General features: G+C 42.5%; 1 protein-coding gene across 4 annotated transcripts; it reads left to right on the top strand.

The window, feature by feature from the left end:
* Positions 1-25,059: 25,059 nt before the first annotated feature.
* Positions 25,060-60,833, top strand: LOC147428722 (transcription factor HY5-like). Of its 4 annotated transcripts, XM_086497124.1 has the most exons (5): positions 25,079-25,216; positions 25,409-25,492; positions 25,600-25,744; positions 26,189-26,345; positions 60,579-60,833. In XM_086497124.1, exons 1-5 carry the CDS (start codon positions 25,147-25,149, stop codon positions 60,627-60,629), a joined length of 507 nt encoding a protein of 168 aa, XP_086353250.1. In that variant the 5' UTR covers positions 25,079-25,146; the 3' UTR covers positions 60,630-60,833. The 4 variants fall into 4 exon arrangements, with proteins under 4 accessions (XP_086353251.1, XP_086353250.1, XP_086353249.1 ...); XM_086497125.1 differs by lacking the exon at positions 25,409-25,492 and having other exon boundaries at positions 25,060-25,216; XM_086497123.1 differs by lacking the exon at positions 25,079-25,216 and having other exon boundaries at positions 25,223-25,492.
* Positions 60,834-72,089: the final 11,256 nt, after the last annotated feature.

Below are 72,089 nucleotides of genomic sequence, written 5' to 3'. Positions count from 1 at the left end.
GGCAATCCGGTGCAGTCGAGTGGTAAAAGCAGCATGCAAAGGGCCCCGAGGTGAGCATCCAAATAAACAAAGGTGTCTACATTATTGGGCTTGATGCCTCATTTGCAAGTTGGAAGGTGGATTTGCACTAAACTCAAATCTAAACTTACAAGTTGGACAAAGATTTATACCTTGCAAGCAGGGTGGTAGTCATCAATCAATACTTGGTGTCCTATGTAGTCTTCTTTCTCTCCTCCTTGAGGCCACCTGTAGCCCAAATTGAATAGATTTGCAACAATTTTCTTTGGGCAGGGGATCCATTTGTCAAGAAGATAGCGAAGGTCAATTGAGAAACATGTTGCCTCCTCAAACTCAAGGGAGGCCGTTGTATTAGAGCCATCCTTGTCCTAGTAGGTAAACTATCCTTCAAATTGGTGGTATCAACAATCAACGCCCCTCAAGAGAAATGGGCTATGCTACTCTTTAGGCATATAAATAGATTCAAGTTGATTAAATACAAGGGTTAGAAAGATCTCCCTGTAATGACCTCCCTCTTCAGCACATTTAACTCAATTAGCTTTGGGTCAAATCTATTCAGGTCCATATGGGGAGCCTAGAATAGGGTTAAAAAGAGAATCATCCAATATAAACCTTTGATGGTAGCCACAAAACATGATACCTTTATAATTGGGCATGGTATTCAATAGATACTATAGGGAGAGAGAGCAGTGAAGAAGAGAGAGAGGAACCAATCCTTGCATCCTTCTATGGCCACACTTGGCATGGCGCACACATGCGCGCGCATAAAGAAGAAGAAGAAGATAATTTTAATGTGTTTGGAAGCTATCCCAAGAGACCTCAGTGATCTATTCAACAAGAGTTGAGCTAAAGACCTGTTATTCAAGAGGGAAATGGCTTAACCAATCTACCACACTTGGGTGATAGAAAGGTTATACCATTTTCCTCTTCTTATTAACACACTCACACATCCACACACATACACACACGAGAAGAAGAGAATTTTAACATCGTAGGAAGCTATCCGGAGAGAGAGAGAGAGAGAGAGAGAGAGAGAGAGAGAGAGTCTCTCTCTCTCTCTCTCTCTCTCTCTCTCTCTCTCTCTCTCTCTCTTTGAATATGTGTGTGTGTGTGTGTGTGTGTGTGTGTGTGTGTGTTTGTTGCTACTTTACATAAATATATATACACAAAAGAACATGATAGTTCAAAGACAGCTAGCTTTAGACAAGTGAATTGGATAGTACAAAAACAACTCAGCCTTTGAATTATTTTTGTATATAGTTATAAGAATGAGGTCACAATGGGTAATATGAACCGATCCTCTCCTAAAAGTAGCAAGAGTCTGGTAAAAATAGTGACTGACAACAACTAAGCCAAAAAATTCCAAGAAAAGATAGAGTCCTCTTAGTAGAGATGTAGGAAAAACCTCTTAGCCGTGCATGGCTAAATGCAATTTTAGCCATTTCTTTCAGAATATTTTTCAGCCCTCTATCACCAATAAGGGAGATATTTTCGTAACACCGAGTAATGTCAACAGAAAAGAGATGAAACATTTGACTGGGGAGGTTAAGCGTAACCTCAATGAAGTTCTTAACAAGACAAAAGGGGTTATAATGTATATTGACAATTCTGAACAAACTTTTTGCTTTGAAGCACAAATAGATTCAAACTCTGTAAGTATAAGGTCAAGGCAATAGGTGATATCCTTAATAATTTTAGTAAAGATCACATTCAAAGCATCAGGAATCCAGTGAAACTTGTGTTTGTGATGTTAATAGGTGGGAAATAAAACAGGTAATTTGATAGTTTTGAGAGAATATCTGAAATTATTGCGATAGCAATGCTATTGGAGACTCCAACAGGAGATAAGTTGAGTAAATTCTCCACCAGATGAATGTAAGTGAGCAGCTTTTCAAGCAAGATTTTTGCAAATGAGAGTGGGGAAATTGGCAGCTTTATCAAGTCCAACAATAAAACAATTTAGGGCAATGTTTTTAAAAATTTAAGTTGAGGTTGGGTGTGATTCACGTGCTATCAGTCAAGAGCCATTTATGCAATAAAAGAATCACTTTTTGTAAAAACGTTGTTGGACCAAATCGGTTAATTCTAGTAGGACTGTCTTCTCTAGTCAAAGAGCACTAACAAGGTCAGTTAAACACCTTAGTAAAGCTGATAGGGCAAGGTGGGTTTTTTTGGAAACACAAGAATGTGATTCAGTCCTTTAGTCAAGTTCTTATGGAATGAAGGACCATTTAGTAACTTGAGATCACATGTGCAAACATGCCTGCCTAAATCACCAAATTCATTACAAAAAGTATTAAACTTATTACAAGCACATTCAAGGACAATATTAAGATGTAGAAAGTCATTGTTGTAAACTAAACTTTTAATAGGTTGATGATAAGTCTAGCTAATAAGGACATTGTCTAGCATTTTATGGTTGCCAAAAAGTAGATCAAAACACTCATAGAAGATAGACGTGGGCAAAAACCAATCCAAAAGTTCATTCTGGTACAAACAATGTTTGTAGATGAGATCCTCCGTAGAAGTCTTCTTAGATAGATGCTTCCTTCCACACGGTCCAAAAATTACCTGCAAGGTAAAGAGGATTACAAGTCTAGGAAGTGATGGATGGGAGTGTTTCTCCCTGTTCCCCTAGTAAAGCTTCGAGACTTTCCTCTATCAAAGCTAGCAAAAGTGTTAGGTGTTAGAAAAGAAGTGAAAGAGTTATAGGGGGTGGTCAAGGAGTTGGGTCTTTTCAGTGAGGGGGAATCATCATCTTCAATGCAAGGCTTGAGGAGACCACTAATAATTTTAACTCCTTCATAATTGGCGTAAGTGGTGACATATGTGCCTGGTTTATCAGATTAGCTCTTTAAGAATATCAAGCATTAGGCTGCAAAAGAAGACAAATGAAAGTCCATCAGCTTTTCAGGGAAGAGTTGTTTCAAGTGATTAAGGATAAACCAAATTGCATGGTCAAACCACATAATGTTGGAATCACATGAGGCTTTAGGGTCAAGAAAATTGCATGCACATTTCAGGTAAAGAAACATATTCCAATGGATCCGGATTGCTTTTAGCAAATTCCATATTCTCTTTTGTACGAATATATAGACCAGCATTAGACGAACACTTCGAGTGGTCAACAAAGTTGAGGCTAAAGGGCGCCTTGGTGAGTTCCCCTTTGTTCCAAGAATTGCCCTCCTTTTAGAGCTTTGAGTCTGCAGTCCTCCAAGGTAGAAGCCAGAAGGTTGGCAAGATACACCCAAGTTTCACTTAAGATAGGTGCTAGAAAGTTTTGTTGGGGAGGACCCAAAGTCAACGGTTAACCCCAAATGGTTCCACTTTAATTTGTCTAGCTGGCATAAAGGGGAAGACTTTGGAGACTTTGGGAACCATCTCCAAAAGGTTAAAGTCACTGAGGGAACAAAGGTTGTTTTGAAATTCTTTGACTGCTTCTAAAGTAGCACTATCTCTACAGAAGATACCACCAGTTTGTGCGATAGCAGGGGTAGAGAGAGTACTAATAAAAGTGGGATTGAGGCCACATAATTTTTAAGAAAGTTGGACAATTCAACCCAAAGGAAGAGAACTGAGCCAAATCCTGGTTGTATTGTGAAGTAAGTACAAGCAACTGGGCAATGTATTGGGAGATCATAACAACACCATCCTTACTATCCTTATCTAAGGTGGCCAATATTTTGACCCAATCATTAAAAGAGAGCATGTGTAAGAAGACTTTTTGTCCAAAGAAAAGGTAGATTCATAAATAAGTTGCGAAGCTTTCAAGCTGCTTATATATCTCAAGACGAGAAAAGTTGCCACAGAAAGAGGTTCAAAAGATAACTCCAGACATTCGGAGAGTGATAAGGCTTAAAACAAACGGTATTGATGAGTTAGAAAGAGATTATTTGAGGTAGTATATTACAAAACTTTTGGCCTTTCGGGCAAGAAATGGTCTAGATCTAGGGGCACGAGCTATTTTTGGGGAATGGTCTTTAAGGTAGAGTGTGGATGGGTTTCCTAACCTCACTCTTATCTTATTGCAGACATAGCGAGAACCACAAACATAATTGTCAATCCATGGGACGAAGCTGATTCAACTAGTGCATGGAGGCTACAAGAGGGTGTCAATCTCTTGGAAAACAATAGACAACTTCCATCTAACTCAAGCTACACTCAAATGACCTAAGTCATCAAAAGCTAGTCGCTAATCAACAAGCAAACCATGACCGTTACAGCATCAAACGACATTCGAATGTTACGAAACTTCTAGGACAAGTATATAAGACCTAAGCACACATGCTTATGGTCTCAAATCTCACTTTTAATGAAAAGCAAAAAACACAATTATTAACAGCAGTGAGATTTTGACTTAGTCATTTTTGACCCCGAATGCATATAAATGTTTAGCAATGATGCCCCAATACCCCACCTATACTTATTTTGTGATTTCCTAGCTTAAATTCCTAGTTATGATGAAACTAGGCCGCGGGTTGGCGACGCCAAAAGCTATGATTTACCATGATATATTTACGTCAATGCGTAGAGCTCTTATCTGTGGTTGCAACGCAACACGTGGCACTGCAATGTGACAATTGACAAGGGAGATACAAGCAAGAGAAGAAGAGAAGTGAGCATCGTAAGCTCATACTATGTATATTTTATCCAAAACCTTAATCAAAACTTTACAAAGTTGGCTTTTATACCGTAGCCAAGGTCTAAAATGTGTAATGTCTGGTGCCCAATACCTTGGAGGCTCCACAACTTACTGTATCTGCAACCTAGGTACACTAACTGACCTATTCTTTACATCTTGGAACTCTTATTGAGCCCGTAACACATTACAATTATCACAATGGCTAAATAAATCGGGAAATTACAATACATGGCCATTTTGGAAAAATGTGAAAAGTGTGTAACTCCAATCTTCACTGCTTCTTCATATTCATCTTCGATGTGCATTCATAAGGCTTTGATCTTTAGCAGCTCCTGTTAACTGATGTCGGCTCAGTTAAAATTTCCCCCTTTCGGTTTTAATGCCCATCCTCGGGCACTGTTGAGAAGTGTTCGTGGAGGCAATGGAAAGTTTTGATTGGTCGTTGATGGGTTGATTGTCTTCATCTGTCGATGAATTTGTTGAAGAGGTTCAATTTGCTACAGCATCTTCATTGGTCCGAAGTTGTTTGATGTGAGAGATGATGTTGCATTTGTCCATTGTAGTAGCATAATGGCGAGGCTGTTGTTTATTTATTATGAGTATGTACAAGAGAAGTAGAATGATGAGGATCTAAATTAGGGTCTAATACCTGGATGACCAAAGGAAAAATCCAAGGGAAAAAAGTGCCTTTGGGATAAGTGCATTATGAAGTACTGATTAGCATGGGAAATATTCATAAAGTACTCAAGGGATTATTTGTTGATTGATATAGAATTAAAAAGACAACAAATATGAGAGGGTGGCATGATGGAACATTGGTTTGCCTGTTGTAGTCCACTCAAGGTGCATAGGTGGAAGCAAAAAAAAGTGTCTAATGCATATTGTCCAATGGTGGGACTTCCTATATATGCATACACAGAAATGCATGGGAAACAATATGTTGTGCAAGAAAGATTTTGAGGGGTTCTTCAGAAAGATGGTGTAACTATAGAAGCATATAACATGGCTTTGCAAGCTAGCACCCCTTTAAGAATGGTTTTTGTTGTCGAGGATATGTGCTTTCATCTTATTGTGCTACATAGTGAATGAGTGTTGGACTCTATGACACTCCACCAATTGTAAGTTAATAGACTTCGACTCTTATGCTCATCTCATCCAGCATGAGTAACATGACTTAAATATGCTGAACTCTTCTAGCTTGAGTGTAAGCCTAATAACTATGACTCTTAGCACAAAGTTTATTACAACTTGAAGCTTTGGGACTAATGCTTTGCTCATTTTATGGCTCAACAGCCCGACTCTGACTATACAAAAGAGTGTTTTTTGCACCCTCGCGACTTGACTTTTTACATTCTTGTGCTTACTACAAACATTTATTCAGGTAAAAGTAAGATTGAATCCCCAAAAAGAGGATTAGTGAAGGACCAAGTTGGCATTGAAGGTTTCTTTTGCCATACCTGTTTTATCTTTTTCGAATTTGCATTCGCATTGGTTGAGTTGTCCTTCTCTAATTGTGAAGACTCTATTATCTGTTTGATTCTCCAATTAGGCATGTTGATAGGAGTCTTTGATGTTGTTGTAGGCCTTTGTTGGCTGTTGGCATCTGGCTTTTGACTCGGTTCATTGGAAGACTTGGGAATCCAAATCTCTTGAGGACCTTTGTAACTCCTTCGTTGACTTTGCTTCGCTCTAGGTCTTGTTGAGTTCTTGAGATCTTCATGCAAGTTTGGTGTAGTTGCAATTGACTTGTGGTTGACCGGTACCCAAATCTTTGTATAACCTGTGTAGATACCTTGTCCAAGAGGAAGATTCTTTGAGATTCGTCTTTGTTCTGTATCCTCTTGAGAGTTGTGGTAGACTTCAACATTTTTCAATGTTGTTTGGTTGTATACCTGCTTCTTAGGTATCCTAGAATATTGTCGAGGTTGATACCTTGTGGGACTTCTTTCTTAGGAGGGACTTGATGTTACTTCATACGCCCTTACGTGAGGTTTTGGTATCCATATTTGTATGTTACCTCTATAGTACTCTTTTTCCTTTAAGCTCCATTGTGATGCTATCCATCCCATGTGTTTGTTTTCTTGTGTTGATTTCCTGTCTTTAATCCAAATTGGATCATTGACTTTGACTGAATTGCTCTGAACAAACACTTGCTTTACTTTCTTTTGATCTCTTGAGTACTTGGGTTGTTATATCTTTGCTTTTCTGGGTGTCTCCTTAGAGGTTTTAGTTGGGTCGGCAATTGACTTGGAAGTTTTGAAAGACTGACTTGCTAGAAGTATCTGATCCACGAGGGTTCTTTGATGTAGACGCATATGCTGTCACACCTTTTGTGCTAATCGGTGGAAGGTCCACTTTGGCTTTACCTTTGTCTGCATGATTTGTCGTTGGTTCTTGTGACTTTACAACTCTCAATCTAGCATTAATGGTATCTGTATTTGTTCTTGCTAACACTTGGGTAAGAGAGTATCAACAGTGTATCTTCTCTGTAAGCCTTGTGCTGGTCTAGCCACTCATGTCCAAGGATGACATCCGGATGCATGTGTTTTGAAGACTTTACTTGAAACTTTACTTGCTCTTCATGCTTCTGGATGCTACGAATAACAACCATGTCTTTTTGACCTGTATACATACCTAGCATGTTTTGCTATCATGTTTGCATGGAGTGATTTGGAGGATCCTTTGGATGTTCTCTGTAATCATATTACACTCTACTTCTTTATCCAATAGAGCATTGCATCTGACACTCGCTCCTTTTGTACTGTTGAGAACTATAGCTATTCTCATCGGAGGTTTGATTGAAGATTTATGTCTTGCTTTTGTCACAGTCTCGTCTTGATCTAAATGTGTCTCTATGGAGGGTGGCTCGAGACTTTGTTTTCCAATCTGACTTACATCAAATGATTCAGTTGGCAATGAGTGATCGATCTTAGGACTTCCTATTGCTTTCTGATTTCTTGCAACCTCATTCTTCTTTACTTCTAGCTTTGGTGGCATTCTTTGCTCAATAGCTATTGTGGTTGCAGTTTGCTATGTTTGATCTGCACTTGCTATTGCCTGATTTGCTTTAAACTCTTTTGAAGTTCTATTCGATGGAGATGAATCATCTTCAATAAGATCTGCTTTGATATCAATCTCCATTTTAACTGTGTTTGAGGACTTTTTGTTGTCGTTCAAGGGTGACCATTGTTGGTTTTCATTCTTGGTTGTCTCTGAAGACTATATCTTGTTTGCATTCTATATCTCTAAAACCTTTTGAGATAGTGGCTTTCCCAATATGAGGCCATCAGGTAAATCTTTTGTTGTTACCACATGAAATTGAGCTATGATGATCTCTGGACCTATTTGAATGGCGGTGGAGATGATTCCCCAGCATTCTGCTCGTTTGTTTCCAGATATGTCAATGAATTCAGAAGAATCTTCTAGCTGTGGTTGGCCACATTTTTTCCAAGTGCGAAAGGACATGAGGTTCTTGTCTAACTGAAAATCTAGCTTTACTTCACTTGACAGCTTTTCTTCGTTTTCACTGATGATGTTGCACTTGATCTTCTCACGGTCTTTTTCTGTATTGAGTGCTTTTGTGGTGGCAATGTTCGTGGGTTGAACTTTTTCTCAATTGGCTTTGTCTTGATCACCTACTTCCGTTAATTTTGACTCGTATGACTGTGATACTGCACCTTTTTCTTACAACTGTTGAGCATTGTCTGCCTGCATTTGAGTAACTTTTGCTCTTAGAAGATTCACTGTACTTTCTGGCAGAACTTGTCTCTTCAGAGGAGATTTTGGTGGTGACCTTTGTGTAGCTTTCTAGATGTTACCTTCCATTGACTTTAACCTTCTATCATCTGTTTTGGTAACTTGAGGCTTTGCATCATCTTCAGATAGTCTTTGACTTCAGTCAAGCCATCCATATGGATTTGTACATGGTCATGAACCTATTGATATTCATTACTGTCTGTATCTCAATATGTATATGTGAGCTTGGTCACATGCACTTGTTTGAACACTATGGGATTTGTTCGCTTTTGGCTTTGACTTGTGGAGATCAACTGAAACTTTTGTCCCTCATAATCTTCATACATACATTTTTCTGCAGATTTTGATGGGATATGGGTTGATGGGAAACTTCCAACAACCATACGATCTTTCAATGGTTTTTGCTTTGAAGGGGTCTGCTGGCTAGAAGTTCTAGGGCTTCTTACTGGTGTAGCATTTCCTGGTACTAGCGCTGAGCTTGATGGATTTACATCTCACCCCTTCCTGGGATGATCACTATAGCCTGCTCCATTATGAAAGTTCAAAACTGTTTGGCTCTAGTTTAGTCTCACCTTTTGGGATTGTGAAGGCACACTTTGGGTAGCACTGTTGATGTTTGGTATCTGTAAACCTTTTGCATAGTTTCCTATGTATCTTCGTAAAACATAACAAATTATTCCCCAAGTCAAGTTATAAATAACATTACCCTGAAATTGTCTATCCCATGGGTCTCCTATGATATGAGCTTTTGTGGTTTTAGGACCCAAGTCATCATAGATCTTTGACTCTCGTCTATATCTACGAGGTATATGCTCGTTTGGTGACAACGTTGAAGTCAGATTTTTGATGGAGGAGAGTTTGGCTTTGAACAGATTTCTGGGTTCACTCAAGTAATATTCTTCAGCTCAGAGAGGATGGGCTATAATAGATTCTATCCTCTGAAATGAACCATCCTTTCTGATCTATCACTGGATGCACTTCTATGAGTTGGGATGTGGGCCGTTCAAACACTGGTTGATCCTTTTGTACAATTTTCCTTTTTGGTCTACATAGTGTGCATATGAATTATGTGTGCCATACAAGCTAGCATCATTCTCTTTGACACAAGTGGCCCTTAGACTCATGATGAATGATTGTACACTTGTGGCAGTGGATGCATAATCATTTGCAAACCTAACAGTCTTTTCAACCTTCGGTGATAACTGTACACTTTGATCAAAGACCTTTGTACTGTCTTTGACTCAGTTCTCTAATTAGATTGGCTTCAATTGGCTTATCTATTGGATCTCCCATTACTGGCTCTCAATTATAGATTTGACCAATGTGAATCCATGTACAACGATCTTGATTGCATATGCACTAAATGGATGCTTTGCGGGCTTGTGAAGGTTTCTAGATAACCACTTGGATCCATCTTTTGCACTTCTATCTGCACCTCGTCTTTGAGCTTGCAATACCTAGCTCCACTGAAGTCTGTGAACATCTCAGAGTTCTCTGAATCTGGCTTTACTCTAATCAATAGGATTGTGTCTCATGTGCTGCTTTTGCCACTCATAAGATACCTATGGTTTTTCGGATTTGTATGCAAAACCTTATCTCCATTACAGCCATTTATCAAGTCAAACTCAATTTCTCGACAAACAGTACAGACTTCAGTTTTTTCCAAGTTTTTTGTCTATTTTCTGATCCAAACTCTATGAGCCTTCACAAAAGATGTTTGTAATCATGCCTAGAGTATCTAGTATCAACCTTGATCAATTTTGGGCTAAAAGTAAATAATCACTTATTTACTTTTGGCCTAAAATGAACACTTTTTACAATTTTTTCAATGGTCAGTCTTTTTGTGACATTTTTTAAGCCTCTGAGTCAAGTTTCACAAAATTTGAACAAGATTTATCAAGTCAAATTCAATCTCTTGACAAACAGTACAGGCTTCAGTTTTTATCAAGTTTTTGGTTTGTATTGTGATCCAAACTCTATGAGCCTTCACAAAAGATGTTTGTAATCATGCATTGTGTCTTTGGTATCAACCTTGATCAATTTTGAGCTAAGTAAATAATCATGATTATCTACTTTTGACCTACAATGAACAATTTTTACAAAATTTTCAATACTCAAGTCTTTTTTAACATGTTTTAAGCCTCTGAGTCAAGTCAAAACTTTCTTTAAACTAAATTCTCAAGAAAATGTAAATAAATTAAGTTTTTGCAAACTCTTGAAAATTTACCTCAAATGCATCCTTAAGCTTACCCACTGGTTCATACAACTTTTATAAGCATAATCTCTAGTCGAATTCAATGGTTGACAATCTTTTGGTGTTGTTTCAAGCCGTAGACCTGAAATTTTGCAACTTCACATAAACAACTCACAGATGATTCTTTTGGAGTGAGAAATGATTTGAGAACCCACCTCGGATTCTACTTATTCTACTCCTAGATTCTTCTGCAATTGGGTTGTGGAAGGTGTCCACAAACACTTGTTTTCTTGTTTTTTATGGTTTCCTGAGCCTTGATCTTAAGACTTGTCTTGTCCATCAATCAATCTCAAAATCCTAACCTAATCCTACAATCATACAAGGTACTTTGCAAGTACAATCTACTCCCAAGCTACCTCTACACAACAAAAGACGACACTCTTAAGCTATGCGATTTTAAAGAGAAAGTTTAACTCTAGGTGATCCTAAAGGAAGTTAAAAGGACAACTACACAAAATGCTCTTGTTTTTCCTAGTTTAGGTATATTCGTCCTCGACAGCGGCACCAAATGTGGATGGGTTTCCTAACCTCAATCTTATCTTATTGTTGCAGACATAGCGAGAACTACGAACATAATTGTCAATCCATGGGACGAAACTGACTTGACTAGTGCATGGAGGCTACGAGAGGGTGTCAATCTCTTGGAAAACAATAGACAACTCATATCTAACTCAAGCTACACTCAATAACCTAACTCATCAAAAGCTAGTCGCTAATCAGCAAGCAAACCATGATCGTTACAGCATCAAGCAACATTCGAATGTTACAAAACTTTTAGGATAATTACATAAGACCTAAGAACACATGCTTATGGTCTCAAATCTCACTTTTGATGAAGTGAAAAAAACACGATTATTGATAGCAGTGGTTGCAACACAACAGACGGCACTGCAATGTGACAATCGACAAGGGAGATAGAAGCCGGAGAAGGAGAGAAGTGAGCACTATAAGCTCACGCTGTTTCTAAAAACTTAATCAAAACTTTACAAAGTTGGCTTTTATACCTTAGCCAAGGTCTAAAATGTGTAATGTTCGGCGCCCAATACCTTGGAGGCTCCACAACTTACTGTATCTGCAACCTAGGTACACTAACTGACCGATTCTTTACATCTTGGAACTCTTATTAAGCCCGTAACACGTTACAATACAATACACGGCCATTTTGGAAAAATGTATTCATCTTTGATGTGCTTTCATAAGGCTTGGATCTTTAGCAGCTCGTGTTAACTGAAGTTGGCTTAACATAGAGTCTAACTTGTTGAAGAATCCTTGCATGTTTCTCCTGGTACTGGATGACTCTCATGCGAGTAGTCATTTTAAACTAAGTGTGATCTTGAAAGATCATATTAAAAACAGGGTTAGTATAGGCAATCCTAAAATCGGCCAAGTCAAAAAGACTATGATAACCGTGAGCAAGAATCCAGGACTATAGTCTAAGAGGGACCACCTAACACTAGCCAACCTAAACAGGATTTATAGAAAGTGGGTCCAACTTAGCTTTATAGTCCAAACAAATCTCTAAATTCACCGTCACGATTCCCCTAGAAAATTGAGGGAGCCATGTGTTTAAGATGTGTGTGTTGCTATTTTACTTTGATAAATATACACAAAAGAACATGATAGTTCAAAAGGCAACTGGTTTTGACATGTCATAATAACTAATATCTAATTCTCTAAAATGATTTTCTCATGTTAAACTGATCATCTAATATGGGGAAGTACCAGAGGTGAAAAAACTAGAATATTGGTTAGGTTGGCAGACCGGTCACAGTAGGGATCCAAAGGAGGGAAAATAGGGATCCAAAGGGGGGGCCATCTGCAAAAGAGCAATGTACATCAATGGGCTTCAAAGACCCTAAGGTTCAGCCCATTAAGACTTCCAAAATGCTAAGGTTCCAAAATTCAAAGGTAATCTTCAATGGTCAAGTCTTAGGGTAAATTGGATGCTTGTGGGAAGACTCAAAAGTCTTCCCACGTCCCTATATAGGAGGGGGCGAGCCATATATGTAGGGGATGAGAGAGAAACACACACACACACACACACACACACACACTCTTGCAAACTCCCTTACACAAAGGGCATAATGGACACATGTCAACTCCCTAGCCCAGTTGCCCCCAAGGTGCATTCAAATCCTATTGGATGGCCATAGAGGTGGACAAATGAGAAATAGGCTAGAGTAAATTTAGTTTAATTCATTTAAAAACACTTGATAAAAGAACCAACAAAAATTAAGCTCTCTAGAAGACTATTGGACAGTCTCCCAAAGGGTCCAATGAGCATTCAACAGTCCAATGGCTTGCCTGATTCCTATTGGCCAGAAGACTAAGAGGTCCAATGAGAGTTTAATTGCATTATTTAAATACCTAATTCTCTCACAAAAGGGGAAAGGGGGACACATGTCACAAGGCTATCACTTATGCTTCTTAATTGTTATTGGCTAAGCTTTGCAGGGGCCAATAGGAAGCCAGCATGAGCAAATAGCAAGAGGGGTCGACCAAGAGAGAGAAGGGGACTGATTTTTGGAAAGCATTATCACACACACACACACACTCACACAAGCTCATGTGTGAAGTAAAGAAGACTATCTCCTTCTCAAGCTTTAATGGAAAGCTCATCATCTACTCCAATCTTTTGAGAAGGGAGGCCTACACCAACAACTCTTGGCTTTGTGATGCAAATCCAACCAAGAGCCAAGCTCCAATGCATGCTCATCTCCTCTACCATGCTAATTACTGAGCTATGCTAAGCTATTAAGAATGATTATGTGAGGAGACATACTTCTTTCTCGTAAGAATACTCCTTCTTCCTCTCGATCTACTCTCATACCCCGCTAGCTCTCACCATCTTCGAAGGTGTGTGAGGTCTTGGGTATGAGACCATGAGGGAATTGATGTTGTGTTTTTAAGTGTAAGCTTGGTGCTTGAAGCTTCCATCTTCATTGCACCAGCAAGTTATTGAAGGAACACAAAGTATTGTATTGTAAAATGTCTCCCTTGATGGGGGAAACCTATAATACAAAGCCTTTTGGAGGGGGTTCACTATGTCGTAATGAAATGCTCACTATGTCTATGTTATTTTCCGCTACACGCAAGTTACTAGACCATTAAATGTTACATTTCTATCATAGCACAAGGTTTCTCTTTTCTTGCTCAACAAGAGAGGTCCTCAAGCTAACTATAAATGGTTGGTATTATTAATTGCTATTGAGTAAGTAGAATAGGGATTTTTCAGCCTTGCAGTGCGTCTGCTTCATGCAGATAACGGGGCATCACCGTTGAGAGCTATGGTCTTAATAGTGGAGTCCTATGGGGCTACCACTATTGAGCTATTAGAAGCTTGATAAGAGCCGGTACTGTTTTGGTGGTGAAAGATCCTCTCTTCTATTCCTTGCAATGAATGATATTCGAGCCACGGGTAGAGGAGCTTGAGTGCTTTTCTAAAGGGGTTAAGAGGAGTAGCAACTAGGGCTTGAAGTGCCAAAGTACACTTAAAAATTTTACACCTAAAAGTTGTTAGAATGGTCGATAATAGTAAAGAGAGTGAAATTAATGTTGATAGCTTTGATTTTGCTAATGAACAGGCTACTAATGATGCCCCCATGCTTGTTAATTACCTTATTACTAGGCTTAAACAAGCCATGGGCAATCCATCACTCCAAGGTGAAGTGCAATGGCAGCTACGTGCTCGTGGGATTCTCCAAACTCCCCCCTAAGAAGAGAGAGTACCTAGGAAGCCTCCTTGTGAGACTTCCAAAAGAGGCCTCTCTCCGATAAGGGAAGAAGAAGAGGATCCGTACGAAGGGCTCAAAAATCTACTACTTTACGACGCATCTCCTTCCCAAAGGAGAACTCAAGTTTCAATGGTAGAGCCCCTACCAAAAGAACGACAAAGAAGCGAGTCTCCTGTCACCTCGGTAGAGATGGCAGACGGCAGAAAAAACGCTCTCCAGCACCTGCTAAACGGAGAAGACCATCACACACTTCTCTACACCATAATTCAAAGAGGGACGAGAGAAAACAAGAGCAGAAAAAGGTGAGAAAGAGGTCACCCTCTTCTCCATCTTCTTCATCCTCTTCCTCTTATGAAGAAAGTGATGGTGTAGACAGGGAGGAACAAGGGAAGAAAAAGGCGAGGAAGAGGTCACCCTATTCTCCATCCTCCTCAAATTCTTCCTCTTCTGAAGAAAGTGATGGTACAGCTTTCGAACCACCAAAAAGAAGAGGCCATAGGAAATCCTATGCCGCGTGGAAGAGGTTATCCAAGCTCAAAAAGTTCAAAGAGGGAGGAAAGAACATCTCTTTCCTTACCTACGATGGCACCTTTGGTGCCGTGAAAACACAACATCAATTCCCTCATGGTCTCAGACCTAAGACCTCACACACCTTCGAAGATGGTGAGAGCTAGCGGGGTATGAGAGTAGATTGAGAGGAAGAAAGAATATTCTTATAAGAAAGAAGTATGTCTCCTCACATAATCACTCTTAATAGCTTAGCATAGCTTAGTAATTAGCATGGTAGAGGAGATGAGCATGCATTGGAGCTTGGATCTTGGTTGGATTTGCATCACAAACCCAAGAGTTGTTGGTGTAGGCCTCCCTTCTCACAAGCTTGGAGTAGATGATGAGCTTTCCATTAAAGCTTGAGAAGGAGATAGTCTTCTTTACTTCACACATGAGCTTGTGTGAGTGTGTGTGTAATAATGCTTTCCAAAAATAAGCCCCCTCTCTCTCTTGGTCGATCGCTCTTGCTATTTGCTTAGGCTGGCTTTCTATTGGCCCCTGCAAAGCTTAGCCAATGACAATTAAGAAGCATAAGTGATAGCCTTGTGACATGTGTCCCCCTTTCCCCTTTTGTGAGAGCATTAGGTATTTCAATAATGCACTTAAACTCTCATTGGACCTCTTAGTCTTCTGGCCAATAGGAATCAGGCAAGCCATTGGGCTGTTGAGGACCCTTTGGGAGACTGTCCAATAGTCTTCTAAAGAGCTTAATTTCTATTTCTTCTTTTATCAAGTGTTTATAAATAATTAAATTAAATTTACTCTAACCTAATTCATTGGTCCACCTCTATCGCCATCCAATAGGATTTGAATGCACCTTGGGGGCAACTGGGCTAGGGAGCTGACACGTGTCCACTATGCCCTTTGTGTAAGGGAGCTTGCAAGAGTGTGTGTGTTTCTCTCTCATCCCCTACATATATGGCTCGCCCCCTCCTATATAGGGACGTGGGAAGACTTTTGAGTCTTCCCACAAGCATCCAATTTACCCTAAGGCTTGACCATTGAAGATTACCTTTAATTTTGGAACCTTAGCATTTTGGAAGTCTTAATGGGCTGAACCTTAGTGTCTTTGAAACCTTAGTGTCTTTGAAGCCCATTGATATACATTGCTCTTTTGCAGATGGCCCCCCATTTGGATTCCTATTTTCCCTCTTTTAAAATCCTACTTTGACCGGTCTGCCAGCCTAACCAATATTCTAGTTTTTTCTTACTTGGTACTTCCCCATATTAAATGATCAGTTTAACATGAGAAAATCATTTAGGAGAATTAAATATTAGTTATTATGACATTACCTATCTCTTGAAATCATAGTCGTCCTCGACTATGAGGTAGAGAAGATAAAGCCTAGTCATTAGTCCCTTTTCTAGCGGGTAGAGGATCCCTATTTTACACTACAACTGGTGCTTGAAGCTTCCATCTTCATTGCACTAGCAAGTTATTGAAGGAACACAAAGTATTGTATTGCAGAATGTCTCCCTTGATGGGGGAAACCTATAATACAAAGCCTTTTGGAGGGGGGACCGCCGGCTCCATGTAAATCCGGTCCTCAACTGTTGTCAATAGCTTAATTTCTCTCTCTTTTTGAAGTATTGTTCATGCCTATCTAACTAGGTGTTATGCTTTTGTTGCTCTCTCCATCCAATCACTCTTGCTATGCTCATTAGGAATCTAGTCTTAATGAAATGCTCACTATGTCTATGTTATTTTTCGCTACGCACAAGTTACTAGACCATTAAAAGTTACAAGACAAGTGACCATGGATAGGACAAAAACAACTCAACCTTGGTATTATTTTGTACATAGTTATAAGAATGAGGTCTCATTCTAGTATTTACAAAGAATGGGTAATCTGAACTAATCCCCCCCTCTTTGTAGTAGGAGTCTGGTAAAATAGTGACGGACAATAGCTAAGCCAAAAAATTTCCAAGAAAGGATAGAGACCTCATCTGCATCCATTCAAACAAGACAGGAACTATGTTAGCCTTGAATAAGTTTTACAAGTTTCAATGGACTATATCAATTGTTATTTATGCCCAAGTTACAACCTTGTAATAAAAAAGTAATCACTCCTTTAAGATACAAGCAAATTATTGTAATTTTTATAGATACGGTTATTATATAACCCGATTTTTAAAGACCTTACATAGCTTATTAGCATACATATCATTCTGAGGCCACCACCCCTTCCGATCCAAGCGTTTTATTCCCAATTTCAGGCCCAAATTATTTTGTACCTTTTCATCAGTCTTACATACTGTATGAACTTCCAGAATGCAGTAAAATTAGTCCAAGAAATTAACAATATCGAACAAGCCATCGTGGTTTCATTCTTACCTCCTCTCTTTAAAAAAAATTTAAAAATAATAATATATATATATATATATATATATATATATATATATATATATATATATATATATATATATATATATATATATATATTTAACTCAATAGCCCTTTCCTCTGTATCAGACAAGACTCACTATGCATTATATGTGAGAAAAAAATGCAATTTCCAGCTCGTTTAGCCAAAAAACCAACTTGTAGGTGTTTCGGAAACAAGCCCCAAGTGCTTTAAACCCCCCCCCCCCCCCCCCCCCCCAAAAAAAAAAAACTAAGTATGTGGTACATTAACCAGTCCATTGTCGAATGTGCAACATGGTCAAAACAGTGACACCAACAATATGCAAACAACCCGACAAAAAACATATGATGCAACTAGAGTTATTTGGCATGGGTATACAATGTTGCCAACACACTTTAACTCTAAAAATCTGCACAAAGCTCCATTGTCTTGCCCGAAACCCCCAAGGGGTATATCATAATTACACCCCTTTTTTTAAACACAAACTCGGGCCTCCACAATTTTTTTAAAAAAAACAATATCAAGATAGGAGTCTTGTGACAAATAAGCAAAGCCCAAAATAATCAAAAACCCAGGTGGTTAGAATTACACAACATAAAAATCCATTAGTTGCCAGCAATCGGCAAGGCCAAGAACAAGCCCCAGGGTCTTTTAAACCCTTAACAAACCACAAGGCCGTTGCTTGGAGTAAAACATATGCAGTAAGGTAAAGTACCCTATAGATTATGTAAAAAACACAAAAAAAAAACCAGTTGTTGAGTATAACACGAGCCAACCGAGCTGGTGACCCAACGAATAAAACACGATGCCAAGTCTTCCATCAAAAACAATAAAAGTTCTGTAGCAGTCTAGCTCTACGCAAACTCTCCAGAAACCTACCACAGTGCAATTATTACCAACCATTCAAACGAGCAAAAACAATTGTAGTAAATCAAGAACCATGCATGTTCCGGTGGGGTACCAACCTGAGAAGCACCCTCATGTTCCACCAATTCCATAGCTACTCAGTAAGCGGCCGATCAGAGAAAGCTAAAAAAAAACTCTCTTTCTCATACACACACGATACACAATAGACTAGGCTAAGTGAGGGGCATAGAGCAACCCTCCTTGGTTGTATAGTGATACATGCACTGAGTACAACCAAGCATGGCGAATCCACTTCCGTTCTGCTCATCAACGCGTCCAAATCACGAGGTTAATGTTAGCGAGCAACAACCACCTTTGTTACACCAGTGAGTGGGGAGAGGAGCCCTATACACAGATGGTGTGCATTTGTAGAGAGAATCATATCAGTGATCGACAAAGGGGCAGGGAGTGAGTCCGAGAGTGGGGCGTGATGCCAGAGTAAAGCCTGCCACCCGCCATGATGCATTAAAGTGAGTGTCTCATTGTCAGTGGGAAATGAGCCAAGCATCCCATCGGGGAAACAACACGTGGATTTTAGCCAAATTGAGGCCAAGCGCCCATGAAAGGGGCATGTCACATGCCAGGTACCAATAGATACCAAAGTGGTGCGGCTAAATGCCATGAAAAAGACATGGGTAATCTTGAGGGGAAGGATTTACACACGATAGGTTAATGATAGATGTTGTAGTAAGGTTCCAAGTGTCTAATGTATATTAATAGGCCAGGTTTGAGGAGTAGCCATAGATTTGCAAAGGCCTAGGTTAGGAAAAATAGTGCCGGTATGGAAATTTGTATGTGAGTGTGTGAGTGTGTTTCAGGCAACGAACAATCTTCTAGTTACTTATAGTACCAAGTAGTACCTCTGTGTGTGTGAAGTTGCAGTGACAATAAAATAATACAATTTACTTATAGAAGGGGCTGAGGATCTGAGTGCCATGACAGTTACCATTGAACCCAATGAAAAGGCAATTGTCTTGTCGTCGTCGCGAATGTCGCTAGATTTGTCACTCCAGATTTGTCGCGAATGAAAAAAACCTAGGTTGAGCGTATCCCACCTACAAATTTACCTCTAAATTTTAACTTAGATAGTATAAAAACTACAAATCTAGTGTAAAAACCTTCAAATATAGTCAATTTGCCTCTAAAATTTTCCATATAGTTTTTTTGAGCAATACAGTTGCATTCTGACTTTGCGCAACACAACCAAGTTCTCAAAAGTGGCATGCAGCCTCCTGTGGCACAATGTTTTCTCTAGAAATGTGTAACCGCGACATGAGAACATCACAAATCCTCTCTTTGTTGCTTACCATCACAACAAAAAAGCATCTTCTCAAGAGGTGACAAAAAGCATCCTCATAGCACCACCAACTTAGCAGTCATGGATTCATCATTTAGACACCATTGTAGGTCTTTGGCTTCATTTGGTCATAGAGTTGTGTCTCTTGGAGCTTTATGCCTACTATTCATAGTGCTCTATCTCTTGGAGCATTATGCCCGCTAGTCGTAGTGCTCTATCTCTTGGAGCTCATCCATCCAACTCCAAAACAACTACTTCTCTCTTCAACCTCCCTTCTGCTTCCAACTTATTCAAAATTTTCCACTTTGCAAGAAATTCAAAAGATTCCTGATCCATGGTAGAAAAGGTAGAGCTAGCAAACAAAGCAAGCATGCAATCTATATGGGCTTTGTGAAAAGTCTATGCATGACCCTTGGTGGATAGATGGAGTAATCAGCGTTGGTGGAAGAGGAGCCAAGTGGAGAGGTTGAGAGTAGGCTATTAACAAGAGGCCATCAATGAACAAAATCCTCAAGAGCATGAATGTGGCTAGGCCAAATGCAAGGTGAGGAAGTGGCTGATACCAGGCTAGCACAACAAAAGGCATGCCTACTACTGCTATCCGTCATCGACATATTTGGCCTATGTAACTTTATTATCAATGGTTTTTAAGGATCTTATGTACAAATCACAACAATACCTCATTCTCATTATGTATTACAAAAATGAATCAAAGACTGAGTCGTTTTTGTGCTAATCCTTGTCCTTTGTCTAAAGCCAACTAGTCGTCTTTTGAATTGTTATGTTCTTTTGTGTGTAAGTATTAGTTTAAATACAACAACAACAAAACACACACACACACACACACACACACACACACACACACACACACACACAATTGGTCACACAACATCTAACCTTGATTGCATCGGGGGGGCTCTGATTGTGTCGTGAATCACTATATCTGGCTACAAAATACGACATCCAACCTATTACACTCAAACTGGATTTGAGTTGTTTCCTTAGGGGAGTTTTACTTTATGCTTTACATAATAAAATATTGCTTTCTTTTGCTATGAAGGACACTATGGATATGTGAAGTTATTTACTATACTGTTCTAGTAGCATGGTAAGAGTCCCTTATGAAAATAACCCTCCCCTATTTGGTGACTATATGGCGTCTCCTAACTTAAAACACTGTGATGAATCCTATGCAGTATCTGTCGTCGCCACCGATCCTCTTCCCCTTCTGATGATAAGTGGCCGCCCAACGAGGCTTATAGCTTTGTCTTCTCATAAAATCTCCTCCTCTTTATGACCCTCTCACGATCCCAATGCAGATTGCGTGCTATGAAGCGCTTACAGGGTGTTGCCTTACCTGGCTTGCTGAGACGAATACTGTCATGCTTCTTTGTCCCTTATAATAAGGTGAGGGGCCCCTCCCTTCACTTAGATTTGGTTTCCCTTAGCTCGCTGGAGAAATTCTAGGGATTAATCCTGCTCACATGTGATATAATTTTGAACTCAAAATCTTAAATGCTTAATTCCTTGCTCTGTTGGGTAATTATAACATGTTTTTTCCCTTAGGAATATTGGCAGAATTATACATTTGGGATTTTCTTTAGCTAAAGCATATGGTTTGATAACCTCGGCACTGATAAATGCACATCAATAGAGGGTTTCTTTTGATTCCTGCCTGGTACTGATTACATACACTCACTCTAGTTTTTTGTTGCTTTACAAAAAAGTGGCATCAATTCTAAACAGACGTATGGTTACTGATCGAGTTGTTACCTAAATGTGTTATAGTATGGTAATATGGGGAAACTGATCTAACTGTGCTGGTTGATATTCTAAAATGTTATGTGATGGTTCATATTCTGGTGGGTTATGTGGAGATTCGTGGAAACTTATGAAAAATTGCTGCTTTTTGCATTAAACTTGATACTTATGGTGAGAATGGTGACATTGCTGGTTATGCTGCCAAAATCTGAATTTGGAAAGTTGCCGTTGTTTATCTGGTTATGATACATAGAATTTGCAGAAAATCTGGTTGAAAAAAATGAATCTAATACTCGATGATACTTCTAAAAGATAACTTTTGTATCTCATAAGTTTCCATGGCATATTCCTTTGACTCTTTACAGGTTTAATCTCTTCAAATTAACCAAATGCTGGTCTTATAAACCTACAACCTGCTTTTACTGGTTACTAGATGGCTATTTGGGTCTTGGATTTCTAGCATAGTCTTGATCTTTCTCTGGTTAGATCTTACTCTCATGAACTTGGGTGTGGTTGGAGTTAGCTGGATCTGGCTCCGGTTCTGATTGGTACATCATTGGCTCTGGCTTATACTGCTCTGGGCTATTTTTTAATTTCTTTTCTCCTTGCTGGCCTTGTTGGACTTTGTCACACTGACCTTGACATACAAAAAATCTGGCATGTAGCTTGCTGCCATTTACTAGGAGTATGGTTTGGCTTTTTTCTAGTTTGGCCTTATACATAATATGGTTTTAAAAGAGAATTGGCTCACTGTGATTTAATCTATATTTGTGCTTCAATAGCAGGTTGCTTCGACTGGCTAGGTATTGATGAGAGAGCTCATTTTTTCTGGTCTTTTAATCCTGTTCTCTACATATGAACTTATTTGTTGGACTTCTAATCCTGGTCTTTGGCTGTTGCTGGTTTGGTCTTTTTGTTGGGACTTGATTCTTTCCTTATGACCTGGTTCTATCTGGTTTTGATAGCTAGTTAGGAAGATTACTTTTTAGCTTGCTCAAACACCACCGTAGTATGTATCCACTGGGTTTTGGACTTGTAATATTGGATATTTTTTTAATTTGGAGTTGAATTTGGCTAATCCTAGGTGATTTTGGTTTTATTCATTGTCATGTTGGCTTAACAAAACCTTTCACTTCTAGTGTACTGTTTTTGCTGACAATTTGCTGGCTCAGGTCACTTTTTTACTGGCCTGGCTTCTTTGACCACTGCATTCTTTTTTGACTTGATATTTGGAATTGTTACCCTTCTAAAGTTTGATCTAGCAATGATCTTTTGCTTTACCAAAGAAAATCTCTTTATGGTACTTAAAAGGGTGTTGATAGGTGAGCAGGCTTGTTGCACAATTAAAAGATTACTCTTCTAAACTCAGTTTCTTGCTGGCTGATCTAAACCTGGGTTTTTTCATACAATGTTTAAAAAGAAATACATAAGATGATATGGAGTAGTCGACTTCCTCTCACAATAAATGGTTATTTTAAAGAAGAACTTTTTTAAACATATAAAGCAATTTTGGTAGAATTACTTTGTATAGGACAGTAGCTAGTCTAATAATTTTTAAGTTTGACATGGATAACAACTGATAGGTTCTTTGAAGCTTGCCATACGTAGCCAAGTCTAACATATCTGTTGTCTTGACTATATGGATGCAAGTGAGAAATCTATCTTGGCTTAAAGAGGTTTAGCTTGCTGCAGTCCGACTTTGAAAAACACTTGATGATTCAATTGGGATAGTTCTGATACCTTTGTACAAATTCATTTGGAATGATACTTCATTCTTATTATGTTGTACACTTATGAATCAAAGACTGAGTTATTTTTGTACTTATCTTTGCCTAGACATCTTTAGCTAGTCGTCTTTTTGAACATCTTGTTCATTGGTGTGTTATTTATTCTAATTTAAACAACTACACACACACACACACACACACACACACACACGAGAAAGAACCTTACAAATGTGCTGGCAATCATGTCTCTCTCTCTCTCTCTCTCTCTCTCTCTCTCTCTCCCCCCCCCCCCATTAACATGTCAATTTATTACAACGAAAATTCTTGCCTAATCGCTCAATTTATTACAGCGCAAATTCTTGCCATCTTGAGGCCATCCTGACGTCTTCACCTTGTCTTTAAAGAGCATTGAGCGGAAGGCTTGGAATTATTCAACTAAAGGGACTTTGGCTTATTTGTATGTATGTAAACTACATACCGACTCTACTAATGGCCAGACCTTCATGATTATTCATTTGGCTTGTGGCTTCCCCAATAGATTCTTCTTAACACTTGCCAGTTTGGCATTCCATCATCCATCTGAAGCTGTCGGACATGTCATAATAAAAGGCACCATGCAAATTCGAACTCTTGGCGGCTTTGAATGATTAACGAAGTCATCCCCCTAGACCAACAACACGGACCCATATGATGGATGAGCTTACTCTTGCAATCTTAGAAAAAAAAGGCAAAGGGACAATGTTATCATTGTTTGCACTCCTTCGCCCCTCATTGTGAGCTGGACCTGCACCCCTCATCGCCTCCCCAACACCTAACGACCCTTGTCCCCGCAACGAACATTTGTCACAGGCTCTCGCCACGCTGCTGCATCTTTGAAGATTCTGCTTCTTTTATCAAAGAAAACCACTAAGTACCCCCTACTACTAGCTCTATTTCTCCCATGTAGATTCCTTTCGAATTTGGGAATTCAAAGGAAAAGGTCACCTCTCCCTCATCGATGGCATGGTCTGCATCAACCTATGCCTTCCTTGCATCCGTTGTTGCTGCCCTTCCTAGCACTGTGTGACGAAGATAGAGAAGCAACGCATCTCTCTCTCTCTCTGCCGATGCATGTGCTGTGACCATTGTATCTCTCTTTCTCCACTTGGGCATCTCCCTGCCTGCATGTCAATTTCTCTCACGACACTCAAACTTGCAATAAACCGGTTCGCCTCTGTTACCTTTCCCACCTCTCTCTCTCTCTCTCTCTCTCTCTCTCTTTTGTGCCGATGCAGGTGCTGTGACCATTGTATCTCTCTCTCTCCACCTGGGCATCTCCCTGCCTGCCTGCATGTCAACTTCTCTCACGACACTCAAACCTGCAATAAACCGGTTCGCCTCCGTTACTTGCCCACTACACCGCTCCCCAACCAAAGCTCCCACTCAACTGTTGACGGAACCCTCTTGCCTAGCAGCCTAGACCGTCGCAGTGTGCAAAGGAAGGCTACAGACTACATGCAACACACACCCAAAAAAAAAGTTTTGTTTCCCTGGCTTGTCCTTCTACATTGCATAGGCAAAAAAATCTCCTTTTGTGTGCGTCATCGTGCTGACGCACGACGTGAGTCTCTCCCTTTGTCCATCCCATAGGCAAAAAAATCTTGTTTTGTGTGCGTCCTCATGTTGACGCATGACATCAGTCTCTCCCTCTCTCCTTGCCTACGTGTTCCCATAGAAACTCTCTTTCTCCCTCCCTGTGTGTCACCCTGCCTCTATTTGTGAGCGCAATTGTTAAAAGTTTTGCCTAGAAAACTTAAATTGTTTTAAACTCCCCCTTCATGAATATTAGAATATCAAAAAATCGGGGCCAATCCATCTCAAAATGATACAAGGGTATATTGGGAATTTTTGAAATTTGAAAGGTATTTTGGGAAATATTTTCACAAATTAGGGTTATTTTGGTAATTTTCCCATTTGTCTTATTGTACTGTTTATAGACTAGACTTTTCTCCCTTTTACAATCTGCATTGTTCATCACAATTTGGTGGTTCTTATTCTTGGTGCCTTGCTATCGATTAAGGTGCATGTCACACATTCTCTTAATTTTAATATTCCCCCTTTGAGTGCTGCGGAGGAGCCAGCCGTTGCGACCTACTTATGCAAGTTGCTTCCTCTTCTTCCTCCCTCTCTCCCAAGGATCCTCTTTTCAACCATCTCCTCGATCATGGTGAGCTCGCGTTCGTGCGTGTTTTAGCGTGTGCATCTGCCTATGTGTGTGTGTGCGCGCGCGCGCGCATGCGCGCTCTGCATTACGACTGCTGTGATTAGCGGGTATCACGGTGTTTTATGGTTCGTAAAATTAGTGGTGTATGCTTAAAATGTTTCCGAGGCCGGCACGGTCATGTCTTCTGCGTCACAGGCTTGTTTAGGTACGCATTTTGGTTTGCCCCACATGATACTCGTCATTACGCACGTACGTTGAAGTTCAGCACTTTACAAGCAGGTTTGTGATTTTCATGTATCTGTTTGTAATTGCATATGTGTACACGGACATATTTGGTGTCTCCAATGCTCTTATTCTTTCCTTACTGCATTCTCATCTTCTTTCAGGCGAATATAGTGACCTGGATGTTGGAGAGGTGCCAGATATGGCTGGTAAGGTACCTAACACCTCTGCAGCTGCATCTGTGAGCCACCGCAGTGGCAGAAAGAAAAGAAGTTTACCAGCTGAGAAGGAGAATAGCCGCATGAAAAGGTATAGTATTGTTATGGCATTTTGCAATGACCAAGACACCGTCCATTATACTTATATCTAGCTATTTTAGCTTGACTGAAGGGTACCTTCCTCCTGGTAGACTCGCCTGTCATTTATTGGTCAAATGAACTTGCTGCAACCCCCCCCCCCCCCCCCCCCCCCCCCCTCGGGGCCCCCCTGGCGCTTTCTTTTCCGCACCACCACCACACACACACACACACACACGCACGCGTGCACGCATAGTATTGTATGTGCATGCCTGCTTGAACATGTAGCATAGCCAGGGTCCTCTCTTCCTGGCCACAGAGATATGCACATACACCCAGCGCTTGGAACTTCAAGCAGGTGCCATATTGGTATTTCAGCATATGGTGGGATTTTGTGCTCGTGTTTTTCCAAGTGCATGTGACTCGGAATTTTGACGGTTATTCTGCGTGTTTCTAGGCTTCTCAGAAACAGAGTGTCTGCCCAACAAGCCAGGGAGAGAAAGAAGGCTTATCTTACTGATTTGGAAACTCGGATAAAGGAAATAGAGCATCAGCATGCGGAGCTTGAAGAAAAAGTGTCTACATTGCAACAAGAAAATTCCATGCTGCGAAAGGTGTGCAAGAAAACATGTTTATACATAGACGTGCACATGCAAGACATGCATGGCGTATATATTTAATTACCCGACTAAAAGCATGTCTGCTGAGTTGTGGATAGGGTCGAGGTAGCTTGAACATGATGAACCCCCCCCCCCCCCCCACACACACACACACACACACACACCCAAACACACACACACACACACACACACAAAAAAAAAGCGATCAAAGTGCAGTTTCAAAGAGCAAGGAAGGTATTTCTACTTTGGTGAGAAAGGACCCATGAAGATCGACTGCCTTGTTCGGCAGCAACGGCAGGAACAAGCATCTTCGAAGAAGGAACAATTGAAGAAGGAGCTCGCTCCATCGAGCTCGAATTCTATTCTTAATGTACCGGGGAATACCGAAACAGAAAAAGGGAAGCGTCAGCTCCTTAAAGACTTGGGATGTGTGATAACCAACGGATATTGATCCTCTATGACCCTAGATCAACGGATAACTTTATCTCATTGAAAACTGTTGAACGCTTGGTCTTCACACCGGCTCAACTTCACTTCAGGATCGATTGACCACCAATGCAACTCCTATGCAAGGACACCTCAATCTTTGGATTGGCGAGTACAAGGATCACAAATTATTCTTGATGGCACCCATCGAGGGATGTGATATCATCTTGGGTATGCCATGGCAGTACCATTCGTAATCGGTCCAAGATTTATGTAGAAAAGTCACTCACTTTTGAGCATGAGGGCAAGAACATAAATTTTTTTGCTGATTGGCTATTCTCTTTTGTAAGCCATATGGACTCCATTAAAAAGAAAATAAAGAAATGCATTTTTGCTTACTTGATTTTCGCACGAGAAAAAGATACAATGAGGGTTCGCTCTCTAGTTTGGAAATTAAACATTTTCAATTTATTGAAAAGTATTAAGGATTGTTTTATGGACACTCTTCTGGATAAGCTAACCTTCGGAATGCCTGGAAGATCATCAATTGATCATGTACCAGGTAGGTGTAGCTCACTTCCAAACCAACCCCCTAATAGGGTAAGTCTTGCTTAGCAAGAGGAAATTTTGAAGAAAGTCAACGAGCTTCTTGAAAAAGGTTTAGTTCGACCTAGTACTTCGCTTTACTTGTAAGGTGACGAAAGTGGAATTGAAGAAGAAGTCACTACACGAGGAGGACCATTTCTAGATTCTCCTCCATCCCCATCCTCACCATGGATTGCACCAAGCCCAGTGGAGGTTTTGATGAAGTCCATGGTGGAGATGCTGCTGTAGCAGAAGGCTCAGCGGACACACAATCAAAAGGGAAAGAATGACTCTAGAGAGAAAACGCGAAACTCTACGAATAGCTGTTGAAGAAAAGAGGGTAGCTACGGAGCCAGAGCGTGAGGCCCAAAGAGACCAACGCATGGAAGAGTCGGTCCATCAAGTCTTCTCGTCGAGGACAATCCTTCCAAAGAGGCAGATGAATCATCACGTAGCTCCTCCAATCACCCAGTCATTGAGAAGTTGAGTTTTAGTAAGTGTGATGGTAAGATGGATGCTTCTGTGATTTATTGTTGGTTGCATCAATTCAATGCTTACTCTGCAACTAACAAGAAGAACAATAACAATAAAGTTTTGACAGCTTCTATGTATTTGTCGGGTGATACCAATTATTGGTTGCAAGCTTGGCAAGAGGCACAAATGGATGCGCACCTTGAGCGTGTTGTGGATGGCGTATCTCTGTCTTATAGTTTGGCCGACTTCCGTATCAAGCTCAAGGATCGCTTCATGCCACGATAGTTGTCAGATTGATATAAAGTTGGAATGGAGAGAGCTCAAGCCAAATGACACTCGAGTGATACCTTTTTCTAATCCTATTTTGTAAGTAGGTGTTCAGCTGCGCAAGTCTGATGAGAATCGCAAGGAGACTTTCCTTTTTGGTTTTGACGAGTATATCAAATAGGATAGGAAAGTTTTACGACCCATTGATTACAATAACGTTGTTAGAATTCTCGAGCAAGAAACGAAGGAGAACAAGTCCAATATCTGTAAGAGCCAACAAAATTATTCCAATGGTAAGAACCACAATTACCTCTTTCTTCTCAATCTTCCACTACACCTAAGTCACAGAACTCTTAATAAAGAAAAGGCTAAAACTTAGGAAACCCCTTAGTTGACATTTGATGAAAAATCTGCTCAAGGAATAGCAAGAGGTTGGTTAAGTCTTGAAGAAAGAACCGAGTATGAAAAAGAAGAAATATGTTTTAAGTGTCACACTAAAGGTCACAGGAAAAGAGATTGTCCTAAACGATTTAATGATTTTTTTAGTGCTATGCTTCATAATGGCCGAGCCTACCCTTGATCTTCGGAGTCATGAAAGAAACTCAGCACGTTGAACTTTGGGTTGATGTATGCTCATGTGTGTGCATGTGGTGTGTGTTGTGTTTGGGAGTATATGTTAGTATCTAATTTTACACCTACTATTGGACGGTGACGACGTTACTGGAGATGTCGTGGTGTTTAGTCAATACTATGCATGATGGAGCTGATGGTTTGGGTCTATACCTTGCGCTTTCCGTTAAGGTTGAATCTCGGCTTATCTTGGATTCATCTAGGTATATGTCCTTAGAAAGACCCCAAAAGGACCCCACAAAAGAACTCACAGAACCCACATCTTCTGTAAGTGTCATAAATGAGCCAAGCAGTACACCCCAAGTTTCTCATGATCATCTAGACATGTCTCTCATTAAGTATTATGGTCATGTGAATGGCGAGCGCATAGTGATATTGTTCGATTCTGGTAGTATGCATGATGTGATTTTCTCTTGTGAAGAGCGCACGCTTGGTTGCTATTCTAGCAGATCCCATTGGATTTTTTGGATTTGCGCCTGGCATGCACTCTTCCGTCACGCATGAAGGTCCTAATGTGACAGTTTGTGTTTAGGAGGCATGTTTTCGTCGCAAGTTTGTTGTTTCTCTTTTGTTTGGATGTGATGATTTTTGGCCAGTGGTTTTGTCACAAACTGGTGACGTGGCTAACCTCGAACACACACAGACACTGCTCGGATCATGCGCCGTCAAGCTGACACGTGGCATTGTACGAAAAGTCCCGAAAATCGCGCCGTGATTTACGTTGACAACCTGACATGTGGCATCTGTACGGACCCGCTTTTTACGCTGATGTGCTGACATGGCATTTTGTACAGATTTTTGTAAATTGCGCAGGCTGATTTTTATGGCAGCTTTTGTCACAAACGAGAGCGCATAGCAATATAAAATGCATTCGGATGAATAGGATTTATCACTTCTTACTGAAGCCAAACGATATAGAGAGAATAGATAGAGAGTGAGAAGATCAACACAGTACTGGGGACCTGAAGATGGGCTGGTCCCCCCCTTATGTCACGTGACACATCCAACTCTATGTGTCCGTGGACAAGCTACATCATGACCAGGGTTTAGTCAATCAAGTCAGTCTAGAATAGGAAGTGATCTTGCACTTATGTGAGTCTGTTCGCAGACCGTGCATGACTAGTCACTTAGATTAGATGCATATCCTCCGGTTGCACACAACATGATCATCAGTATTCCCATCAGAATCTATCAGGGAATTTTCCAGTGCATTAGACCTATTTTCCCTATTCTTGACATTTTTCACTTATTTATTAAGTGACTTTTGTTGGGAACTAGGTAGGGTAATTTTGCTAAGATAATATATAAGCAAACCAAAGTTAGCACTTTTTGGCTGAAGAGGCAGCAGGAGCGCTTGCTCACAGGCAACTTCTCAGCAGGACCCCAAGATTCTCTAGCGTTTTTGCATCACAATAGATGAGCTAGCGTTTTTGGACAAGAACCCAAATCAGCCAGCGTTTTTGCATCTGCATCAGCTTGGCGACAGCAAAGGACAGATCAACACTAGCGTTAGTGGTTTGCACTAGCAGATCCACAGCGTGTTTGCAGCAGGACCCATTTTCAGTCCTAGCGTTTTTGGTTTGCAGATCAACCTCAGCGTTTTTGCAGATCTTCGCGACGAAATCAGTCCTAGACTCTGCGTTTTCAGTTTTCAGCAGTCAGTTTCTGCAGTAGAACCCCCAAACCTCGTAGATCTCACCTTCCCGCAACAGATCCTCGCCACACGGTCAGTTTCCGCGAAGTTTGCAGTTTCAGCTCGGAAAACGCAGATTTCAGCATCTACGTTTTCAGCGGGTCGTCGTCGCATCGTCATCATTGACATCGTCACCGACATAGAGTCAGAATTCAGCAGATAAAGATTCTCAGATTTCAGCCATTAGCATTCTCAGATTTCAGCCCGTCTCGTCGTTGTCCTCATCGTCGGCAAGTCCAAGCATTGTAGAGATTTGTGCAATCATAAGTAGACCGCTCTCGCCATAGAGAGTGGGGCCTTTGGAGGAGGGTTTTACGGTGTCGTATTCTCTTCTCTCTCTATCTCTCAGTCTCAGCACCTTCACGCACAGTGTCCGTTCACTTTGTTTGTGTCCATTGCACTCTCTCATTAAAGAACGGAAGGCTCTCCCTTCTGTAAGTAAAAGGAACCCTTGAGCACAGTTCGGAGCACCATCTTGAGCAAAGTTCAACATTCATTCCGCTTCACCTTACACCTTAATAGTATCTTTATTATTGAGGAGAAATCTATACAAGCACTTGAACCGAACTTATTACCACGTTCATTCTAGAATAAGACTTGATGGTTCCCGAAAGCCTCAGCTCCCTATTCCTAGGGCAAAACCCTATTCCAAGGAACTTCCGTTCCTTAATCCAAATCCTCGAGAATCAAGGTTCTCGCCTCTGGATCTCACCTTCCAGACTCAGGGCATGGCATCCCTGCAACTCTCTTTTCCCACTTTGTTTCCAAAGTCCTCTTCCCGCTTAAAAACTCTGCTTTCCCAAACACGAAGTCCCTACTTGGAAATCCCAACTTTTGGACCACAACTTGAGAGACTACCTCTCTCAGATCCGTGGATCTACTTCCCAAACTTGGGTACGAAACCCTTGGGCTAATCTGGCTCTAGCACCAAATCTATCCGATGGTCCTCAGGTCTCTCTGGCGGCAATTGCGACTGTAATGAATCAGAAAAACAGTCACTAAACTTTTGCAAAAATGCTGACCTTTCTTTATCTAACACAGATAAATTTGATTGATCACTATTAGAGACATCACGTGCAAAAATCAAGTAAACAGAAAGATGATTCTTAATTACAGAAGTGATAGCAGAAGCAGGTACAATAGGGACTGACTCTCCTTTAAGCTTTACATCCAAGATGTGAGTTTTGCCTCTATGCTGTACAGTGATCTTTTTGTTGTAGGCATCCAAGACTCCATGCACTCGGAACATCCGCGGGATCCCCAACAAGACGTCACATCCTTCCAGCGGCATGATGTAGAACTCTTCTGTGTCCACATACGATTGAATATGCAGACGCAGCTTTCCAATGATGGGAGTAGCACCCTCTGAGTGGCCAGGACCTGTGCTGTGTACCCCATCTCTTTAGCTCTGATGCCCAACTTCATAGCTAACTTTGGTGAGATAAGTTGGCTTTGGCACCTGGATCAAAGAAGATGAGTGCTGTCTGATTCCTAACTTTACCCTTGTCTTGCATAACTCACTGGCATCTGTATTGGGCCTGTCACCCACCATGTCTGGCACGAAACCTGTCGTGGGTTTAGGCTTCTTGCCTTTCTGGTCTTCTTTATCATCTAAGTCAGCTGGTCTTTTCCTTTGTGGACAATTGGTAGCAAAGTGACCAGGTTGCTTGCATATAAAGCATTTATTTTCAACCATTAGGACCTTCTTTTCCTCGAGCGACTTGCGCACAAAAGGCTTCCTTTTCTGTTTCTTTGCGTGTGCTCCAGAAGTCCCGGATGAATCCTTGTCCTTGGTGGCCTTTTTCGACCCCTGCGACGCTTCAGGAGTCGTTTTCACAAAGGGCTTCTTTCGTTGAATTTTTCTTTTGCTGCCCTCCTTTCTCATTGCTCGGAAACCTAGTGTCCTCTCCTTTCAGCAAGGCAAGACCAGTGTTAGCAACTTCCATTAGCTGAGTGAGGGTAGCAACTCTTTTCTTGGTACAGTAATCGCGAAGCTCTCTAGGCAGCCTACAACAATACTTCTCTATCTGCTCTGTCAATGGCACAAATCTGTAGAGAGGTTGTCACAAAGTGATGACGTGGCGGATAGCAAAAACCCTAATTTCTGGCAGAAACCCTAAAATTCCTGCAAACCCTAATTTCTGCCAAAAATCCTAATTTTCGGAAATCGGGGAGACAGTAGCTGGATACTCCCTTCGGGAAGGCTACTTGATGAAAAAGACTATGTCGTGCGTTACACAGCCGTTGAGGGAAAAGGTTATGACTGATTACCTCTGTCCACCTTTTACGGGTCACCGCGGCATTTCTACCACCATGAAAGGGGTAGAGAGATACTTCTTTTGGCTGTGACTCAAGAAGGATGTGGAAGAGTTTGTGCGCAGTTGCTTGGTATGCCAGAAGGTCAAGTTTGACAGGCATAAAGCATAGGGATTGTTATTGCCTTTACCCATACCCACCCGCCCCTGGGAAAATATTCAAATGGATTTCATTTTTTTGATCTCCCGAGAATACAGAATGATCTACGATGATTTTCCGATTACATGGCACGTCTGAGACGATTCTCTCTGACAGAGACCTCAGATTTATGAGTTGGTTTTGGAAGGCAATTTGGGAGAACATTGGTATGCAGTTGCAGTTCTCGTCATCGTTCCACTTGCAGACTGACGGGCAATTTGAGATTGCCAATTCAGTGATTTTAGATTTATCGAAGTCTTGTATCTCGGATCAGAAGACTCAATGGGAAAAGAACTTACCTTTGGTGGAATTTGCCTATAGTAACACGATACACTCTTTGACGGGGAAGACGCCATGTGAGATTGTTCAAAGTGCTGCGAAGGTTCCATTCTTCATGAGCATGAAAGATTAGATATTTGAAGCGGATGAATATTCGCGAGACTTGGAGATACGGCTTTTGCCAAGGTTTGCGAGACTTTGCAGGAGTCTCAAGAATGACAGAAAAAGGTAGCGGATCGCCATCGTCGCGACTGGAAACTGAAGGAGGATGATTGGGTGCTCTTACTTTTGAGAAGGCACGCCTGCGAAAGAAAAAGGGAAAGGAGAGGCTTTTTCCAAAGCTTAGTATGTGATACTACGGACCTTTCCAGATCACTGACAAGATAAATGATGTCTCCGTCCGATTGGAACTGCCAGATACTTGGAGGATTCATAATGCATTGCATGTGAGTCTCTTGAACCCTGTTAAGGGTGATGTGCCTGATGATGGGGAGCCCGATGAGCAACCCAAAGTGGAAGAAAACGAGGAGATCCTTGTTCCTGAACAGATTTTGGCACATAATGATACGAAGAAAGGTAAAGTCCGAAGGCGGGTTCTTGGTTAAGTTCAAGAACTTTCCTGCATTTGTTGCGAAGTGGATGGAGGAGGAGGACCTAGCAGATACTCCTCGAATTGTGAAACTTTACCTTGACGTTTTGGTTTAGCATAGTCTACTCCAAACGGAACCCAGAATTTAGCTTGGCCGGAGATATGGTGCAGTGGGATGCACAAGAGGGGAGTCACTCCGCTCCTTTGTCAACAGATGCCTCGATTTTGATACTAAAGTCACTGATGTCTCTTTGAGCTTCAGGGATACTGAGAGCTGACAGTATTCTGCTGGATGACTTTATGAAATGGAATTCCTAATTATGATACTGATTTGTTCTTGACTTCTTGTGAGTGCAGGAACGGATAGACGAAATGACTGCAGCATTTTGGTCTACTTGATCTCGAATAGACATGGTTGCAATAGGGGTTAGTCAATCGGACATCGATGAGGTCTCGATTGGACCTAGATGTGATTGCTAGCTACATTGCCGATAAATCATGGTCTAAGATCCGAATGAATGTTGAATGTCATGTGATGTCCTGTGATGTCGTGTGATGTGACTGTCGATTTTGTAAATGTGCTAGATGTGTGTTCCTAGTACGTAGGTACTAACAATCAGTGTCTGCTAAGACGGTTTATGGCTTTTGTCGGTTTTGCAGGCGTAATCGCGATCGATTACAATGCTTTCAAGAGGGGGGTCTGTCACAAAGTGATGACATGGCGGATAGCAGAAACCCTAATTTCTGCCAAAAACCCTAATTTCCGGAAATCGCGGAGGTAGAATATATTATTATTATTATTTTTTGGGTTTTTTTTTGGGAAATTTTGAGCGACGCAAATCTCAGCTTTTCGCTTTGATTTGGGAGAAAGAAAGAGAAAAAGAGAACTTGCTTTTTACTGACTCTCATTGAGAGAGAGAGAGAGAGAATCTGCTTTTGCTTTGAAGCTTTTGGGGCTCTGCTTTTGGGCATCCCCTGTACCTTTAAATTAGTGGTGAGGGCCTCACTTCTCAGAGCATCTGGACGCAGAGTCTGAGAGTGAAACCCTAACCGCTCTCTTGTACTTTGATGATTGATTAATATAAAAAGAAATACCGAAAGGGGCGCCAGTCTTTGGGGCCAATATCTCTAGGCACGGAACTCCGCCGGGCCAGTGCAAATCTATTGTGATCTGTGAATTGTTTTGAAGTGGTTATTTGGTGCTGTCGCGGTTGATTCTTGACTTGGAGTGTCCAAGTCTGTTACAGAGGTCATTGAGACTAACGCTTTACAAAGCCTTCGATTGTACTTCAGCAAGCTCTTGCATGTAGCCGAAGTAAGCTGGTGCCAATGTGTCATGACGTCGGCTTCAAATTCGTTTGACAGCCAAGCAGATGCAAACATTTGCTTGAAGTAGACCCAAGTGGCGGGTGCCTGTCCTTGCATTAACAATGTCGTCCACCAAGTAAGTGCATTGTCCTTTAAGAAAGTGATAGCTATTCTAACTTTCGAGGCCTCTGTAAAATTCTCTCCTGCATAAGTTGTATTAAACTGCTGGAGGAAAGTGAGAGCCTTTGCTTTATCCTCAAAACCACTGAAAGTACTGAACTTTATAGCCGCACCACCTTCTTTGTAATCTTTCGGCTTCTCCAGTGCCCCCAAGTTGTGGTCTGCAACATGGGCACCGTAGTAGGCATGATCGGCACATCTTGGCCATTCACATTTTGCGTCAGAGGTGCGATATCTGGCTGCTGTCCAGAAAAACCAGCCATGCCAAAATGACCCTGTGGCACCCCAAACTGGCCTTGGTTGCACTGAAAGCCCTGCTGCATGTTGATACTACCATACATGGGGTTTGGCATGATGCCTTCATACCCCCAAACACTGTTCCACGCATGTACGGCTGACTCCTAGGCGCATAACCAGCCATACTTTGGAACACTGATCCACCTCCGAAATACCCAGGATGTACCGTGGGTGGTGGAAAAACTGGGTGCATAGCTTGGTATCCAGTTCCCTGTCCATTCAAGACAGCATGTGGGCTCTGAAAGGTGGCGGACTGAACTGGCATAACCTGTGGAATAGGCGCTCTAGCCACCTGTTCAAGCACAGGAGGAACCTGATGTGGAGCCCCTGACTCCGCAACATGCGAGTGTTCCCTTTCCTGCTGAGTCACGTTAAGTACTTGGGCTTGATCCTCAACAAGCTCTGTACGCGGTGTAGGTTGCCTATTTTGCTGTTGCACTTGGCACTTGCAAGAACTCCATAAACCTTGGATTCTGCACTAGCTGTGAAAAGACATTCACTGCGGCAACTAACTGAGTCCTGAACGCATCATCCTCAAGTTGCCCAATCATGAAGACCTGTACTACTGGAGGGACATTCACATTAACAGGAGGTACAGTCTGACGTGGCCGTGAACTCTCGCCAATCTCGAAGACCATAGGAATTTCTTGCCTCTCCTTCGAAGAGGAACCCTCTTCCATAATGCCCTTCCCTTTGTCGGCCATAGTGTAATCCCGCGTTCCTACACTTTGTGTCTTTACCCAAAACAACCGAGGCTCACTCTTTGAGGAAAAAGTGATTGATGTCCTGGCAATGGAACCTTGAAACCGGCCCGTGGGGCGGTAGGCGTTGGCTTTCACCCGAAATTCTTTACTTTAGACACACACACACACACAGAGCACTTTGCAAAGAGAACCTACAATGGGAATTAACACTTGAATACACACACGGCTCGGAAGCTAATGCCCCGAGCAGACGTCGACAACCTGTAGGCCCCAAAATTGACGCCCCTTTCGGTATTTCTTTATTCTTTAACAGAGGGAATAAAACTTGTGATCTCCTACGAGCTGCCCCGCATAATCCAGGCTGAGAGACACCTGTTCTGGCCCGACTTCGGCAACATAATTGTACTAGGACGCTTTATAGTCACTATCCCCACGCAATAGATGACTTTCCCGACGCATACGAACACTTTGCAAAACCTGGCGAGAATCTGGAGCACTCTTAATTCTCTGTTTTCTGCCTTGAAAATGCGCCAGATCACCTCTACAGTAGTCCCCTTACGTCCCCGAACCTCCTGGGTGTATTAGGGTCCGTTTAGGGCCGAAACCCTAAACCTGCAAAAATACAGAGCAGGCTGTAATTCCTTGTTTGGGCTCCATTTCGCGTGCCGGTTGCATCTGTAGCAAGACCTCGAGCTCCCGCACCTGTAGGGCTACTTGCCCTTTGAATCGGACGAGATTTCTCACGTGAAACCTCTCCGAACTCACTTGTACCTGCGGGAGATTAGCCACTAGCTAACCCAATACCTGTGCAAGAGGCTCTTTCCTCGGCAATCGCATGAACCCACACAATTGTACATCAGTCAAATGAAAAGCCCTCTTGTGGGGCCTCACATAACTGCACGTAAGGGAGAGAGAGAGAGCAGTGTGTAGCATGCAGGGCATCACTCCTGGCACCACACAGTACATAGAGGGAAAGGAAGCACTCCATAGCTCTTAACCTGTGGCAAAAACCAAAATGAGGCTTCTCTCAGCTTAAAATTCAGCGTCCATTTTTCTGTAGGAGGCAAGTCCATGAAAATCTGCCACTTGGCGCATTTACAAGCATTTTCCCGTTTCGGGTTTGCCGCTTAAAAATCTCCCGACTAGTTGCCCATTTGTCTTTGCGGCAGAGTTGTAATATGTTGCCCTAGTCATACCGGAGGTAATGATGCGTACACATGTCATGGCCCAAAATAGCAGTTTCCTAAATTTTAGGAAACGATTCCGTTGGGCTCCCACTGGTCATCTGACCATCTATCCTCATTGGGACCGCATCCAAAAGTGCAATGAAACTGGCCTGTTTAAGCCAAAAAGGGCGGTAGACCTTAGACTTAAACCTTATTTGCTTTCACCCATTTAATTTGTCGCCCACTTTACCTGTACTTTCACGACACAACAAAGGGGGAAGGGATACAAGCTGCTAGATTGCACTTGTATGAGAAGACCGACACCAGACTGGCCCCTAAATTAGGCGCCCCTTTCGGTATTTCTTTATTCTTTAACAGAGGGAATAAAAGATGTGGTTCCCTACAAGCTGCCCCGCACAATCTTGGCTGAATTTCAACTGTTCTGGCCTGATTTCGGCAGCATAACTGTACTAGGACCCTTCACAGTCAGTATTCCCACGCATTGGATGATTTTCCCGACGCATACGTACACTTTTCAAAACCTGGCGAGAATCTGCAGCACACTGAATTCTCTGTTTTCTGCCTCGTAAATGCTCCAGATCACTTGTACAGCGGTCCCCTCGCATCCCTGAACCTCCTAGGGGTATTAGGGTCTGTCTAGGGCCAAAACCCTAAACCTACAAAAATACACAGCAGGCTGTAATTCACTGTTTCGGGCTACGTTTTGCGTGCCGGTCGCATCCGTAGCAAGTCCTCGAGCTCCCGCACCTGTAGGGCTACTTGCCCTTTGAATCGGACGAGATTTCGCACGTGAAACCTCTCCGAATCACCTGTACCTGCGAGGGATTAGCCGCTAGCTAATCCAGTACCTCTGCAAGAGGCTCTTGCCTCGGCAATCGCACATGAACCCACACAACTGTACATTGGTCAATTGAAAAGCCCACTAGAGGGGCATAACATACTGCCTTTGGGGAGAGAGAGGGCAGTGCGTAGCGTGCAGGGCATCACTCTTGGCACCGCACTGTACATAAGAGGGAAAGGAAGCACTCCATAGCTCTCAACCTGTGACAAATTGCAAATGAAGGCCTCTCCCAGCTTAAAAATCAGCGCCCATTTTTTTGCATGAGGAAAGTCCTTGAGAAAATGACACTTGGCGCATTTACAAGCCCTTTCCCGTTTCTGGTTCGTCGCTTAAAAATATCGTGACCGGTTGCCCAATTGACTTCGCGGCAGAGTTGTAAAATGTTCCCCTAGTCATACCAGAGGTAATGACGCGAACACATTTTCAGGTCCCAAAATAGCAGTTCCCTATATTGTAGGAGATTCTGCCATTGTATGTTTCTAGGTCATCTGACTCTCTTTGTACATTGCAGCCACACCAAGAAGTGAAATGTAGCCTCTGTAGCAAAGGATTCCACTTTGGCTAGTCAATGACCCCACTTTGGCTAACCATAGTCCTTGTCCAACCTTAGTGCTCTCTTGCCCTCGGGCCTGGACTCCCTCTGAACAGTTCCACACTAGCTATGCAATGCAGGGCAGTTAGATTTCTAGAGGGGTGTTTCCAAAAAGTGAAAGTGAATAAATAATAAGAAAGAAATCAACATAAAGGATAGATAGTAGTCACACGCTGGTGACATACCCCCCTCTTGAAATCTCAAACGTCCTCGTTTGCATCTATGTCGTACATGCTCACAATCAACACTGGTGTGTTCAACACCTATCGACACATGTACGACACATACATGCTCATTGTCAACCCTGGTGTATTCAACACCTCGTCGACACATGTATTGCCTGCGTGTGAACCATGTTCCAATGACATAGTGGTAGCTTCGCACTCTGCCATTGCTTTGAGTCATTAACTTTCCAATGACAAAATGGTAGCTAGGTATTTTGCCACTGTCTTTTAGTACATGTTGGATCTAGTAACACTTTCGAGCATACCCAAACCGACAGTTTAAGAATGCAGTTACACATGTACCCTTTAATAGAAGCAATTATTGTATCCTTGACAAACTGACAAGAAATACTCACTTCTATAGCACTAACCACACTTTTGGACATTCCGTAAGAGCAATTGCCAAACTGACAATCTGTACAACTCTAACATCATGTAACATGTACTTGATTTGAGCTCACTTTAAATACCATGTACATCATTTGTTTCAGAAGCCATTGTCACACTGACAATCCATGTAGCTTTGAAACTCAAGGGGTAAAGGTAGGTTGCAAATCGAAGGCTTCAAGGTAAAGTGATAACACAGTTGGTGACTCTGTAAGTTCACCTTCTTCCATCCACTTAGCATCCATTGGTGGATAGTTTATGAACTTCACCAAGTAACGCCTAGCAACCTTGCCTTTCACTTTTCTTTCTTTATGTGCCAAAATCTGTTCCGGGACCAAGATCTCGTCAAGTTCCTCGACTTCCGGCTGATCTTCAGCTGGTGTCACCAGGAGGTGTATTTTTCGTGTCGCCTTTCGTAAATAAGTACTAGATATTTTTATTTATTTTATTTTTACTTGTTTTCCCCGGAACCCTTGAAAAGGTGCAAGTGGACATTGCATGGCCAGTGTGAAATGGCTGCGGCCGAATAGGTTTCTCACAGCGGGAGTATGGGTCGGTCAATCTGGGACTGGTCGGGCCAGTTAGCATTGAATTCTGATGAGTATGGAAGCCTGTGTGCGCCAAATGAAGTCTGGGCCACTCGGAAAGTCACTTATAACTTTATAAGTCAGTGGGAACTAGAGAATTAACTCAAAAGGGGCAAACTGGACACATGGCGGCTTCTGGAGAGTTTGCTACTTCCAGCTGAAGAGGGGGGGCCCAATTTGAGAGAGGAGGTTGATTTTTGATCATAAGTGAGCTACAGTGTGTGTGTGAGTAGTGGGCGCAGGTCTACAGCTTTAATGGAAAGCTTGCCTTCTCCTCTGTCTCATGTAGCGCGATGACTTGCTCTCGTGCATCTCTCTCTCCCCTTTGGCACATATGGTAATGCTCCACTAGTTGGGCTACTCAGATGAACATGTACAGTTCTGGGGGTTTATGCGCGTTTGCCAAGGCAAGAGCCTTTTGAACAGGAACCGGATTAGTTAATTGCTAATCCCCCACAGGTACGCACAGTTCCATCGCGAGAGATTGCGAGTTTGGAGAGTTTTCTTGCGTGAAAACTCGTCCAATTCACCGGGGAACTGTCCCATTGTGTGCGGGAGCCCTTGGGACACGCGTAGGCGTGTTCGCTCCGCTAAAAACGATCCAAAACAGCGAATTACAGCCTGCTGTGTTTTTCTGCAGGTTTAGGGTTTCGCACCTAAACTGCAAGGGAACACCGGGGGAGCCTCGTGAGAGCCTTGGGATGCGTGTACAGGCTTTTGGGCACCCGGCAGTGAAAAACAGGGAATTACAGCCCGCTGAATTTCTGTGACAGCTCACCAGAAAGCTTCCAGATAGCGAGGGAATCCGTCCTAGACAGGTGCTTTTGACCTGCAGGGGTTTTTGCGCCGTTATGTTGCCAAAATCAGGTCGAAAACCTGCGTTTTCAGCCCTCGCCAGGTTTTGACAGCTTTGTGAAAGCTTGTGCTAAGTGGTCAGATCGTCTACCTTAATTTGAATAAAGAAATACCGAAAGGGGCGCCAGTCTTTGGGGCCTACAGGGTGTCGGTCTCGTGTGCGCAGTGACATTCTAGTCGTTGGACACAACTGTGTTCTCTTCCCTTCTCAGTGCTCTGTGTAAAGATAACAGGTAATTGCAATAGTACCGCCCTCTACGCTGTACAGGCCGGTTATATGGTTCCATCGACGGGATAGTCACTTTTTCTTCAAAAAGTGTAGCGTGGATTGTTGTGGGTGAAAGCAACACAGAGCTTGTCGATATGGCAGAGAAGAGAGGAGACCAAGTACCTGAAGAGGGATCTTCCTCACATGGCACAGAGAAAATTCCTTCAACTCTTCAAGAAGAGGACAGGTTGTTTAGAACTCAACTGCTTGCTGCATGGACATGTTTCAGCAGTTGGCTAACAACCCAAGGATGCAGGAGTTCTTACAGGCTCCAACACAGGGTTTTCAGCCTCCTACACAGGGCATGACTGAGCCGTTGCAGGAAAAGGAGATTTCCAATGCGCAGAGGACTCATGATGCTCGAGGGAAAGCCCATGTGGTTGAGCAACTAGCGGTGTCCAATGATCCAAAGCAACTTGCTTTAGCTGGACAAGAACCGTTTTTGAATGGTCAAGGGAGCAATGAACAGGCTATGCGTCAGACCCTTCCATTGCCTAATACTTATCCTGGTTATCTTGGAGGTGGTTCAGTGTTTCAAGCTATGGCTGGACCTTCCACAGGTTATATGCCAGGGAATGTGTTCGGGACAATGCAAACAGGCATGCGTAACCCTATGTACGCGAACATGGGTGTCCAACCAGGTTTTCAGGGTGCCTATGGCCAGTTTCGAGTGCCTGGAACACAATTTGGTATGGCTGGTTTTTCGCAGCCATACGTACAAAATGCAGATATGGCAGGGAAAACAGTTGATGCGAGTGCTGGAATGAACACTCATGGAGCACCATTGTTACAGGCACCTGTTTATGATAATGTGGCTCCTTTGAGTTAGCTTAAGGATTACAAGGAAGGTGGGCAGGGAGTGAAGTTTGAAACTTCAGAGGAACTGAGGACCAATTGAAGGCTTTGACCTTCATACAGCAGTTCGATGTAGCTTATGCTGGTATGGCTGGTTTTTCGCAGCCATACGTACAAAATGCAGATATGGCAGGGAAAACAGTTGATGCGAGTGCTGGAATGAACACTCATGGAGCACCATTGTTACAGGCACCTGTTTATGATAATGTGGCTCCTTTGAGTTAGCTTAAGGATTACAAGGAAGGTGGGCAGGGAGTGAAGTTTGAAACTTCAGAGGAACTGAGGACCAATTGAAGGCTTTGACCTTCATACAGCAGTTCGATGTAGCTTATGCTGGAGGAAACTTCACGGAATCTTCGAAGATACGCAAGGTTGCCACTTTCTTGAAAGGGAATGCGCTTCAATGGTGGACCGCATTGTTGAACCAAGGTCAAGCCCCAACAACGTGGGTCCAATTTAAACAGCTTTTTGCGCCTGCATGGTTGACAAACACTTTCGAAGTGGATGTGATGACTGAATGGCACGAGTTGAATGCTAAACAGTGTGCGAATTTGGAAGAGTACAATAAACAGTTTTGGGCCGCACTGTTGCCAGTCACCTCTTACAAGTTTGTGCCATTGTGAGAACAGATTGAGAAGTACTGTTGCGGAAATCAGGGACTACTGCACAAAGCCTACTGTCATGAATATGTTTCAGTTGATAGAGAATGCAAGAGTGGCCAACAATCTGTTGAAAGGAGATTCCGATGGATTTAATAGCCACAAGAAAGGGTCCCAGGGCAAACAGTTTTCAGCCAAGGGCAATGTTGCAGCAAAGCCTTTTGAGCCTCCCACAAAGAAGCCCTCCACTGAAGAAGGTGATACGTCCAAGAAGCAATCTAAGTCTTCTTCGGGACGAGGACAAGGACAAAAGAGGCATTTTTCTGGCAAAACTTTTGAAGAACGGAAAGCTCTTAGGGAGGCCAAGAAATGCTACATTTGTGAACAGGAAGGACATTTTGCGAATGAATGCCCACAGAAGAAGTCACAGGATAAGGATGACAAGTCAGACCATAAAGGGAAGAAGCCAAAGCCAAGTGCAGGACTTGTTCTAGATTTGGTTGGAGACCAGCCAAACACAGATGCCACGTAGCTGTGCAGAGCTTGGGGCAAAGTTAGAGACGAGACAGTGCTGGTTTTCTTTGATCCAGGAGCCCGTGCAAATTTCATATCACTAGAATTGGCATCAAAGTTGGGCATTCGTGCAGAGGAGATGGGTATGACAGGGGAAGTAGGTTTGGCATGCCCAGGTCATTCAGAGCCCGTTACTCCCATTTTGGGGAAGCTTCGTCTGCACATTCAGAGCTATGTGGATGCAGAAGAATTTCATATATTGCCACTTGAGGGTTGTGATGTGTGACTGGGTATCCCATGATGTTACAGGTTGCATGCTATGGTGGATACTTACAACAAAAAGATTACCCTTGTACATAGAGGAAAGACTCATGTCCTTGATGTAAAGCTTAAAGGTGAGTCTGTTCCAGTTGTTTCTGCTTCTGCTATTTCATCTGTAATAAAGAATCATCTTTTTGCGTACTTGATCTTTGCAAAAGAAGTACCTCAAGTTGTATCTAATTTGTCTACCTTAGATAAAGACATGTCAACTTTTTTGAGTGGTTTCAGTGATTGTTTTTCAGGCTCTTTGCCAGGGGAGTTACCTCCTGAGAGACCTGAGGATCATACCATAGATCTTGTGCCAGGTTCTAGTCCACCGAATAGACCACCATATAGGGTTAGTGCAGCCCAACAGAAAGAGATTATGAGTCAGGTCAACGAGCTTTTAGAGAAGGGGCTGATTCAGCCCAGTTCATCCCCTTTTTGTTCGCCTATACTCTTAGTGCAGAAGAAGGATGGTTCATGGCGCATGTGCATTGACTATCGCGCCTTGAATAAGAATACCATCAAGAACAGGTTCACCATACCGAGGATAGACGACATTCTTGATCGGCTTGAGGGAGCGTCATTGTTTACAAGGATAGACCTAAAGAGTGTCTACCATCAGATACGTATTAGGCCAGAAGATGTCCATAAGACTGCGTTCAGGACAACATTTGGTCTCTATGAGTTTCTTGTCATGCCATTTGGTCTCACAAATGCTCCTGCCACGTTTAATAGAATGATGGACATAATTTTTAGACTACATAGAAACTTCGTGGGTACCTTCTTTGATGACATGATTGTCTATTCGAAGTCCGAAGAGGAGCATAGGGATCACTTGACTGCAGTTTTCAATGAGTTACGTAAGAACAGGCTACTCATTAATGCGAAGAAGAGTGAATTCTTTTTGCAAGAAATTCACTTCCTTGGGCACATTGTTTCAAAGGATGGGGTACGCATGGATCCCGTTAAAGTGGAAGCAATTAGGTCATGGCCAGACTTGAAGTCCGTACATGACATTCGAAGCTTTCTAGGCTTATGTTCCTACTACAAGAGGTCCATCCGAAATTTTCCTGAGATTGCTTCTCCACTCCATGCACTACAAGGAAAAGGAGTTACTTTCAAGTGGACAACCAAGGAAATTTTAGCGTTCGAACACTTGAAAGAGAAGTTGACTTCAGATCCGGTAATCATTTTGCCAGATCTTTCGAAACCTTTTGTCGTTCAGTGTGATGCGTGTGGCCATAGTCTTGGTGCAGTTCTAATGCAGAATGGCCGAGTAGTTGCATATGAGAGCAGAATTCTTTTAAAGACTGAAAGGAACTTGCAAGTCTATGAGAAAGAATTGCTGGCAGTAATTCATGCTCTCACTAGTTGGAAACACTATCTGCTGGGGGTTGATTTTGTTGTCCAAACGGATCATCAAACCTTGCGATATTTTCTCACACAGACGAAGTTGTCTGAGAAGCACATGCGATGGGCAAACATCTTGTCAATGTTCCATTTTCAGATTGTGCATGTGCAAGGGAAAAAGAACGTGGTGGCTGATGCGTTGTCACGAAAGCCCCAAATTTCAGCAGTGTCAATTCCGTACCATTGTGAACTAGACGAAACGAAGACACAATATGTTGAAGATTCAAATTTTGCAAGGATCTATGACCAGCTTGGTGATGGGCAACATCATGAGCACTATATGCTTAAGAATGACTTTCTCATGATGCATGGAAAGTTATGCGTTACCAAACAGTTACGGCCCAAGATTTTGATGGAAAGTCATGCTCCACCTTATGCTGGGCATCGTGGAATTGATGCGACAGTGACAGGGGTTGAGGCATTCTTCTATTGGCCAGCTTTGCGTCAAGATGTTGACACATTTGTAAGATCATGCTTAGTATGCCAAAAAGTCAAATTTGACAGACAAAAGCAACCGGGATTGTTGCAGCCATTGCCGATCCCAGATAGGCCATGGGAAAGCATAGCAAAGGACTTTATCTTTGATCTTTCAAGGACGCAAACAGGCAATGATGGGATTTGGACTATCATTTGTAGGTTCAGTAAGTAGGCCCATTTCATTCCTGTGAGGAAGAAGATAAAGCCAGAACACATGGTCTAGATATTTATGAGCAATATCTTTAAATATCATGGGATGCCTCAGTCAATTGTCAGTGACAGGGATCCACGTATGACGAATCTTTTCTGGAAGGCATTGTTTGAGAACATGGGCACTATGCTAAAGTTCTCTTCTTCGTTTTATCCGCAAACTGATGGACAGTCAGAAGAGGCAAATTCTACTGTTCTGGACCTGCTCAAATATTATGTGTCAGAGCACAAGGCAACTTGGGAACACCATCTTCCATTGGTTGAATATGCTTACAATAACACTGTGCATACGTCAACAGGTAAGGCACCATTTGAGATAGTGGAAGGAGGGAAGAAAGTCCCGCCCATTTTGCAGACTAAGGACAAGATTTTTGAGACAGACAAGTATGTGCAAGATATGGATGAAACATATAGGAAGATAAAGATTGCTCTTGAAAAGACTCGGGCTAAGCAAAAGAAAGCTGCTGATCGTCACCGTCGTGAACTTGTATTTTCACTTGGTGATTGGGTGCTTTTGCGCTTTGAAAAGGCCAGGTTAAGGAAAAGAAAAGGCAAGGAACGCTTGTTTCCTAAGCTCAGTATGCGATATTATGGTCCTTTTCACATTTCAGAAAAGATCAGCGATGTAGCTTACAGATTAAAGCTACCAGAAGGCTGGAAAATACATAATGCTTTTCATGTCAGCCTTCTAAGACCCTTTGTTGGTAATGTGCCAGAGAAAATGCTTGATGAGGAACAACCCGAAGTGGAAGAATTGGATGAAATCCTTGTTCCTGAACAGATATTGGCACATAAAGAAAGAAAGGTTAGAGGAAAGGTTGCAAGACGCTATTTGGTGAAGTTCAAGAACTATCCATCATTGGATGCCAAATGGATGGAAGAGTCTGAATTGCTTGATTCACCTCAGCTATTGCAATTGTATCTTGAAGCCTTTCAGATGGAACCCACAGTGACTTGATGTAGACTTTTTGGAGCAAGGCAAGAGCATGGTTCATGATGCTCAAGAGAGTAGTTAAGCAATTGTATCTATTCTTTCCATACAGAATTTAGCTAGAGAAGTTTATGCTTCAGAGTACACTAGAAGACTTCTATGCTTGATATATGTGTCGTAGCCAGCTTGGTGGGATTGTTTAATTGTCCAACGCTACATTTCCGGAAGCATGTATATCTTGGATTCCCATCATAGAATATGTGTGATATCAACAGATACCGCATGTATTATTGGCATGCAAGCGAGGTCGCTTGCAGTATTTCGAGGGTGGGGTGTGTCACCAGGAGGTGTATTTTTCGTGTCGCCTTTCGTAAATAAGTACTAGATATTTTTATTTATTTTATTTTTACTTGTTTTCCCCGGAACCCTTGAAAAGGTGCAAGTGGACATTGCATGGCTAGTGTGAAATGGCTACGTCCGAATAGGTTTCTCACAGCGGGAGTCTGGGTCGGTCAGTCTGGGACTGGTCGGGCTAGTTAGCACTGAATTCTGATGAGTATGGAAGCGTGTGTGCGCCAAATGAAGTCTGGGCCACTCGGAAAGTCACTTATAACTTTATAAGTCAGTGGGAACTAGAGAATTAACTCAAAAGGGGCAAACTAGACACATGGCGGCTTTTGGAGAGTTTGCTACTTCTAGCTGAAGAGGGGGCGCCCAATTTGAGAGAGGAGGCTGATTTTTGATCATAAGTGAGCTATAGTGTGTGTTTGAGTAGTGGGTGCAGGTCTACAGCTTTAATGGAAAGCTTCTGTCTCATGTAGCGCGATGACTTGCTCTCGTGCATCTCTCTCTCCCCTTTGGCACATATGGTAATGCCCCATTAGTTGGGCTACTCAGATGAACATGTACAGTTCTGGGGGTTTATGCGCGTTTGCCAAGGCAAGAGCCTTCTGAACAGGAACCGGATTAGCTAATTGCTAATCCCCCACAGGTATGCACAGTTCCATCGCGAGAGAGGGAGCCCTTGGGACACGTGTAGGCGTGTTCGCTCCGCTAAAAACGATCCGAAACAGCGAATTACAGCCTGCTGTGTTTTTTTGCAGGTTTAGGGTTTCGCACCTAAACTGCAAGGGAACACAGGGGGAGCCTCGTGAGAGCCTTGGGATGTGTGTACAGGCTTTTGGGCACCCGGCAGTGAAAAACAGGGAATTACAGCCCGCTGAATTTCTGTGACAGCTCACCAGAAAGCTTCCAGATAGCGAGGGAATCCGTCCTAGACAGGTGCTTTTGACCTACAGGGGTTTTTGCGCCGTTATGTTGCCAAAATCAGGTCGTCAACCTGCGTTTTCAGCCCTCGCCAGGTTTGGACAGCTTTGTGAAAGCTTGTGCTAAGTGGTCGGATCGTCTACCTTAAGTTGAATAAAGAAATACCGAAAGGGGCGCCAGTCTTTGGGGCCTACAGGGTGTCGGTCTCGTGTGCGCAGTGACATTCTAGTCGTTGGACGCAACTGTGATCTCTTCCCTTCTTAGTGCTCTGTGTAAAGATAACAGGTAATTGCAATAGTACCGCCCTCTATGTTGTACAGGCCGGTTATAGCTGGCATATCCTCTGGCACATCACCCACATAGGGTCTGAGAAGACTCGCATGAAACGCATTGTGTGACATTCTAGTCGCTGGACGCAACTGTGATCTCTTCCCTTCTTAGTGCTCTGTGTAAAGATAACAGGTAATTGCAATAGTACCGCCCTCTACGTTGTACAGGCCGGTTATAGTTGGCATATCCTTTGGCACATCACCCACATAGGGTCTGAGAAGACTCGCATGAAACGCATTGTGAATCTTCCAACTCTCATGCAATTTCAGCCTATATGCAACATCATTGATTATGTTGCATACTTGAAAAGGCCCATAGTAACGCATGCTCAGACCCGCATGAAACGCATTGTGAATCTTCCAACTCTCATGCAATTTCAGCCTATATGCAACATCATTGATTATGTTGCATACTTGAAAAGGCCCATAGTAACGCATGCTGAGCTTTGGAAACAGTCTTTCCTTGCCCTTCATCTTCTTTATCTTGGCTTTTCAAAGCGTAGAAGCACCCAATCACCAAGTGAAAATACCACTTCACGACGGTGCCGATTAGCTGCTTTCTTTTGCTTTGCCCGAGTCTTTTCCAAGGCCACTTTGACCTTCTTGTACATTTCATCCATGTCCTGAACATACTTGTCTGCTTCAAATATCTTGTCCTTTGTATGCAGTATGGGAGGAACTTTCTTGCCACCTTCAACTATCTCAAAAGGTGCCTTGCCAGTTGATGAATGCATTGTATTATTGTATGCATACTCCACCAATGGCAAATACTGCTCCCACTTTCCTTTATGCTCTAACACATAGCACTTCAGCAGATCTAGGACAGTAGAATTTGCCTCTTCTGACTGCCCATCTGTTTGAGGATGAAATGACGAAGAGAATTTGAGCGCTGTGCCCATAGTCTCAAACAAGCCTGTCCAGAACAAACTTGTCATGCGTGGATCACGGTCGCTAACAATCGACTGTGGCATGCCATGATACTTGAAAGTATTGCTCATAAACAAGCTTGCCATTTGATCTGGCTTTATCTTCTTTCTGACAGGAATAAAATGAGCCTGCTTGCTGAATCTGCAAATGACATCGTTTCCTTTCTGCGTTCTCGGAAGATCAAAGATAAAATCCATAGGTAGTGGTTGCAATAACCCTAGTGCCTTTTGCCTGTCAAACTTGACCTTCTGGCATATTAGGCATTCTCGCACAAAGGCATCCACATCTCTTCTCAATGTAGGCCAGTAGAAGAATGTCTCAACCGCTTTAACTGTAGCATCGATAGCACGATGCCCTGCATCCGGTGGGACATGACTCTCCTCCATAACTTTGTGTCGCAATGGCTTTGTTACACACAATCTGCCATGCATCATCATGAAACCATCTTTGAGAAGATAGTGTTCATGACGTTGTCCATCCAGTGGCTGCTCGAAGACCCTTGCGAAATCTTCATCATTTGCATACTGTTCCCTCATATCATCAAATTCATGATGATTAGTAATTGACACGGCTGAAATTTGTGGCTTCTTTGACAAGGCATCAGCCACAACGTTCTTCTTGCCTTCCACATGCACAATCTGAAAATGGAACATGGACAAGATATTTGCCCATCGCATATGCTTCTCAGATAACTTTGCTTGTGTTAAGAAGTATCGCAAGGTCTGATGATCCGTTTGGACAAGGAAATCTGCACCTAGCAGGTAGTGTTTCCAACTTAAGAGCGCATGAATGACGACTTGCAGTTCTTTTTCATAGACTTGCATAGTCTTTTCTTGCCCTTGCAAGATTCTACTCTCATAGGCTACTACCCTGCCATCTTGCATTAGCACTGCACCAATGCTACTACCACAGGCGTCACACTGGACCACAAATGACTTCCTAAGATCTGGCAACACAATGATTGGATCTGAAGTCATCTTTCCTTTAAGATGTGACTGCCTTCTTTCGAAGAGCATGTAAAGGTGAAGCAATCTCAGCGAAATTTCGGATAAACCTTCTGTAATAGGAGCATAGTCCCAAAAAGCTTCGGACATCGTGCACCGTCTTCAAATCTGGCGATGACTTGATCGCTTCAACTTTTGCAGGATCCATTCTTACACCATCCTTTGAGACAACGTGTCCCAGAAAGTGAATCTCTTCCAAAAAAAATTCACTTTTCTTTGCATTGATGAGCAACTTATGGCTGCGTAGCTCTTTGAACACAATGGCCAAGTGATGCCTATGCTCCTCTTCATTCTTTGAGTAGACTATCATGGCATCAAAGAATGTACCAACAAACTGCTGGTGTGGACGGAAAATTTTGTCCATCATCCTATTGAACGTAGCAGGAGCATTTGTGAGACCAAAGGGCATCACTAAAAATTCGTAAGTGCCAAACGTTGTTCTAAAAGCAGTTTTGTGCACATCCTCTGATCCAATGTGGATCTGATGGTACCCACTCTTTAGATCTATCTTGTTAAAAATAGATGCTCCTTCTAATTTGTCCAGAATATCATCAATTCTAGGTATAGTGAACCTATTCTTGATGGTATTCTTGTTCAGTGTACGGTAGTCGATGCACATACGCCATGAGCCATCCTTTTTCTGCACCAACAACACAAGAGAACATAATGGAGATGAACTGGGCTGAATCAGCCCCTTTTCTAGCAGCTCCTGTACTTGGCTCATTATCTCTTTCTGTTGAGCCGCTCTAACCCTGTGCGGAGGCTTATTTGGTGGGCTACTGCTTGGCACCAAATCTATCGCATGGTCCTCGGGTCTCTCTGGCGGTAGCTGAGACGGTAATGAATCGGAAAAACAGTCACTATACTGTTGTAAAAACATTGACCTTTCTTTATCTAACATAGATAAATTTGATTCGTCACAATCTGACACTTCACGTGCAAAAACCAAGTACGCAGAAAGATGCTTTTTCATTACAGAAGTAATAGCAGAAGCTGATACAGTGGGAATAGACTCCCCTTTAAGCTTTACATCCAGAATGTGAGTCTTTTCCCTACTCTGTACAATGATCTTTTTGTTGTAGGCATCCATGATTCCCTGTACACGAAACAACCAAGGAATACCTAGCAACACATCACATCCGTCCAGTGGCATGATGTAAAATTCTTCAGCATCTACATAGGACTGGATATGTAGGCGCAACTTTGCTATGATGGGTGTCACAGCCTCTATATGGCCAGGACATGCCAAACCTGCCTCTGCTGTATACCTCAGGTCTGATTCCCAACTTTGAAGCCAATTATGGGGAAATGAAGTTGGCTTTGGCACGTGGATCAAAGAAGATAAGCACTGTTTGATCCCTGACCTTTCCCCATGCTCTGCAAAGCTCACTTGCATGTGAATTTGGCTTGTCGCCCACCATATCTGGCACTAGACCAGCCATGGGCCTCTTTCCTTTCTTGTCCTCCTTGTCTTCAGAATCAGCTGGTTTTTTCTTTTGAGGACAATTGTAAGCAATGTGGCTAGGCTGCTCACAGATAAAACATTTGTTGTCTGACCTCAGGACCTTCTTTTGCTCTTCCGACTTGCGAGGAAAACGTCTTTTCCATTTCTTTGCTGGTCTCTTTTTTGATTCAGCTGTAGCTTTGCCTTTCCCTGCATTGGCTGGCTCCCGAGTCCCTTTAGGAACCTCATTGGGAACGTACTTCTTCGCTGAATTTTTCTTGGTTGATCCTTCCTTGACGCCAGTATTAAATTCACAATCTTCTCCCTTGAGCAAACCATTGCCAGTGTTTGCTACCTCGATGAGTTGCGTCAAAGTAGTGACTTTGGTCTTCGTGCAGTACTTTCTCAATCCTTTGGGTAGGCCACAACAGTATTTTCAATCTGTTCTGTCAATGGCACAAACCTATAGGAAGTTACTGGAACAGTCTGGAAGTAGAGCTTTCCAAAACTTCCGATTGTAGTCATCCAGATTCTTGCAAGTGGCAGCATTAAGCTGGTGCCATTCTATCATGACATCTGCTTCAAAGTCATCAGATAGCCATGCTGCTGCAAAAATCTGCTTGAAGTAAGTCCATGTGGACGGAGCTTGCCCTTGAAGCAATAAAGTTGTCCACCATTGTCCCGCATTCCCTGTCAAGAAAGTGGCTGCCTTGCGGACCTTTGAAGCCTCTGTAAAGTTTCCCCCTGCATAGGCCTCGTCAAATTGCTGGAGGAATGAGAGAGCCTTCTTCTTGTCATCAAACCCTGTAAAGATCGTGAATGTCACACCTTTGCCACCTTCTTTGTACGGAGTTGGCCTCTCCAGTGGCGTTAAGTTGTCATATGGAAGTGACTTAAACATGGGAACACTGCTAGGGTTCATCTGTGTTCCTTGACCGCTATTAAGTTGACCTGGAAATGCCATATTTGGCTGTTGATTTGTAATTCCAGCCATACCAACATTTGCCTGTGGCATCCCAAATTGGCCCTGAATGCTTTGAAACCCTGGTAGCATGCCCGTGACACCATAAATGGGGTTAGGCATCATTGTTTGAGCACCCCCGAACACTGTTCTTGGCGTGTAAAATTGATTTCCAGGTGCATGACCAACCATGCTTTGGAATACCGATCCACCTCCAAAATAGCCAGGGTGTACTGAAGGTGGCTGGAAGACTTGTTGCATAGCCTGTAGGTTGCTTCCTTGCCCATTAGAACTAGTTATAGGCTCCTGAAAAATGGCTGGCTGAACTGGTATAGCTTGAAAGATTGGCATTTCAGCCACCTGTTCTTGCACCTTAGGCACAGGCTGTGGAGACTGCATGTTCTTCGTCAAGTGTACAGGTGTTTCCATTGACTGTGCAGTATGAATCACCTGTGCTTGAGCCTTAACAGGCTTTTGAATATGATTCAGTGACCCAACTTGCTGAGACGAAAGAGGAGGTTGCAGAAAGGCTAAAAACCTCGGGTTCTGCATTACTTGGGTGAACATAGCCACAACAGTAGCCAACTGGGTCCTGATTATATCATCATCCGTCTGTGGTGGTCTTGAAGACTCACCCACTTCATGTGTTTGTTGACCCTGTGAGGAGGAAACCTCTTCAGTCACATCATTTGGTCTGTCAGCCATAATTGCAATTCCCTGTGTCTGGTCTATGATCCCCTGTGTCTTCAAGCCCAAACTGACCAAGGCTCACTTCTATGGGAAAAAGTGATTTAATCCCGGCGATGGAACCATGAAACCGCCCTGTTTAATCCAAAAAGGGCGGTAGACCTTAGACTTTAACCTTATTTGCTTTCACCCATTTAATTTGTCGCCCACTTTACTTGTACTTTCACGACACAACAAAGGGGGAAGGGATACAAATATGAGAAGACCGACACCAGACTGGCCCCTAAATTAGGCGCCCCTTTCGGTATTTCTTTATTCTTTAACAGAGGGAATAAAAGTTGTGGTTCCCTACAAGGTGCCCCGCACAATCTTGGCTGAAGTTCAACTGTTCTGGCCTGATTTCGGCAGCATAACTGTACTAGGACCCTTCACAGTCAGTATTCCCACGCATTGGATGACTTTCCCAACGCATACGGACACTTTCCAAAACCTGGCGAGAATCTGCAGCACGCTGAATTCTCTTTTTCTGCCCCGAAAATGCGCCAGATCATTTGTACAGCGGTCCCCTCGCATCCTCGAACCTCCTGGGGGTATTAGGGTCCGTTTAGGGCCAAAACCCTAAACTTGCAAAAATACACAGCAGGCATTAATTCACTGTTTCGGGCTCCGTTTTGCGTGCCGGTCACATCCGTAGCAAGTCCTCGAGCTCCCGCACCTGTAGGGCTACTTGCCCTTTGAATCGGACGAGATTTCGCACGTGAAACCTCTCCGAATCACCTATACCTGCGGGGGATTAGCCGGTAGCTAACCCAGTACCTGTGCAAGAGGCTCTTACCTCGGCAATCGCGCATGAACCCACACAACTGTACATTGGTCAATTGAAAAGCCCACTAGAGGGGCATAACATACTGCCATAGGGGAGAGAGAGAGCAGTGCGTAGCGTGCAGGGCATCACTCCTGGCAGCGCATTGTACATAAGACGGAAAGGAAGCACTCCATAGCTCTCAACCTGTGACAAATTGCAAATGAAGGCCTCTCCCAGCTTAAAAATCAGCGCCCATTTTTCTGCATGAGGAAAGTCCCTGAGAAAATGACACTTGGCGCATTTACAAGCATTTTCCCGTTTCGGGTTCGTCGCTTAAAAATATCCTGACCGGTTGCCCAGTTGACTTCGCGGCAGAGTTGTAAAATGTTCCCCTAGTCATACCGGAGGTAATGACGCGAACACATTTTCAGGTCCCAAAATAGCAGTTCCCTAAATTTTAGGAGATGCTGCCATTGTATCTTTCTAGGTCATCTGACCCTCTTTGTGCACTGCAGCCACACCAAGAAGTGAAATGTAGCCTCTGTAGCAAAGGATTCCACTTTGGCTAGTCAATGACCCCACTTTGGCTAACCATAGTCCTTGTCCAATCTTAGTGCTCTCTTGCCCTCGGGCCTGGACTCCCTCTGAACAGTTCCACACTAGCTATGCAATGCAGGGCAGTTAGATTTCCAGAGGGGTGTTTCCAAAAAGTGAAAGTGAATAAATAATAAGAAAGAAATCAACAAAAATGATAGATAGTAGTCACACGCTGGTGACATGCAATGTGGCCCAACTGTCGGATACTTTCTGTTGGTAGTCCCACCTTGAGTTTATGCCTTTATTGAGTTCACTTCCTAGTATCCACCAACTTGCTAAGTGCGACGGGGGTGAAACTACCGTTCACATTGGCCATACAATGTCCGACCGTTAGCTACTTCAAAAAGAGGGTCTCAAAAATAAAACAAAAATCATTGGAAAGAAACCAACAACTATGGTTAGCAGTTGCCACGTGCTCGTGACATAGTTAACAGCTGCCACGTCCCCGTGACATTATCCCTGTCAAGAAGAAGATAAATCTGATCAGACAGTTCACAAATCACAGAGTTAGTTCATATTGAATACAGTGTTTCAATCATCTCGTCATCTCATCCGTCCAGAACTCTTGATGCACCTAGAATCATCATCTTTTATTCAAAGTTCATGATTCTAATCTCGAATCGTGATAAGGTTCATTCTGGAGCTGTCATCGCTCCCAATTCGTCACCATCTTGTTCTCGATTTCACCTACAAAACAAGAAAAATTTTAAGCAAATGGTTCACCTTGTTGCAAAAGAGTCGAGGTTTAGTTTCATGTTTCCAAATGCTTTCATATGCATGGTCCTCGCTCCTACTAGTTATCTGCACACATACAATAAGATATCAGTATCCCTTCAGTTTCCTTTCCAAATTCTGTTCTAGAGCAAGTATCTCCTCGCCCAGTAATATCTCCCTTGTGTAATCTAGGATTCTTTATTTGTAAGATAGAGCGATGAAGACGGGAGCGCGCTCGATGCGCGATGAAGTAAGGGCCCATGGGAGTAACTAATAGGTCTGGGGTCGGCCCACAAAAACTCTTCAATCTCCATTTCCAAAGTGCCCAAGTGTCCCATCTCTTGTTTGATAGGACCGATATGTTTTGAGAATAGCACACGGCTGATGCCCACTGTCACAGGCTTTGGCACGTCAAGTCGAGAATCCGACACGACACACGAGAGAATCACTTAAAATACTTCACAACTTTAAAACTTGAGTCGACATGGCCCGGTGTAGTTGCGTGTCTAGAGGTATTGGCCTCAAAACCTGGCCCCTGTTTTGGTATTTCTTTATTATATTAATGCTTGAGCAAAGTACAATACCCAAAGGGGTCCTCTACTCTTAGACTCTGCGTCCAGATGCCTTGAAGAGTGAGGCCCCTAAGGGTCTTTTTATTCTTACAAGAGATGCCAAAAGCAGAGTCCCAAAAAGTTCTCTTAACTCAAAAGCAATTGGTCCAAAAGCAGCTGGCTCCAAAATCTACCCTGAAAAGAAGCTTGCGCAACTTGTGAAAATCCGTACAGGTTGCCACGTCAGCACTTGTCAGCGCAAATCGCGGAAAGCCGTACAGTCAGTCTTCCACGTCAATTGTCGTACACTCTCCCACATCAGCTGTCGTACAAGCCAATTCGTACAATTAGTGATGTCATCACTGTGTGTCTTGGCAGTACTGCCACATCATCAATTTGTGACAGGTTGGTGTTGCAGCATCGGTTTTCTCTCTCCGACTATGAGGATTGTCTCATGGAATGTGCCGGGATTAGGTGGGCCCCAGTTTTAACGCCAGCAGGGTCGGTTGCGTCAAGAGCTTCAACGATGCCTTGTGGGTGGTGAGATTGATATTCTTATGCTTCATGAGCATCATCTTTGTGAGAGTCACGTTAGACGATGTGGCCAGATTTTCTAGCTTTATCACGCGACCCATCACACACTCCTGGACACTCATCCGCAACTTGACGCTCTCTTGGTAGTGCTTTTGCTACGAGCCAAATGGCTTTGGAGGACAACCCTACTTGAGGATGCCACTTCTGGTATAGGTCTCCTTTTGCTTCAGCCCCTGGTGGGTTGACCAGTTTTGACATTGGCCGAAGGTGGGATTTCGTTGACTACAGCTTCACCCGTTTCCTTGGCGATTCATCTTCTGACCTTGAGGCAGCTTGTTTCTGAGCTCAGGTCCTCTTTTTAGTCGCCAGAGGTACCGAGGCTTTGGATACATTGGTAGGCTTCTCCTTTCCGTTGTGTGGTAGGGATTACACAGAGTGGACTTTGCGCACAGTGCTGGACGGGCTTCAAGTCTAGGCTTTAGAGTTCTACCACACAAGGGACCTGGGGGGGGGGGGGGTGAGAGATTTGATACAAACACTTTGGCCGCTAGCCAAGTTCAGTGTGACGCCACCGGATGCAGCTGGGTGCAGGCACCTTGTGGTTCACTTTTTTGCTGACACTCAGAGCTCCCTTTGCTATGTATATATACATGAGGATTCTTGGGTAGAGGATATAGCCCTACAGCTTGCGCGCTCTGCTTGGGCTGGGGTAGGACAATCACTTCAAGCCCACCTATCTCGAGGTCGCTCAGATGCGGATTACTCCCCATCCAAGCCGGCCTTGAAGATAGCGAGGGTGCCTGCTGCTGCAGCATCGGTCTTTTCTCACTGATTCCATGCGGATTGTCTCATGGAATGTGCAGGGTTTAGGTGGACCCCAGTTTCAACGGCAGAGGGATTGGTTGCATCAGGAGATTCAGAGATGCCTTGTGGGTTATCGATATGATTGATATACTTATGCTTCAGGAGCACCATCTTATCGATATGATTGATATACTTATGCTTCAGCAGCACCATCTTTGTGAGAGCCCCATTATGCGATGTGGTCAAATTCTGCGGGGCCGCTATGAGACCTTTTGGTCAACTGCTCTTGGGCCTGGAGACATCCAGGGAGGTGTATGTAATATGTATGACTATTGCGGACTCATGGCAGCAGACCATTGTGGGCAGAGGTATTATTGTGCCAGGTAGGGCCGAGTGGATTACTATGCAGGTTCATGGTAGCCTCATGCGCTTCCTGAATATCAATGCGTCCAACCACGCGAGTGCACGAGCTGAGTTTTGGTCACACATTGTGGAGTCTTTGCCTCATGGAGAGCAGTGGTGTGTTGGGGGGGATTTCAACATGTTGGAGGACCCCTTAGATAGGATTGGAGGCAGCCATGCTACTGTGCACGGGGTTGAGTTGGCAGCTTGGGAGCACTTATGTATGACCTTGAGGATATCAAATGTGTGGTTGCATGCAGGCCTTGTGCAATCCCCAGATAGTCTATCCTTCTCTCGACCTGACTGCAGAGTGGGGGGAGTGAATCTATCTCGAATAGATCGCTTCTACGCCAATGATCGCATCTGTGACATGGGAGGATTTGTATGCATTTTGGTGGGGACTACCTTTCCAGATCATGCGCCAATGATTCTTAGTGTGATTGACAGACGGAGCAAAGTTACTTGGAACGGGAATAGGGGGCTCTGGAACGGTATTGGAACGTAGAGGCGGGGACCGGAACGGGAACGCCGGAACGGTCTGCAAAAAAACTTTGAAATTAGCCTCGAAGCACCCTAGAAGTTAGTAAACAACCTATGAGCAATGAGCTATGAGCCTTGAAGCTTCAAGCTTGAGAGAGAGGGTGAGAGTGACTGGCTTGCAAGTTGCGGCTCGGTGCTTCAAGCTTGAGAGCGAGGGTGAGACTCAAGATAGTGGCTTCAAAGTTCAAGGCTCAAGCTTGAGACTGTATGAAAGTGTGAGGGGTGAGGGTGAGCTTTGATAGAAAAGACACACACCCCCCTTAGGAGCTTGCAAGCGAATGTGTGAACCGCCCCCAAACGGCTTGGCGCCCGCCTGTTTTCAAATTTTGAAGATTGCCGCTGCCTTTTTAAAATTCAAATCTGCCGCCAGGGTTCCCCCCGGCCGTTCTGGCCCGTTCCGCCCGTTTCGGTGTGCCGTTCCGGCCATTCCACGGTCAGGTCATTCAGAACGCCAAAACGTCCCCAAACCCGTTTCGCCAAATTTTGTCGGATGGAACGCCGTTTCGGTACGTAATGCTGCCGTTCCGCCCGTTCCCTGTTACTGTGAGACGAAGGAGTGGGAGTGGATCCTCGAGAGGATTCTAGTGGATACAGAGCTCAGAGAGTGGGTGGATGCGCTTTGGACAGAGAATTTAGGCACTCAGGGCACCCTTGGTAGTAGAGTAGCCATTGGACTCGTTGAGCTTAGTCGCTTCTTCCCTTAGGAGTCTGCAGCCCGCTTTATTGTAGCCAAGGAGGAGAAGCGTCTCAGATGGGGCATTGTTTCCTTACAACGGATGCTAGAGTGCCACCTTGACAGTCCTTGGTTGGAGGAGTAGATGCAGCAGGCTCGACAGGAGCAATGTCTATTTCTCAAGTGCACGATAAATGAGCGGGTTGAATCTGGTGCAGTGCACGCGTGCTGCATAAGAGGGGAGCCACTCCACTCCCTTTACTCAGGTTGCTTTGGTGTTCAATGTGAACTAAGTGGTTTGTGAACTGCATGCTCTGTGAATGTACTAGTCACTGATAAATCATACTTCCATTGAGGGTCCGAGATACAAAACATGATCATTGTAATATATTTAGCAAGCACATCCAGATCGTGCTGATCTTTCAGTGTTGTCTTGACTCTTGATCCACTAAATCTTGTAACTTCATATTTTTCTCACATTTTAAACAAGCATGCCAGTGACTTCCTCAAACAGGACGGTACCTAGAATTGGTGTCTATTGAGGTAGTTTTTGGCATTTGTCTGTTTTGCAGATGTAATCGAGGGTGATTACAAATTCTTTCAAGGGGGGGGGGGGGGGGGGGGGGGGTATGCCACAAATTTGTGACATGGCAGTGCAAGGGGTTAGGGTTTGCATAAAAACCTAATTGTACCCAACTTGAAGAGCATGGCCGAGGAGCTTAAATCCTAAAAGATAAGAGGGTAAAGATTGGCTGCAGATTCCGGAATTTTGGGCTGATGCTGACGTGGCAAAAAATGTATGGAAGTTTCGCGTTTTGACTTGTCTATGTGCCGACGTGGCAGTGTTGTACGGATGGCAGGTTTACGCCAACCTTTTGAGAATAGAGCTTTTGGGGTTCGATGCTTTTGGTTCAAAAGGTATAGGGGACTCTACTTTTGGGCATCCCTTGCAACTGTTTATCCTTGGGGCCTCACTCTCTGCAGAGCATTTACACGCAGAGTAGCCGAGAGTTGGACCCTCAGGAGTTGTACCTTTGTGATCGGCAATCAATAAAGAAATACGGGAATGGCACTAGTGCACTTGGGAACGGAACTCTGCCATTCCATACCGTCTCTCTCTCTCTCTCTCTCTCTCTCCAAGTTCAGTTATTTGCAGTTTTTGTTTGTGTGTTGCTATTGATTTCTCGCTTGGAATGTCCAAGCGTGTAACAAAGACAACACAGTGGAGATTGGTTGAAGGTGCATTAGCCCATGAAGGTGAGGGGGCATGTGCATGTGCGCTCACGCACAAGGAAGATGAAAATATTCTCATTTTTGGTTTTTTCTTCAAGGAAAATGCAAAAGCCAAATTTATTCTTGTCAGTAGAGTGCATAAATGCATGCTGTGCAGTCTAAACCTATACAAGCTCGTGACACCTCTGTATGACTCAACATGGAAATGCAACCCCTTGTGTGGCCGCATTGCTAAATCCATCTTTGGAGAAGTGTCAGGTATACTTCTCTGTGATAGACACCCAGACATTCTGTGTGGTATATTCAAGAGTTGCTCTGTGCCTGGCGGTCTATCTATGTTGTCTAATTGTAGATTGTGCACTCTGCTTTTGACGTGAATGAACTACATGTCAGATTGCCTGGCATATGTTGTTTGTGATGTTTAAGAATCGCATGTGAGCTATTGGTGAATGTTTTTGGCTAGCCTTTGGAATATATTTAATGTTTATGCATGATAACTTTATTCTGGTTGTGTTTGGGCATGCGTTATAATTAAGCATGTGCCATTAATCTGATTCTTTATTGCGCATTTGTCATGAGTTAAGCAATCTCTTCCTTCTTTATGATGCAATCTGGTTAAACTATGCAGATTATACGAAGCACTTCCATAAGAACTGATGGTGTCAAAGGGATAGGTTGATGATATTACAAACATGACACACATAATGACATGAACATTTGGAAGGACGATCGTCTTGCTTTGTGAAGGCTTCAAGGACGCATTTTGGCTATTTTCAGCCACCATGCTGCATAGGAATGTGTGTTGAATGTGCTTGTTGTGAATAATCTAATATTGCTCGTCTTCTTTTTGAAGTTTTACATGGCTAAATGTCTCTTATGTGTATCCTGGTGTTATGTCTCAGTTGTGCATGCTGATATCTCTTATCCAGCATGTTCATCCATCAATGAAAGATACAAGGGTTCAACTTTAAGTTACTTGGCATTTCTGCTTGGGATTAAAACATTCAGATGAAAAGATGCAATAGAATTTTCTGAGTTAATGAGTCATCATGTGTTCTAAATAAACATGTGAAGTTTCATGGTATCGTTAGTGTTCTGGTGATTTCGTATCTTGGATATCTCAGATATCTTAAAGTTCTTGGATATAATACATGAATAATAATAATGTGCTTTTACCTTTTGATTACCAATCAAACTCACCCTTGATGGTGTAAGGAATGTTCCTTTAGGGACCCTTCCCTGTAATATGTGCTCCCACCATTGCTCCCGACGGACATTCCCGTAATACGTGCAACCACATGGTGACTGGCAGAGGTTGGGAGGCATGCCGGGAGCACATATTACGGACCATTCCCAGTCATTGAGTCCACCGGAGGGGGCAAAATATTCTTCCGCATGCTGACTTGTCAGGCAAACATTGGCAGAGGGAGAGGAGGATAAATAATGTTCCTTTGGATGCTGACTTGTCAGCTGCATAGGGGCTCTTCCATTGCCATTGTTCTTTACACCCGTTGATGTGTCTCATGTGGAGGAATTGTATCTCTGTAGAGTTGTGGCTGCGCCGAGCTACTGCTTTGGAGCTACTGTCAAGTAGTTCTGCAATGAAACGCGTTTCATAACTTTATGAAACCTTGAGAAACCTTTTGTAGAAAAGTCATCCCTAACTATATGAAAAGTAGTGTTTTTTATTCGAACAGCTTTGACATCTTTGTTTACCTTGATTGTCTGGTACCGATTTGGAGAATGCAGACACCATGATTTTCCACGTGGAATACCAAAGAATTTTTTTTCCGAAAGGCAGCGACAAAAAAATACGAGGCGTGTAGCGTCGCCGTTGGGAGCCCACCCTCACAGTAGAACGTTGTGGTTGCCTTTATGGAACGTTGTGTAAGAACCGTTATTTTTCTGCGCCTACATGCTTTTTTTGGTAATCCACACACATTCATTTTCTCTCAGCACTGCCAAGAAAACGGCAATAAAGGCTACACAAGTAAACATGGAGAGCAAAGAGAATGAGTCTTTCTTTTGGAAGCTCGCTTAAAGACTGTGCTAAGAAGGATTCGTACCGAGGCAGTAGGATTCATGTTGATATGTGCGATAGTGGGCTACTTGAAAATAACGCATACTTTGGGAACATGTTTGTTAGTATGTATGTCAAGTGCGGTGTCCTTGTCAATGCGCAACAAGTCTTCGACGATCTTCTTGTGTGGGATGTCGTCTCTTGGAACACAATGATTGTAGAATATGCCCAATTTTGGCAAATGCAAAGCAAGGACCTCTCTCCGATGCAATCATCCACGCATGCATCTTGAAGGCATGTGGCTCTACGCAAGATGTTGATATGGGCACAAAAATTCACGATGATATTGTTAGTCGGAGGCTCTTGAAAAGAGATGTGGTGCTTAGCATTGCCTTGGTTGATATGTATGCCAAATGTGGTGCACTTTAGAAGCACATTAAGTGTTCGAGGAGCTTACTGTCCGGAAGGGCGTCTCTTGGAATGCACTAATTGTGGGATATGCACAACAGGAGCAGGGTCAGAAAGCTTGAGGCCATTTTTAGTGGATGCGAAGTGAGGGCCCTTGTCCGGGCCCCTGTCCAGATGCAATCACTTGTGCGGTCATCTTGAAGGCATGTGGCTCTACTAAAGATGCTGACATGGGCTTAAAAATTCACTCTGATATTGTAAGTCAGGGGCCATTGCAAAAAAATGTCGTGCTTGGCAATGCGTTGGTCAATATGTATGCCAAATGTGGTGCACTTGAGAAAGGACAAAAAGTGCTTGAGGAGTTTCATGTCCAGGTGGGTGTCTTTGAGTGCATTGATTGCGGGATATGCACAATAGGAGCAGGTCAGAAAGCTCTAGGCTGTTTTCAGCAGATGCACTACATACACGTGCATCTTGAAGGCATGTGGCTCTACGCAAGATGCTGATATGGGCATAAAATTTCACGATAATATTTTTGGTCAGGGGCTGTTGAAAAAAAATCTCGTGCTTGGCAATGCCTTCGTTGACATGTTTGCTAAATGTGGTGCACTTCAGAGAGCGCAACTTGAGGAGCTTCATGTCTGGAGTGTGGACTCTTGGAACGCACTGAAAGCTGTAGTTTGTTTTCAGCAAATGCAAAGCGCGGGCCTCTTTCCTATAATGTTAAAATTCTCTTCTTCTTCTTCTCCTCCTCCAGATGCGATCACCTACACATGCATCTTGAACACTTGTGGCTCTACGCAAGATGCTGATATGGACACAAAAATTCACAATTAATTTGCTAGTCAGAGGCTCTTGAAAAAAGATGTTGTGCTTGGCACTCTCTTGGTTGATATGTATGCCAAATGTGGTGCACTTTAGAAAGCATGAAAAGTGCTTGAGGAGCTTCTTGTTCAGAATGTTGTCTCTTAAAATGCAATGATTGCGGGATACAACAGGAGTAGACCAGAAAGCTCTAGGTTGTTTCCAAGGGATGCAAAGCGAGTCTCTCTCCAAATTCAGTCTCCTATATTTCCTAAGGACAATTTTGATATGTTTCGATGGAACCAAGCATGTGTATGTGTGACTAAGTACTGTCTCGTGCAATTGCAAGATTTTTGAAATTAAGAAAGTCCCTTCAACACTCCATGAGAAGCATAAGTCGTTCTTCAGCATTGGAGGGGATAAAAGTGGCAGGGGAAGGGCACGTTTCTTACGGTATTATTATAAATGTGGAGAACTATGCTAACTCCACACCATACATACATCATACGTAAGTATGGTCTTTTTTTCTTGATGGGCACAAACATCCCAATGCACGAAATTCATCTTTAAAAATCACTATGTGCAAATTTTACTCCCTCCATTAATGCCAAATTTCCTTTGTCTCGCGAGGTTGTGGAGGTTTTGGTAAGAGCTTCGAGGAGAGATGCTACGAAGCCGCCAAAAGAAGAGAAGATATGATGTGAAAGGTACAATGGTGTTTCTTTTGTTATCACACCATTTCCATAGTAAATCGATCAAGGAAAACTGGTTTTCTAAATGGATGAGCCGTTTTTTTTCTATTTGGTGGCTTGCAGAAAAGGGTATTGGTGGGTGGCCATTCTATGTGGTTATGGCATGTTTTATACTTAAAGTTGCTTGGGTATTGGTTGTGGAAACCATGTCATCCTCTATCAATTTGTTTTTCTTTGTTTCCTATTCATTCTTTAAGTAGCGTGGATATTGGCGGTTGTTGCGAGTCATGGCATGGTTACTTAAAGAGCTATTTGAAGCGTGGTTAAAACATGGTTATTGTACTCATTCTTATGCTCAAGTTATTTGTGTTGAACCAATTTTTACAAGAATGTTGATGTATGATACTAATTTTTTATGTAAATAAGTGTTCTTGTTTTTGTGTTTTGTATGTTCATACCTATGAAACTCCATTTGGTGTGTACATTTCCAATCGGCCTGGAAACACTTGTGTTAGGGATGAATGCCCAGATCCATTGTCCCCCAATTGTTGACCTCGAGGGATTCTTATCATCCCCCTCTCGTCATCTAAGAAAAGTAGATTTTGCCCTTAATCGTTCAAGATCACTTGTTCTACACATAACTTGTTGTGTGAGATCTAAGTGCTTTAGAGTCGACTCTCGTTGTGCATTTGTGATTTTAATGTGATTAGTTTAATAAATTTTCCAAGACTATGGTCTCATTGAGGGCATGTAAAGGGATGAACTAAACAAGATTATCTAAAAATGCTAATAGAGGAGGTCATGCTAGTCAAGCCACAAAAAGTGTGAGTTTGGTAGGTTGACCTGAGGGTACCTTGTGGACAATTGATAGCACTAATACTCTTCAATCATCAATAAGGACACATCCATCTGTAAAACTTTTGAATTGTACACTTGGAAGGTCCAACTGGATGTTGGGTGTGCCTAATATCTGAAGCTCACATTTGGGGCTCACTTTTTAGTTTTGACCCTATGGCATGATTACATGTATTGTATAGACAGAGTCTATCAAGTTTGGTGTCATTTAAGTCACCGGATCTCAAGATAGGGCTAAAATTGGGAGATAACTATTGAAATAAGTGAAAAGGGGTACATACAACTTTGGGATTTTGACATCCAAAAGAAATCATTTCCCTATTGAGATCTAAAAATTGTGCACAAACTTTGGGCAACCTCAAACTGTAGTGACAAGGGTATGGAGCATTTTTTGGACATTTTCAAACTCTAAGGTGAAAATAATTACCCTATTAGAATAAAATTGGACAATTGAGTCACATACTACTTGGAGTACTAATTTGTAGGAATTGGAGTAGTTGGCTGATAACAAGTGAGTGATTATTCGAGAGGAAGAGGTTCCAACAAAAGCAGTCGATCACATGTTTGCAGTTATTTGTCTAGTCATTGTGAATGTTTATGAACTTTAGATGTGGCAAAGTGTTGGGAAATCTTGGTGCATTTGGTGAAAACTTTTGATATAAGAGAGTGTGAACAAAGGAGACAAATTGTCTACTGCTTGAAGTCCGTGCGTAGAGCACAAAATAGTGTGCGAGGCTTGATCTCACAACCTCCTCACATCAAACTTGGGTGTGTTCATGTAGCCATATTTGGGTATGGAAAACTTGACCATAAAGAACCGTGAGGTTATTCTTACCCATAGCACACCCCAAGTGTAGTGTGAGGACAAGGTCTTACCCTTGGTGCATAGCAGTGTCATGAGGTTGTGATCTATAAATGTTTCGTGAGGTCGCTCTCCATCTCGTGAAGCACCTCTTCACTAGAAAAGATGACTGGAACCTGAATTATAAAAGACGTTGGAAATGACATTGGAATTGGAGTTGTATTATTCAGACGATACAAGAGTACAACTAGAGGATTAGTACTCAATGAGAATACATAGTACATTAGCCAATGGCTCAAGATACACATATTGGGATTTGGATTACAACTCAAAGTAAGCAAGAATGAAAGAGTCGAAGACTCCAAATGAAATAGTGGGTCCTATTTATAGTCTCCGATTGGCGTTTGATTGATTGTGTATTGTCAATTACCATGGTAACTATCTTTGGATTACTGCTTCTTTAAGCCTCTGGTGTAGTCACCCGCCCTTGTTGTATCTTGAGCCATTGGCTAATGTACTCTGTATTCTCATTCAATACTTAATTCCCCAGTTGTACTCTTTGTCATCTAAATAATACAACTCTAGTTCCAGTGTCATTTCCATTGTCTTTTATAATTTTAGTTCCATTTATCTTTTCCATTATTTTGTCATTTCAGTTTCAGTCTTGTCTTTCAGTGCATTGAAATCTTATTTGAAGTTTGAGTCAGAACTAAACTAACTCTAACTAACCTAGAATAGCAGTCTGAACACATTCATCTCATTCCATTTTGGCAATTATAGTGGCTTGAGCTAAAGCTGCTCTAGACTTCTCAATTCACTTACTGTAAAGCTTTTGTTCATGTTTGGAATAACTGTGGAATAAGAATTCACCACTTCAAGAAGGGTAAAGACTTATCGATGATCACACTATCCAACCCTAAAGCACCCAAGGCAGATGGGACCAGTGGGTCCAAGGATAACGAATCTAGTACAAGTACAGGTGCAGGCAGAGGGAGATATCAAGGAGGCACTTGTAGGGACAGAGGACGGGAAAATTATGAAAAACAAAACCTAAACTACTATGGTTGTGGCAAGTACGATTACTTTGTTTCCCAGTGCCTAGAAGATTCAAAGCCAAAAACCACTGACCAGAAGGCATCGGAACTAGTGTCAATCAGGATGGTAACCAAAAGTAAAGGGGTAATCATTGAAGAGATCCCAAAGGAGGAGGACAAATAGACTACTGAGACCAAGAAGTGGGGGCAGCAAAGAGCAGTCTGGAGGGCTAAGGGCAAGGAGAAGGTAGTAGATGAATGGCAGAAGCGAAGGAAGCTCGCAACAAAAATCACTCAAAACCTTGCTAAGAAGCTGCCATAACAGCCAAAGTGTTCTGAAGCCCATACGATTCAAAAACTATCGCCTTAGTCTTTAGAGGTCCAAAAGAGAAGGCATCTCACCAATGAGGTACAACAAGTCAAGACAGACTTGACTGAAGCTAGGTCAACTGAACTGAAGGAGGGCCAATCAGAGGGTTCATCTCAAGTTCAGCCACTAGTGGCCAAACAAAGAAGGAGAATGGAACTGTGAAGATTTTGAAGACAAATCTTCTAGCTCAAACAACATTTTTGGTAATGAGCAAGACAAGATTTATATCAAAGTCTACAAAAGAATACATAAGTTGACAGTCAAGCTAGATGATATTAGACAAATATAACCAACAGATATGAAATTCATGAAACAAAAGGGAAAAACTGAAGCTGAAGCTAGAACACTGGACTTGGTAGCCATTTGAGATGACGAGGTTCCAGTGATTCAGATAGACTACAAACTCAGGATGCAATGGGAACCATTGTCTTGCGTAATCTTGGATGGGGGAGTTGGAGTAAACATCCTCGATGAGCATCTGAGGCAGAAGCTAGGGACAAATGAGATGAAACCAACACCATTTAGAGCAAGGATGGCTAACCACAGATTAGTCCAAGTTGTTGGACTCATTGAGATATGGACTTTGAATTGAAGATTTTTCATAAACCGAGTAGACTTCCTCTCCAAAAGCACAAATGATTGTTTATAAACTTCATTAAGAGATGAGCCAGTAGATGCTGAAGTATTCTAGACAATAGCTGAAGAAGAGCCACACCAAAAATGGAAAGACGTTTATGATTTTCTTCAGCTAGGAAAGTTTCCAGATGACTGTTCCTAGAATAAGAGGAAAGCGCTAATCGTAAAAAGTATGAAATTCACTACCATTGCTAGAGCATTGTACATACTAGGCATTGACGGTGTGCTTTGCAGATGTATGCCAACAAGAGGAAGAATGCAAATGATCACTGAAGCTCATAATGGAGATGTTGGAGGGCACTTTTCAACTGATATCACATATGAGAAGATCCTTCAGATAGGATTATGGTGGCAAATTACTATGATCACTGATGTCAGAGCTTTCTGCATAACATGTGATATTTGCCAGAGGATGGGAAGGCCAACAACATTTGATATGACACCATTGACTCTAATACATCCACTAGGAATTTTCATGAAATGGGGTCTGTTTTGTATGGGGCCATTCAAGAAAGTAACTCCAAGAAAGAATAAGTATATTGTTATGGCCACCTGTTATGTCAACAAGTGGGTTGAAGCAAAGACCTTGTCGGACAACACTGCTGAATGAACAACTACATTTTTGTATTAAAAATCTATATGCAGATATGATGTCTAGTAGAAATACTTTTAGATAAGGGAACACACTTTATCAACGAAACTATTGAAATACTGCCTGAGATGTTTTCAATAAAGCACCAAAAATTCACACTCTTATTATCTCAGGTGCAATGGCCAAGTAGAAAGCAGTAATAAAACCATCAAGACTATCCTCACCGAGATAGTTCAGAAGGAGCCACATAAGTGGGACACACTAAGCTTAATCAACATTATGGGCCTATAAAACTGCCTAGAAGGTCACTATTGGCATGACACCTTTCAGGATGGTGTAGGGCACATAGGTAGTAGTACCAATGGAATTTTCTATTCCCAATTTGAGAATGGCAATTGAATACGGAATGGACTTTAATCAGAATCTGAAGCAGAGATTGGACGAGCTTTTTCGATTGGATGAAATCAGACAGAGGGTCATGTTAGAACAAGAAGTAGTCTAGCAGAGAAGAAAGCATTGGCATGACAATAAGATTAAGGTGAGAGAATTCAAGAAAGTGATTTGGTACTGCTGTATCAGTCCAAGTTGGGACCTAAGAAACCCAATTTGAAAATAGCTTGGTCACGACCCTATGAGGTGGATTGGGTGTTCTCCAATGGTATTGTAAGTCTTAGAGATTTGTCAGCACTACTGCTACCAGGAGTATACAATGGGGCCAATATCAAGTTATACTATGCTAGAACAGAGGAAATTCTAGTAGAACTAGTACCAAAGGTATCACTTGAATTACATGATGAACCTTTGAATTTGTTTCATATCAGGTTACTGGAAAAAATTCTAAACGAGTGCAGACTCAACCTAAAACCTACCCCAAAATCGATAAGCCAGTTCAGAACCAATGGGACAATTTAGTCACATCACCTAATGGTCACCATCAAAAAATAAATGCCATCAATTTCAAAAGGATCTTGTTAGTAATAGTGATTATAATGGACCAATGCATGTGTGACATGTCAGAAATGATGCACATCATTTTGAGAAGGTGCATTCATGACGCGTGCGCGTATAAGTATGTGAAGGGTTCACCCATCTTCACTTTACTACATCGTCCGGTTCCACTTGCATCGCAACCTGCAACTTAGTCTTCAAGCTTGCAGCAACGACAAACACCCTCAACAATTGCAATTATGCTACCCCAAACCCCACGCTACTCTCTCTACGGATCTTTCACCACAACAAGTAAGTCTTCTTCTACCCAAATCTGTTCGTCTGAGTCAGTCATGGGCAGAAAGACAACCTCACAACAAATGCAAGAAACACTGACAACATGACAACAAAAGCTAAGAGTTTGAAAGAATCTATAACAGAAGCCATAGGAGTAGTAGCCCACAAGAAAATAGCTAAATATGGTTTTCAAGAGAAAGAGAAGAATCTGTGAAGGCTATGGCGCCTAGAAGTGGTGGTAGAAGCCGCAATACTACCATTCAATGCAAGAATCACTCAGCAAGTACTAGCCACATACTAAGCTGACAAGGGCACAACAGTGGTGAACGGTAGGACACCGGAACTAACACTTGGGGAGTTGGCCCACGTGTTCAAAATTCTAGATGCACCAAAACCGACACTAGCCAACCCACATCTGACAAAGTCAGCCGATTTTTGAGAGAAGACAACCAGGCTAGAAAGAAGAGGAAGGATGGTGCTCCGGGCATTCTAGTTGGTATTCTGTATGTTACTAGATATTTATTTGATGTGACCTTGCTTTAAGGTAAATAAACATCTCTATATACAGTACCCAGTTGCTGGATGCATGACATATGCCGAGGATTATGGTGTGTGGATTTTATATTGGGATGTGTGGCTAAACCTGAGCCAGGTAAAAAAAATCTCGATGGGCGAATTGAACCGGGTATTGACGGCTTTGGTGTGTCCAGTAGGTATACATTATAAGATTAGATATTTTATGATGTGACCTTGCTTTAAGGTAAATAGCACATCTCTCTCTCCATTTACACTCTGTAGCGTATTTTTACCTCTCTGTTGTGTCGGGCTGCCTGCAACACGTCTTGTGCCTGCGCTAGGGTTGAGGTGGCTTGTGAGTATAGTCGCATATACTGATGTAAGGTCAGACTGGATCTTCAGCGGGGACTATCCCTGAGTATCTGGCCCGTATGGGTGGCATCTAACTTTGTAGCAGGACTGTGACAATGGCGGATCTGCTCCCGATTCGCTTCAGCAATGTATAAAAGCCCCCTAAAATTGTGAGTACTCTTACTCACCTGGCATCGTACTGTATTCACTTGTGTGCATTCTATACTGTGTGGGTGAGTGGATACTTCCTACTGGGTGCTCAATCATGCCGAAAAAGAACGTGAAGGATACTGTGGACGCTTCGTCGTCTCCTAATCTACAGGTTTTATAAAATTCCTTGTCTTACAGTTGGAATCTCTGTAGCTTCGCTGTAACTGGTTTTTTGAAATTCTTTAAAAAAAACCAGGTAGTCTGTTACCGTATATTTAACCTAAAGCTAATATGTCACTCTGAAGCTTTGTTGATGAAATGATTTGAAAATTTGGAAACTTGTTTCGGATACTTTTTACTGGTCTTTTGGAGATTAATGAATGTGTAGGTACTCTTTTGCTGCTGTGTGACAGTTTGGAAATTATATATTTCTTTGACTAATGATGGTCGATGTCGTAAAATAAACAAATAATTAAGTTGCAACCTGGTTCTGGAAACTGAGTGAAAGGCTCGGTTAAACTAAGTATTGCCTGTATTTTTGTGAATGATGGGAGTTGTATGCATGGTTGCCGTTTAAAACACCGTAAAACTGGTCTATGAGGAAATTTCTATTTTTTTTAAAAATTGGGGGAAACTGCTTGGTAAGAGGCCGTTTTTGCTACTAAGGAAAGAGTATTGTATGTACTTTTTAGAATGGAATTGTATATTGGTGCGAAGATGTTAAGATTCGGTTAAAAATCTGCTCAATAGATTAAATTAACTCGTGTAAAAATTAAAAAAACCCCAGAAACTCACAAATAAAATGAGTTGTAATGATCATATAATGTGGATTTGATATTTTGGATTACTGCTTCACTAATTTACTGTTGTCCTGTGTATAAAATTACAGTCACTTGATAAATTTAAATCTCTTGGTAAGGTTCCTATTGCATTAGATCTGCGGTACACTTGTTTGAGGGCACTTTATACTGGTTTCTGTAAAGGCGTCCTGACTTCTCTTAGTGCTTGTTCTCTTATTCATGATAAAGCTAAGAGTTGCTACACATCCGTTATTGAATATGAGTGGCAATACATACTCGGTTTGTATATTGAGCTAAAGTATTGCAGCACATACTGGATTTATTAAAACTGGCTCCAAGATTCTGGTTTTTTTCACATAAGATGATGTTTCTTTTGATACTTTTCGGTAAATTACCTTTACTTCAACTGGGGAATTGAGTTATATATGGCTTGGCTGGGTTGGAACCTCGGCTATTATATAAAATTTGTTGGTCTTCATTTGCTGGATTAAAAAGAAACACTCAAAAATATAGAAGCTGACTCTAACCTAAGCATCTTGCAGTATATACAATAGTGCTTCTAGGAATAGGTTATAAAATCCTCGGTTTTATGGAAAGTCGTATAAACTCCCTTTTATACGGATCTGTTCTGGTTTTTTATATGTCGTATCTGTCTCAGACCAGGTTCGAGTCTGATCGAAGGACTGACTCACCTAGTGCCTTATATTTTTTTAATTAAAACAACTGTCTATTTCTGGCTAGTGATACAATATAACAAGACATGACTTGATAAGCATTAATATTTCTTGAGAAATGTAGTTTTTTTTATAAAATATATATATCAAAAGATTTAGAAAAAGATGGTTAAAAAAAAAGAGAGATATATGTATATTAAATTGAGGAATG

The sequence above is a fragment of the Adiantum capillus-veneris genome, chromosome 23 (genome assembly GCF_014529385.1).
Source record: "Adiantum capillus-veneris isolate H3 chromosome 23, ASM1452938v2, whole genome shotgun sequence".
Lineage (NCBI taxonomy): Eukaryota > Viridiplantae > Streptophyta > Polypodiopsida > Polypodiales > Pteridaceae > Adiantum > Adiantum capillus-veneris.
Note: the sequence above shows the minus strand (reverse complement) of the source record. Positions and strands in the feature narration are given on the sequence as shown.

Excerpts from the sequence above, each read along its gene's own strand:
- LOC147428722 (XM_086497123.1), top strand. The coding sequence starts at position 25,336 with ATGGTTCGTAAAATTAGTGGTGTATGCTTAAAATGTTTCCGAGGCCGG. Across the intron at positions 25,745-26,188 it reads GAGAATAGCCGCATGAAAAG|GCTTCTCAGAAACAGAGTGT; the intron begins GTATAGTATTGT and ends GCGTGTTTCTAG. Across the intron at positions 26,346-60,578 it reads AAAATTCCATGCTGCGAAAG|ATTATACGAAGCACTTCCAT; the intron begins GTGTGCAAGAAA and ends TAAACTATGCAG.